The sequence below is a fragment of the Rhincodon typus genome, chromosome 1 (assembly GCF_021869965.1).
Source record: "Rhincodon typus isolate 14 chromosome 1, sRhiTyp1.1, whole genome shotgun sequence".
Taxonomy (NCBI): Eukaryota; Metazoa; Chordata; class Chondrichthyes; order Orectolobiformes; family Rhincodontidae; genus Rhincodon; species Rhincodon typus.
In genome coordinates, this window is record NC_063332.1 from 26979366 (window position 1) to 27037376 (window position 58011).

The following is a 58011-nucleotide window of genomic DNA, read 5'->3' on the forward strand; positions in this document are numbered from 1 at the left end:
CACACAGTACTCCAAAAGTGGCCTAACCAATGTGTCATAGTCACAACATGACCCCCCAACTCCTATACTCAATACACTGACCAATAAAGGCAAGCATACCTAAAGCCTTCTTCACTATCCTATCTATCTGTGACTCCAATTTCAAGGAACTATGAAACTGCACTCCAAGGTCTGTTTGTTCAGCAACACCCCCCAGAACCTTACCATTAAGTGTATAAGTCCTGCCCTGATTTGCCTTTCCAAAATGCAGCACCTCACATTCATCTAAATTAAACTCCATCTTCCACTCCTCGGCCCATTGGCCCATTTGATCAAGGCGCTGTAAATCAGATTGAACTGACTGGCACACACAGTGATAACGGAAAGTTGTGTAATCAGACATCCATCATAAATCCTGGAATGATAACCCTCAATCTTATGTCTATTTATTCATTGATGGAGTTAAGACTACAAGCATGTCTTTTCAAATGTTTAAAAAGAAGTAGATCTAACATCGTAAACAGATTAATAGTTCTCCTGACAGCCCTTTAGATGGCTATGTTAGTACTTCTCTTGACATTTTCCTTGACAATTTCCATGAGTTTGACAGCACCAAATGTGTTTATGCACTTTTTATGCTTATTTATGTTTACCTTAAACAATCTCAATGGGCATCTTAGACCTCCCAAGGGGGTATCTGACTCCAGCAAAAGTGCTCCAGGGCCACATCTAAAAGGACACCTTACCTTTCTAAAGGATACAAACAGCTTTGGGCCTTTTCCTACCAGTTCAAATTGTGCAAGCCATATTTTGGTCATCCAGCTAGCACAAAGGAAAACTTCTGAACTTGAGCTTTTGTTGCCATTTTCACTTCGATGGTGAGCCTCTCCACCTGTGCAAAAAAATCAGGCCAATAGTTGCAAACACATTTGCCATGTCATGCTGATGTACTTGGACCTATGAAACTAATGATCAAAGTCCATATTTAACAAATTATTGTAGCCACTGCCCAACAACCTACATCCCTTTTATCAATACCTTCAGATAAAGGGAGGTGAGGGAAATCGGAGACCAGATCAAAAAATAGGAAGAGTCTGTGGAATGTTATTCTCCAGAATGCAGTGGAGACTTTATTAATTCAAGACAAAGTTAGAGAGATTTTGGATAGAGAAGGAGCTGAAAGGTTATGGTGGGGATGAATTCAGGATAGATGCACACAAAATGCTTCCCCTGTTTGGGGAGTTTAGAACCAGGGACATAATTTAAAAATAAGGGACAATTTAGGCCCACAGCCCTCTGCGATAGCCACACTATTTTATTCTGGCCTTGTGTATCTCTGATATTAAGTACACCATCACTGGAGGCTCTGCCTTCACTTGTCTAGGATCAAATTCTGGATTAGTTCTTTACACATTTCTGCCTGTCTACCTCAATTTCTTCCTGTAAGACACTCGTTACAGCTTACATCTTTAACCAAGCTTTTGGTCAGCTGGCCTCATATCTCTTTATGTGGCGTGGTGTATTGTATAATCCTCCTATAAATGGTCTTGCTACATTTTACTAAATTAAAGGTGCTGCACAAATACAAGATGTTGTTGTTGAAGGCAATTTGTTTACCAAGATGATTACCAGGAAAGACCAAATGAAAAATGGACAATTTTGTCAATTTCCTCTTATAAGAACTAGAAATGACAAAGAGTGAGTAAAGATTAACAAATGCAGTTTCAGCAATGAACCAGAAGGGAAAGCTGCTGGAGAGACAGGGAGTTAACTGTTAAGTTTCTTTTCTATTTATTTTACTTACACAATGTTCAGGCTATGTGACTTAGAGCAAACTTGATGTTAACTGTGATTGGCAAAGTTTTTGATGAGAAATAGCAAAATAAAAACTTGATTGAATGGAACTAGATCCTCAAGAGGAAGTTGACGTCTTCAGGGATCTTTTTAATTCTTTCATGGGATGTGGGTGTCACTGACAAGACCGTCCATCTCAATTGCCCTTGAATTGAGTGGCTACATCATTTCAGAGGTTATTTAAGGATCAAGTACATTGCTGTGGATCTGGTGTCACATGTTCATCAGACCAGACTAGATGAGAAAAACAGATTTCACAGGAAATGTGGGAACAGGAGTAGGCCATTCAACCCCTCAAGTCTGTTCTGCCATTCAATGAGATCATTGGCTGATCTGTGGCTTAAATTTAATACCTGCCTTTGGCCCATATTCCTTAATACCAGTGCTCAGCAAAAATGTATCTATCTCAGACTTAAAACTAATAACCGATCCAACATCCACTGCCAATTGTGGAAGAAAATTCCAAACAAAAACCATTCTTTGTGCGTTAAAGTGCATCCTAATATCTCTCCTGAACAATCTGGCCCTAATTCTCAGACTATGTCCCTAGTTCTATAGTTTTTCTTTATCTTGCCCACCTTTTCCTGTTAATATTTTGAAGACTTCAATGGATCACCCCTTAACCTTCTAAATTCTAGAAAAAAACAGGCCTAATGTAGAGTCATAAAGTCATATAGCACCGAAACAGACCCTTTTAATCCAACTTGTCTGTGCCGACTAGACTTCCCAATCTGACCTAGTTCCCTTTGTTAGCATTTGGTCCATATCTGTCTAAACCCTTCTTATTCATATACCCATCCAGATACCTTGTAAATGTAATTGTACCCGCCTTTATCATTTCCTCTGGCAGCTCATTGCATACACACACCACCCTCTGTGTGAAAAAGTTACCAATTTGAATAATCTCTCCTCATAACTTAACCCTTGAAGTCCAGGTAACATTCTTGTAAACCTGGGTTGTACTCCCTCCAAGGCCAATATATCCTTCCTAAGGTGTGGTGCTAGGTCTGTTCACAATACTTCAAGTGGGGTTTTGTATAGCTGCAGCCTAACTTCTGCATCCTTATACGCCAGTCCTCTAGATATAAAGGCCAGCATTCCGATAGCTTATCTTTCTTTTTTATTTCTTTCCCTAAAAGACAGTAGTGAGGCAGATAGGATTTTACAATGATAACTTCATGGGGCACTATTACAGAGACTAGTTTTCAGTTCCAGACTTCTTAACCAAATCAAAATTCAACGAGCTGTTCAGTAGGATTTGAACCTCTGTTCTCAGAGCAATAACCTACATCACTGGTCCAGTAACATTACCACTACACCAGCATCTCCAGTTTGTGTGGTATAGCAGAATTAGAAACTATTGAATTGGTTGATCGCTGCGGTGTTACCTGCAATAGATCCCAGTGCCCCTGGGCTAGTGAAAGCAATTACAGTCAGAGTTCCTGTTCCTGCTGCTGATCAATGGAAGGCATCGGTCTCAGGCAAAGGACAAATCTATAGGAGAGCGGGAGGAGATGTTGTAGTAAACTGCTTCTCATGAATGCTTGTCGGGTAAGGGGTGCTTTACAATAGGAAGTATGTAGAGAAAGGAGAGAACCCAACATTTCTAGAAAAAAAATTGAGATTCGTCTGTTAATTTTGACTTCAATTAAAATGCATTTCAGGGGAGATGGGAAAGAAGCTCCCAGTTTGCTATTACCTATTTTACACTGTTGCATAAGTTCCAGATCTATGAATATACAAAATAGGAGCGTGAGCTGTCAGTTCTGAGGAAGGGTCTCTGGACCTGAAACATTAACTCTGATTTCTCTTCACAGATGCGCCAGACCTGCTGAGCTTTTCCAGCAATTTCTGTTTTTGTTTCTGATTTACAGCATCTGCAGTTCTTTCTGTTTTTAAATAGGCCATTTAGCCACTCAAGCCTGCTCCATCATTCAATAAGATCCTGGTTGTTCTGTTTGTTTTTCAAATTCCACATTCCCATTGACTCCTGATAACCTTTGATTTCTCTGCCTAACAGATACAGGAAGGATATTATCAAGCTGGAGACGGTTCAAAAGAGATTTACCAGGATGTTGCCGGGTATGGAAAGTTTGAGGTATAAAGAAAGGCTGGATAGGCTGAAGCTTTTCTCACTGGTGCGCAGGAGGTTGAGAGGTGATCTGATAAAAGTTTATAAATAATGAGAGTTAATGGTGCAGGGCTGGATGAACACAGCAGGCCAAGTCATCCAGCCCTGCACCTTGTTGTCTCGGATTCTCCAGCATCTGCAGTTCCTACTATCTCTGAGTTAATGGTAGTTGTCTTTTCCCAATGATGGGGGATTTCGAGACTGGGGGCACATTTTTAAGGTGAGAGGAGAGAGATTTGAAAAAGACATAAGAGGCAATATTTTACACAGAGGGTGGTTCGCGTGTGGAATGAACTCTCCGAAGAAGTGGTGGATGCAGGTACAATTATAACATTTAAAAGACATCTGGATAGATAAGTGAATAGGAAGGATTTGGAGGGATATGGGCCAGGAGCAGGCAGGTGGGACTAGTTTAGTTTGGAATTATGTTCGGCATGGACTGGTTGAACCAAAAGGTCTTTTTCCATGCTATATGATTCTATGACTCTATGAATCTAGTCACCTGTCTTTAACTGATTCAATCACCTTGCCTGTACCACCTCTAAGACTGAGTTACACAACCGTCGAAAATAAAGAAAAAGTACTCCTCATTGTTTTCCCAAAAATAGCAATGCTTCATTTTAAAACTCTGCCTCTACTTCTAGATTCATGAATCTCTACGGTGTGGAAATAGACCATTCAGACTGTACCAGCCCTCCAAACAGCATCCCACCCAGAGGGTCCAATTGACCGAACCTGCATATCTTTGGATTGGGGGAGGAAATCCACATAGACACGGGGAGAACTACAAACTCTACGTAGAGTCACCCAAGACTGGAAGTGAACCTGAGTACCTGGAGCTGTGAGGTGGCAGTGATAACCACTGTGCCATTGTGCCACCCATACGAGCTATAAATCACCCATAAGATCCTGTGAAAACCATTCAGAATCTTGAAGCCTCCAACCAAGTCACCCCTCACTCATCTAAACTCCGGTAAAAACAAGCCCAGCCCATCTAACCTATCCGCATGAGACAACCCACACATTCCAGGAGTCAATCTAGTAAACATACGCTGAGCCACGTCCATCACATCTACTCCCAAAGCTTCAGGAAGCAGTTGAAAATTAGACTTTTCAAAATGGGGGCAGTTGCAGACAAAGGTCACCCATCTCTGAAAAGAAACTGCATTTTGTATCCAATCTGTACCATCAACAGTTCTGAAACATGAAATTGCCTATCATACACATGCAGCCAAATTCTCTCACTAAATCATATGCACATATCTTTTTTAATACAGACACAGTCATGCATACATACTACAGAAGAGAAATAGAGGGAGACTGTATGTGCATGTGTGGGGAGAGGAGTACGGGAAGGATACATTGAAGTGGGGGTGGGGGTCATGTACAATAGGGTCAGTAACCCCGATTGGCTGGCTGGAGTGCCACAGGATATAAAGTCTCTGGATAATGAGTGTTCTTGATTGCCCTGCTGTTCTTTGTATGAGAGGCAGCTGCAGGCACAGCTCCACATTTGAATGTATATAGGGGATTGGAGGGCAGCAGCTCCATGGGCCATCTGTCTCAGCGGCCGTCAGCAACAAAGGCTCCAGGATGGTGCTAGTACATGTCGGATATCTTGTTCTTCCAGTTTTTGGATCTGTGAACAACAGAGGTACTACCTTCAGGGGAAAGAAATGATCAAAAATAACCCTTTTTCCCCTTCTTTACAAGACAGCTGATATTGTTTCCACTTTTGCTAATTATATCGACTATGTTGTGAGTAATATGTAGCCTTGTTAATTCTGCAACAAAGATTACATTTTCTTTGTGTCTGAATTTTAGAGAAATACTGATTTATAAATCTCAGTGCATTCTTGGTATTTGTTAATGTAAGCATGCAACCTTGTGTAATACATTAAGATCAGTCTTTTAGGAATTATGCTTTGTTAACCTGCCTGCTTTTTTTTCTCCCAGAAATATCGTGTTAGTACAATTCATTTACTTTTCAATGCTGAGCATTATAGAGTTAATCACACACGTTTCTGTTAACACTGATTCATATATATAGACATATATATCAGCACACATATATATGTATGTATATACTGTATCTATGTGGTGCTGTGTGAAGTGCTGTGCTGTAGGTTTTTGGCTGCCTTTGTGCTCTGTTCTCTAGATTGAGAAGTACCTGCTTCCTCCCCATTGTCAAACACATATAACAGCACATGTTCCTGGCTGTGCTTATGGATCAATAGTGATCTGATACAATCTTCCTTGTCATCCTTTTCCTTTGGTCTTTTCACTTTCTGCACTTAGGGAAGAAGAATAAATGATTGTTATAATTCCTGTACCAATTGAGACCAGCACGTTATCTGACAATGATCAGGATTTTGACAGGAACCTCTTTAACCTATGATGAAACCGTCTTCTCCCTCAATGACTGAGAGCTTGTGACAATATAATCACTATTGACTTTTATGTCCTCTCCTTCTCATTTTCTGAAGGAGCTGATGGAAGCTGAGGTTCAATTCCAGAGGCCTCACCAAGGCTGGTGCCCACTAATTGTGAATCTTGATATTGAGTGCTGTCAGGCTACTGAAATATTCAAAGCCCAGCCTGTCCTTGTCCTCGGTTGAGGTTGGATGTATCATTACCGACAGAGAATACTCGTTAGTGATTGTGGGCTGTAACCTGGGGCTGACTTTTCCTCTCTTCAACCCAGGAGAATGGAGTCCAATTGCTTTAACTCTGGCCCTGAGGGAGATGATGCTGAGATTGAATGAGAGAACTTTCTAAACTGCACAGCTGACACCACGTGGGGGATTTATTCTGTGAACAGCCAGGAGGAGCTGGCTTCATTTCACTCTGTCTTATCTTTCTGTGTCCCTTTTTTCAATGGGATTCTTGTCTCCTGTGATCGCACACACAAGGATGCTCTGCAGCCCTTTCACCTTTTGGCTTGTATTTGCAATGTTATTCTAAGCAGGTCTTTCACAGTCTATTTTGTCTGGAATGAGGCCCTGTTTGGGGCTGATGGTGGAGATTCTTAATGACTGAGTGAAATAAGAATATAAAAAATGTCCCAATGGACACTTGCAGTGCTGTTCCCAATTCAGGGAATCTCTGAACAGCAGCCAGGTTCGGTGTTGTGAACACGCTCATAGACTGCCATGGAGATGACGTTTTATTGAATCTTTTATTGAATTACGTACAATAATGAGGAGAGGTCCCTATATGACTATTTTACAGCACTGCCCATCATGCAACAACCCTGGTGTAATCATTAGTGTGCCCATTGTTAGCTGCTTTCATTATTATACTTATAGCGAATACACTCCAAACCAAGTAACTATCCTGGTACAGAGATAGTAGGAACTGCTGATGATGGAGAATCTGAGATAACAAGGAAAGCTTTCCTGCTCCTCTGATGCTGCTTGGCCTGCTGCGTTCATCCAGCTCTACACCTTGTTATCTCTAACTATCCTGGTAGACTTCTTTTGCACCCTTTCCAAAGTCTCCACAGTCTTCCAATAAAATAGTGACCAGAACTGCACACAATACTCCAAACATGGCCGAACTAAAGTCTTATACAGCTGCAACATGACTTGCCAATTTTTATACTCGATGCCCTGAACGATGAAGGCATGCACGCTGTATGCCTTCTTTACCACTTTATCCATTTGTGTTACCATTTTCAGGGAGCTGTGGACCCAAGATCTCTCTGTATATCACTGCTTCTAAGAGTCCTGCCAATTACTGTATGCTTTCCTCTTAAATTTGAACTTCCAAAATGCCTCACCTCGCACTTGTCTGGATTAAATTCTATCTGCCATTTCTCCACCCAATTTTCCAACCTTTCTATATCCTTTGACAACATTCCTCACTATTCACAACTCCACCCATTTTCATGTCTTGTGCAGACTTATTAATCAGACCACCTATATTTTTATCTAAATCATTTCTATATATTACAGACAACAGAGATCCCAGCACCGATCCTTGCAAATCTCCACTGGTTACAGATCTCCAGTCAGGAAAATACCCTCCACAACTACCCTCTGTCTTCTATGGCCAAGAAAACATCTGTATCCAACTTATTAACTCACCATGGATCCCATGTGACTTAATCTTCTGGACCAGCCTACTAAGAGGGACCTTGTTGAATGTTATAGTAAAGTCTATGTCGACAGCATCCACTCACTCAGTTCTGATTTTTTCTTCACAGATGCTGCCAGACCTGCTGAGCTTTTCTAGCAACTTCTATTTTGTTCCTGATTTACAGCATCTGCAGTTCTTTCAGTTTTTATCCACTGCCCTAGACTCATCAATCATCTTAGTCACTTCCTCAACGAGCTGAATCAAATTTGTCAGATGAGACCTCCTCACATAAAGCCATGCTGAATATTCATAATAAGTCAATTATTTTCCAAGAGCAAATAAATTCTGTCCCTAAGAATCTTCTCCAATCATTTCCCTAACACTAATGTAAGTCTAATATGCTGGATTATTCCTGTTGCCCTTTTTAAACAAAGGAACAACTTTGACTATTCTCCAGTCTTCTGGGACTTCAGCTGTGGCTAAATAGGATACACATATCTTTTTCAAAGACTCAGCAATCTCTTCCCTTACCTCCCTCAGTATGCTGGGATAGATCCCATAAGGCCCTGGGGACTTATCTACCTTAATGTTTTTCAAGACAAGCAACATCACCTCCTTCTTAATATCGACAGACATAGAATATCAACATACTCCTCCCTAATCGCACCATTATCCATGTCCTTCTCTTTGGTGAATGTTGATGTGAAGTAATCATTAAGGACCTCACCCACTTTCTCTGCCTCCACAAATAAATTCTCTCTTTTGTATTGGAGTGGACCTATCCTTTCCTGCTCTCTGTAAGCATTGTTGACTCTTGTTGTCTGGGCAGGTTGGCAGGCTATACTTGGCTGAGGATTGGTCTCTTAAATGGACACATCAATGTTTTTGCCCAAAGTGAGTTGTAGGGAAAATCCTCCATGGCTTCCATTTGTTTGCTGCCAAACCTCTCTGGGGTCCTTTGCCTGCTTGTCTCTGGTACCTTCTGAATTCATACTAGAGCATCCTTATCCTTCGAATTGTGCAATACCTTTCCAACATCTCACTGCAGCATGGTCTCCTAGCAGGATGGCAAAGCAGGTAACTACAGTGTGTTGGTGGTGGGATATTCTTTGGTGCCCCTTCTGGAAGAGGGAACTGATGACTGCAGTTCTCTCTTCTACCAGTGTTAGTAGCTGTGTTGAAATCTCTGTGATTGGGGAGCTGTACCAATTCCACAAATTGTTGGTTGAAAGATCTCATTCATCTCTAATGAAGGGCTTGGTCTATTTTTGCAGCTCTCACGACCTAACAATCTACACTCATTTTGACAATGTAAAGTTGTCTCTGGACTGCAGGAGGTCTGAAAGGGCCTCACACCACCCCTTACCCCCTTACACAATGTTATCCATTCTTGGATTAGCTCTTCCCCAAGGAGCTGTGGTCATAATTGTTTGAGGGTTGCTATAAGCCATTTACAAATGAGACTTTGCTTTCTTCTGGGTCCTGAATGCATGTACTTCACATGGTCATTCATGTTGCTTTGTACAATATAAACGTGCACATGGAAAGCCTTCAATACCTGGTCATACATTGCTGAATCCTCAGACACTCCTTGTCCTGTCAATATATCATTAGCTGGGTGTGATAAAGGATACACAACGCTAAACTGTGCAAGAGCAGAGGAATGTGGCCAAAATGTGTATAGGGCATTGAAGGTGGCAGACAGGTTGAAAGTGTATTTAATAAAGCATGCAATATCCTAGAGCAGAATCTTATTGGGACCTGAATGGTGTGGGCTTTGCCAGAAATGCAGCAGAATTACGTGAGAAGTCTGCTGAGGCCTATCTTGATGTCAGAAACAGCTTGCTGCATCCTTTAACTAAGTTCTGGGTGTCAAGGCAAGATTCTTGTTAGGCAGCATTAAGTTGCCTATTAAGGGGAGATCATTGGTTGTTAGTGACTTTATTAACTGCAGATGCTGCATCTTTAATATGCACTTTTCTGTTGTACCATGTTGAGAATTATCAGCCTGGAAACCAGAGTGGGAACCTGGCAACTTCAGCTCAGTGCTTGCTCCAAAAGAGTCTTCATATTGGACACCAGGCATCAGCCTGTCAGGGCACGCATCATGGGCACCAGCCATGCGCTCCCCTTGTGCACAGATATTGGCATCTGCTATGTCCAGCCTCTAAGAACCCTCACGGCACATCTCTGACCCATGTATATTTGCTACTTGCTATTGTTGAAAGCTCTCTAGGCCTTGCAGAGAGAAAGCCTCATGAAAATTGACAGTCAAAGTAATGTAAGATTCAATCCCTCACCTTTATTAAATAGGGCCATAGAATAAAGAGGTTATGGTAAAACTTGTATAAATTACTGGTATTTTATCACTCACTCACACTCACTTTCAATATATAAAATTCTTTGTAAAGCACCTCATCCAGAACTGGAATATTTCATCTAGTTCGGGTTACATGCTTTACAAGGAATTTTATAGATGAAAATGAGTGCCATTCATGAGGATTTATTACCCATCCCTTGAGTTGAATGACTTTACTAAAAGTCACTAGTAAACTAGAAGGATTTCTCCAACAATCCAGGTTTCTAATGAATTCACATTTCCACTACCTGCCATGCGGAGCCATAATGTGGAGGTGCCAGCGCTGGACTGGGGTGGACAAGGTCAGAAATCTCACAACACCAGCTTATAGTCCAACAGGTTTATTTGAAATCACAACCTTTCGGAGCTTCACTCCTCCTTCAGGTGTTAGTGAGAGAGGTGGAATCAAACGCAGAATTTATATGTAAAAGATCAAAGGGTCACACCACTGATGAGGATGTATTAAACAAACCTAAGATGTTGTTAAATCTTTAATCAGTTAGAAGGTTTTAATTGATTAATGTACGTGTAAATCCCCGAATTCCTTTCAAGTCACCCATGTTCTCAATAGCATTAGCCTGAGGCTTTGCATTACTAGCCTAATGACATTACCACAACAGCAGTACCTCACAATGGAGGCACTGGAGAGGGTGCAGAAAAGAATCAGGAGAATGGATAAGGACTTTCATAGGAAGACAGATTGGAAAAGTTAGGTCTGTTCTCCTTAGTGAAGGGACACCTAAGAAGAGATTTGACAGAAAGACTCAACACTGTGAGGGGTCTGGACAGATTAACTGTCCCTATCCAGGTGGCCAAGATATTTTAAATGTCTTTCTCAGGGCCTTGTTCAACATGGAGAGTCTGTCTAAGCCTTTAAAAGGAGCTAATCATACTTTCTGCAGAGGATGAGATAAAAAGTACTTACATGTTATGTATTATCAGAAAAGACCTGAAAAACACTTGCAGTTCAAACTTTGCTGCAACAGTACTTCTTTAAATCCCCCACCCATTTTACCAACTTCCCCACACAGAATCCAACTGCCCATCTTCTGCCTAAGGTGCTCCCCCCACCGCCCCACCCCCACATTCATGCTGCGTTTCTCTTCCTCCCATGCTGTTCCAATCCCACAGTGAATCCCTTGAACCAGGTCATTCCAATCCTTCCCATGTCATTCTCTCATGCCATACCATCCCCTTCTGTCTATCCTTTCCCAGTTCCCATTCCACAATTCCGATGCATTCAACCCTCCCCCTCCTCAACTATCCGCAACCCTGGCACTAAACTCTTGTGCTGGCGCCTGCCTCTGCTGGTTTCCCACCCTACTCCATTCATTCTACCGTATCGTTCTCCCAAATGACTCTTTGTAATAATTCCTATTAAAGTTATATAGGTGAAAGCAAGGTAGAGATTTTAAAGTTATCATCCTTGTTTTCAAATCCCTCCTTGCCCCTTTCTACCTCTATAATCTCCCCACCCCCACAATCCTCTGAAATATCTGTGCTCCTTGACTGCTCACCATGCATCTCCAATTCTAACTGCTTCACCATTGACATCAGGAGCCTAGGTCCTAAGTTCTCCCTTCCTATACTTGATTCCTGGGCTTGGTTTAGCTCAGTTGGCTGGATGGTTAGTTTACAAGGCAGTGGGATGCTATCCTCACACTTGGATTCAATCCTGCACCAGTTAGGGTTACCGTGAAGGCATCACCTGAAGTGTGGTAGCCCTTAGGTTAAATCACCACCAGTCATGTCTCTCTAATGACAAGAGCAGCCCTATGGTCTAGTAAAACTATGGTGACTTGACTCCTACACTTTCCTCCTTTTAGACACTTCTCAAAACCAACATCTATGACCAAAGTTTTGATCAGCTGACCTAATATTTCCTTTTCTGGCCTGGTGTCACCCTTCAATTTATAGATAAATATGGGTACCATATAAATACAAATTGTTGTGGTTGATTGGGAGAAGGAGCACTGAGGTTTTCATGTTGCTTTGCTGCCTTTGCAATCTTCAGGTGATTTTTGTGCCCAACTCTGTACTCCACTTTCCCATCTCCAGTCCTGGAGCTGTTTGAATACAGTCATTTTTTTTATGCATAGATACAGAAACACAACAAGTTGCCAAAAAGTTGCTTTAATAATTGAAGTTTTCAGATGGTAACATGGGAAATTGGAATCTGCCACAAGGAATTCCGATCCAGACTAGGATATTCGCTGAAACTTCCCCTACGACCTTGAATTTCTCCTAGGTCTTCCCAATCTTCAAACTTGGTGGAACAGTCAGGCAGATGAAGGAAACAACAATTTTAATTATTTATGCCATCTCTAATGTCCCACAGATCTTCCAGGTGAATGAGTCAACCCTGAATCGTAACGCCACAATAATGGTACTTCTTAATTCTACAGGTGCCCCTTTCCCAAGGTCACAGCAGTCACACGTCACATCCTGCAGACAACTTCACCTCTCTCCACAATCCGAGTTCCCCCTGTCTCACTCTGTCCAGTCTCAGCCAGGTCTGAGCAGTCAACTGACTCCATCACACCAGCACACCACAACTGCAGTGCCGGTACACCAGCCTTTGACTCCTTTACCAAGCGCACAGTTCCAGGACGTTCCGACCTTCTTACCTCAGTCGTTACACCAGCAATATCTCTTACACCAGCAGCTGCTTGAGGCCCAGCGGCGAAGGCTGTTGCCTTTCCCCAGGTAGGTGAAAGCGATTGATAAGCAATGATATTGTATGTTGAAGTATTCATACTGTAGTAGGTTCATGTGCAGAATGTTGCACTCCCCCGGGTGTGGTCCAGTAATAAGGTGTACAAACCAGTTCCATTCAAGCCAGGTTTGGCCCACATCATGTTAGAAGTGTATAAGATTATGAAAGGTGTGGACAGGGTGAATAGAGAGCAGCTGTTCTGCTTAGCCAAAGGGTCAATGACAAAGGGTTTAGCAGGGATTTAAGGAAAAACCTTTGCACCCAGAGAGTGGTGGGGGTCTGGAATGCACGGCCTGGGAGAGTAGTTGCGGCAGAAATCCTCTCAACCTTTAAAAAATACCTGGATTAGCACTTGAAATGTCGTAACATTCAAGGCCATGGGCCTAATGTGGAAAATGGGACTAGTCTAGGTAATAGTACATGCTTGCTGGTACAGACGTGATGGGTCGAAGGGCCTCTTCTGTACTGTATGATTCTATGAACAATAGTGTAGCTGCCTCAGCTGGCTGACAGTAAGTGCTACATACATCAATGTTTCCCATTTGAAATCCACTTCTTGAATCATCTGCAGCTGTACGCTTGGGTGAAATTATCCTTGAAGAATTCTCATTTGAGGTACCAGAGGGCACAAAACCATTAGATATAGGAACAAGAGTAGGCCATTTGGTCCCTTGAGCCTGCTGTGCCATTCAGTAAGATCATGGCTGATCTAACATTCCTGTCCTTTCCTGGAACGTTTGATCTCCTACTGATCAAGAATCTATCTACCTCAGCCTTAAATATACACAAGGACATTGCCCCCATACCTCTGTGTGGCAGGGAGTTTCAAAGACTCTCAACCCTCTGAGAGAAGAAATTCCTCCTCGTCTCAATCTTATATTGGTGTCCCTTTGTTCTGAGACTATGCCCTCTGGTTCTAGACTCTCCTATGAGGGGAAACATTCTCTCAGCATTTACCCTGTCAAGCCCCTCAAAAATTCTATATGTTTCATCTCTCATTCTTCAATAGAGTCCCAACCTGTTTAGCCTTTGCTCATAGGACAATCTCTCCATAGTGAGTATCATCATCATGAAGCGTCTCTGATCTACCACTAATGAAATGATATCCTTCCTTAAATAAGGGGAACAAAACTACTCATAGTCTCACCAGCACCTTGTCCAGCTGCAGTGAGACTTCCTACTCTTATACCCCAAACCCCTTGAAATAAGGGCCAACATTCCATTGGCCTTCCTGATAACCTGCTGCACCAGTGTGCTGGCTTTCTGTGTTTCATACGCAAGTACAGCCAAGTATCTTTGCATTATTGTAGTTTGTTGTAACCTAGAGGTTATTTGATTTGTAAAGATTGCATTGTACTTTAAGTAACCAGTTAGTGCTGCTGGTTGCTGTAAGAACATAGAACATAGAACATAGAACAGTACAGCACAGTACAGGCCCTTTGGCCCACAATGTTATGCTAAACTTTTACCCTAACCCTAAGGTCTATCTAACCTCCACCCCTACCTTATACTATCATCCATATGCCAATCTAATAGCCGCTTAAATGCCCCTAATGAGGCCGACTCCACTACCCTCTCCGGCAATGCATTCCACACCCCGACCACTCTCTGAGTAAAGAACCTACCTCTGACGTTTCCCCTATATCTACCTCCACTCACTTTAAAACTATGCCCCCTCGTAACAGCTACCTCCACCCTAGGAAAAAGTCTCTGGCTCTGTAAGCGTGGGTTTAGGTGAATACTGGGCATCTGTGAGTAAGGCAAGCAAGGTAAAGGCAAGGGAAGATTCTTTTATCTTTCTGAGTGTAAAGGGGCAGAGATGATGGCAGTTAGGGCAGTGGTGTGGTTCTCCTGCCAGAAGTGGGAGATCACGGAGCAATCTAGTGTCCCTGACGACTCTGTCTGCAGGAAGTGTCGTTCGGTTGCAGCAGCAGTTGGACACACCGAGGAGCATACAGGGGGCAGAGTGTGTGATAGACACTAGTTACAGGGAGGTGGTCACACCACAGGTTCAGGCAGATGGGTGACCACCAGGAGATGCAGGCAGGTAGTGCAGGAGTCTCCCGTGGCTATTCCCCTCTCTAACAGGTATACTGTTTTGGATACTGTTGAGGAGGACAGCCTTTCAGGGGAGTATAAAGGCAGCAGCCAGGCCTTTGGCACCACAACTGGCTCTGCTGTGGAGCAGGGTCGTGCAAGATCTAAGCGAGCGATAGTGAGACTCGCTTGTTAGGGACACATACAGGCGTTTCAGTGGCCGCATTTGAGACTCCAGGATGGTGTATTGCTGCCCTGGTCCCAGGGTCAAGGACATCTCTGAGTGGTTGCATGAAATTCTTAAGGGGGAGGGTGGGAGTGCAGCCAGAGGTCGTGGTGCACATTGGTACCAACGACATAGGAACAGAGAGGGATAAGGTCAATGACTAGTGGTGTTCCACAGGGATCTGGGATCCGTACTGGGACTTCTGCTGTTTGTGATATATGCAAGTGACTCGGATGAAAATGTAGATGGGTAGATTAGTAAGTTTCCAGATGATATAAAGATCGGTTGGAGTTGTGGATAGTGTAGAAGGTTGTCAAAGAATATAGCGGGATATAGATCAATAGCAGATATGGGCAGAGAAATGGCAGATGGAATTTAATCCATGTATGGAGGAGTAGTAGACAGTGAAGAAGGTTACCTCAGAATACAACGGGACCTTGATCAGATGGGCCAATAGGCCGAGGAGTGGCAGATGGAGTTTAATTTAGATAAATGTGAGGTGTTGCATTTTGGAAAAGCAAATCAGGGCAGGACTTATACAGTTAATGGTAAGGTCCTGGGGAATGTTGCTGAACAGAGACCTTAGATTGCAGGTTTATAGTTCCTTGAAAGTGGAGTCGCAGGTAGACAGGATAATGAAGAAGGCATTTGGTATGCTTGCCTTTATTGGTCAGTGCATTGAGTATAGGAGCTGAGAGGTCCATGTTGTGACTGTGCAGGACATTGACTAGGCCACTTTTGGAATACTGCATGCAATTCTGGACTCCCTGCTCGAGGGAAAGAGTTAAAAGGGATCTAAGTGGCAACTTTTTGACGCAGAGGGTGATGCGCGTATGGAATGAGCTGCCAGAGAAAGTGGTCGAGGCTGGTACAATTATAACATTTAAAAGGCATCTGGATGCCTTTTACTGTATACAGAACTGCGTACAGTTACCAAAAGGATGTGGATGCTTTGGAGAGGGTACAGAGGAGGTTCACCAGGATGTTGCCTGGTGTGGAGGACGCTAGCTATGAAGACAGTTTGAGTAGATTAGGATTATTTACATTAGAAAGACGGAGGTTGAGGGGGGACCTGATTGAGGTCTACAAAATCATCAGAGGTATAGACAGGGTGGATAGCAGGAAGCTTTTTCCCAGAGCCGGGGACTCAATTACTAGGGGTCACGATTTCAAGGTGAGAGGGGAAAAGTTTAAGGGAGATATGCGCGGAAAGTTCTTTACGCAGAGGGCGATGGGTGCCTGGAACGCGTTGCCATCGGAGGTGGTAGAGGTGGGCACGATAGCGTCATTTAAGATGTATCTAGGTAGTTACATGAATGGGCAGGGAGCAGAGGGATATGGATCCTTGGAAAATAGGCGACAGGTTTAGATAGAGGATCTGGATCGGCACAGGCTTGGAGGGCTGAAGGGCCTGTTCCTGTGCTGTAATTTTCCTTGTTCTTTATTCTTTGATGGTTACATGAATTGGAAAGGTTTGGATGGATATGGGCCAAATTCTGGCAAATGGCACTAGATTAACTCAGGATATCTGGTCAGCATGGATGAGTTGGACGGAAGGGTCTGTTTCCGTGCTGTACAGCTCTATGACTCTATCACTCTGTGAGGTGCTGCACTTTAGGAGATCAAATGTTAAGGAAAAATATACAGTTAATGATAGGGCCCTGAACAGTATTGATGTACAGAAGGATCTTGGGGTTCAAGTCCATAGCTTCCTGAAAGTAGCCACACAAGTAGATAGGGTGATAAGGAAGGCTTATGATGCTTGCTTTTATTGGTTGGGGAAACGAGTACAAGAGTCAGGATGTCATGTTGCAGCTTTATAGTACTTTGGTTAGGCTTCACTTAGAGTATTGCATTCAATTCTGGTCGCCACATTACAGGAAGGATGTGGAGCATTTGGAGAGGGTGCAGTAGAAGATGCTGCCTGGAACAGAGGTTATGAAGTATCAGGAGAGGCTAGAAAAACTTGGGTTGTTTTCTCTGGAGAGACACAGAGGCTGAGGGGAGACTTGATAAAAGTCTAGAAAATTATGAGATGCATAGATAGGGTTGACAGAATCTTTTTCTCAGAATTGAAATGTTTAATACTAGAGGTGAGAGGCATTTCAGGTGAGAGGCAAACGTTTAAAGGAGTTGTGAGGTACACGTTTTTTACACAGAGAGTGGTAGGAGTGTGGAACACGGTGCCAGCGGTGGTGGTGGAGGCAAATACAATAGGGCCGTTTAAGGGACTTTCAGATAAGCACATGAAAATGCAAGGAATGGAGGGATATGGGCCAAGGGCAGGCAGAAAGGATTAGTTTAGTTTGGTGTCAGGTTCGGCACAATATTGTGGGCCAAAGGGCCTGTTCCTGTGCTGTACAGTTCTATGTTCTACTGAAGCTTTCTGTAGTTTTTCTCCATTTAAATAGTATTCTGTTCTTTTGTTCTACCTTCCAAAATGAACAGCTTTGTATTTTCCTACATTATACTCATCACTTTTTGCCCATTTACTTAATATATCAGTATCTTGCTGTGAATAGTTTGTATCCCTCTCACAACCTGCCTTTCCATCTAATTTAGTATAGTCTGCAAATTTGGGTACAATACATTCACTTCCTTCCTCCAAGTCATTCTGTATATTGTAAACAGTTGCAGTCCTAAAACTAATTCCTGTGGAACCCCACAGGTCACAATATAGCTTGCCAATATAGTACTTCCAATACCATGGGCTGTTATCTAGTGACTTTACCTGTTGTGAGGAACCTTGTTGAATGCCTCTGGGAGTCCAAATACAACACATCCACTTGTTCCCCTCCATCCACTTTTGTCGTAACTTCCTCAAAAAACTCTCATAAGTGAATCAGTGTGATTTTCCTTTCCCAAAGCCATGGCGCCTCTGCTTGATTAGATTATTGTTTTCAAAATGTGCTGCTGTTATCTCCTTAATATTTGATTACAGTACTTTTCCACCAATAGATGTTAGATTAATCAATCCGCTTTTTGCCTCCCTCGTCTTTGAATAGGTTGTCATGTTGTCAGTTTTCCAATCCTCTGGTATTTCTCCAAATCCAAGGATTTTTTCAAAAATTACAACCAACGCCATCCACTATCTCTGTTGCTCCCTCTTTCAGGATCCTAAGATACAAGCTATCAGGGCCAAGGGATCTATCTGCCTTTAGCCCCAATAGTTTGTCTAATAATAGTTTTTTTGGTGATGGTAACAATACTTAATTCGTCTCTGTATTTTTTTTAGTATTAATGGGATGTTTGAAGTATCTTCCACAGTAAAAACTGATGTAAAATATTGGTTTAACTTCTCTGCCATTTCCTTGTTCCTCAAAACTGTCTCCCCAGATTCATTTTCTAAGGGGTTTATTTTCACTTTGACCTCTGCCTTCCGTTTTATGTATTTAAAGAAGCTCTTATTGTCAGTTTTTATATTCCTCACTAGTTTGTCCTTGCAGTTTGTTTTCTCTGTCTTTATTATATTTTTAGTCCTTCTTTGCTGGATTCTGAATATATGTCAGCCTTTGTACTTAGACTCAGTACTCTCCTTAACTTCCTTGGTTAAGCATGGTTGATTTATCCCTCTCTTAGAATCTTTCACCCTTACTGGGATGTATTTTTGCTGCCAGCCATAAATTACCTCCTTAAAATGTCTGCCATTGCTTGCTTCCTGTCATTCCTGATCATCTATCGACCCAGTTCACTTTAGCCAGCTTTGTCCTCATTACATGATCATTCCCTTTATTTAAGTAAAACACAGTTGTTTCCGACCCAAGTTTCTCACTCTTGAACTGAGTATTGAAGTATAGCATATTATGATCATTCCTTCCCAGGGGATCTTTTACTCTAAGGTCATTTATTAAATCTACATCATTACCCATTACCTGATCGAGGACAGCCTGTTCCCTGGTTGACTCCATGACACACTGCTCCCTAATGCACTCTATGAATTTGTTGTTGCAGCTGCCATTTCCAATTTGATTACCCCAATCAACATTAAGATTAAAGTCACTCATAACCCTTCCTTTTACATGCTCCTATTATTTCGGTGCTGGGATCCGTCATATTTACAATATATATTAGTGATTTGGATGAGGAAACAAATGGAACCAGGCCGAGTGTTAGACCTGTTGGTAGGAGAGCATTTTGGCGGTAGTGATCATAACTCTGTTTCTTTCACGATAGTCCTGGATAAGGATAGGTACATACGGCAGGGTAAAGTTTACAATGGAGGGAAGGGTAATTGCAATTCAGTTAGGCAAGAACTAGGTAACATAAATTGGGAACAGATGCTGACAGAGAAGAGCACCACAGAAATGTGGAGATTGTTTAAGGAATGCATACTGCATGCGCTCAATATGTTTGTCCCTAGCAGGCAGAGAAGATGCGGTCGAGTGAGGGAGCCATGGTTCTCGAGAGAGGTCGAACGACTGGTTAAGAGTAAGAAGGAGGTTTATATAAGGTTTAGGAAAAGAGGAACGGAAAAGGCTCTAGAGGGAAAAAAGTTGGCCAGGAAGGAGTGAAGAAAGGGCTTAGGAGAGCTATAAGGGGGCATGAGAAAACCTTGGTTGATAGGATCAAGGAAAACGCCAAGGCTTTTTACACATATATGCAGAACAAGAGAATGACCAGAGAAAGGGTAAGGCCAATCAAGGATTGTAAAGGGAATTTGTGCACAGAGCCTAAAGAGATAGGAGAGGTCTTTAATGAATACTTTTCTTCAGTATTCACAACTAAGAGGGACCTAGTTGTAGAGGAGGGCAATGTGAAATAGGCAGGTAGGCTAGAGGAGGTTGATGTTAGTAAAGAAGATGTGCTAGGAATTCTGAGGAAGTTGAGGATAGATAAGTCCCCCGGGCCTGATGGGATTTATCCAAGGATTCTATGGGAAGCGAGGGACAAGATCGCAGGGCCTTTGGCGATGATCTTTTTGTCCTCACTGTCCATGGGTATAGTGCTGGGAGATTGGAAAGAGGCAAACGTCATTCCCTTGTTCAAAAAAGGGAGCAGGGATAACCCCAGAAATTACAGGCCAGTTAGTCTTATGTCAGTGGTGGGCAAATTATTGGAAAGGGCTCTGAGAGACAGGATTTATGATCACTTGGAAAGGCACAGTTTGATTCGTGATAGTCAGCATGGATTTGTAAGGGGTAGAACATGCTTCACAAACCTTACTGAATTCTTTGAAGAGGTGACCAAACACGTGGGTGAAGGTGGAGCAGTGGATGTGGTATACATGGATTTAAGTAAGGCGTTTGATAAGGTTCCCCATGGTAGGCTCATGCAGAAGGTAAGGAGGCATGGGACAGGGGGAAATGTGGCAGATTGGATTCAGAATTGGCTGACCCTTAGAAGACAAAAGGTGGTAGTGGACGGAAAATATTCAACATGGTGTTCAGTTACGAGTGGTGTACCACAAGGATCTGTTCTGGGTCCTCTTCTATTTGTGATTTTTGTAAATGATTTGGATGATGGCGTGGAAGGGTGGATTAGCAAGTTCGCGGATGATACGAAGGTGTGTCACGTTGTGGACAGTGCGGAGGGCTGTCCTAGGTTACAAAGGGACGTTGATAGGATGCAGAGCTGGGCTGAGAAGTGGCAGATGGAGTTTAACCCTGAAAAGTGTGAGGTGATTCATTTTGGAAAGACAAACTTGAAAGCAGAATACAGGGTTAACGGAAAGATTCTTGGCAGTGTGGAGGAGCAGAGGGATCTTGGCGTTCATGTTCACAGTTCCCTGAGAGCTGCCACCCAGGTGGATAGAGTTGTTAAGAAGGCGTATGGTGTGTTAGCTTTCATTAATAGAGGGGTTGAGTTCAAGAGCCATGAAGTTATGCTCCAGCTATACAAAAGCCTGGTTCGGCCACATCTGGAGTATTGTGTCCAGTTCTGGTCACCTCATTACAGGAAAGACGTGGAAGTGTTAGAAAAGGTGCAGAGGAGATTTACCAGGATCAGAGATAGTAGGAACTGCAGATGCTGGAGAATCCGAGACAACAAGGTGCAGGGCTGGATGAACACAGCAGGCCAAGCAGCATCATAGGAGCAGAGAGGCTGACGTTTCGGGCCTAGACCCTTCATCAGATTTACCAGGATGTTGCCTGGAATGGAGGGAAGGTCTTACGAGGAAAGGTTGAGAGAGTTACGGCTTTTCTCTTTAGAACGACGAAGAATGAGAGGTGACTTGATAGAGGTGTACAAAATGATCAGAGGTATAGATAGAGTAGACAGCCAGAGACTTTTTCCTCGGTTGGAGGTAGCTTTTACGAGGGGACATAGTTTTAAAGTGAAAGGAGGTAGATATCGGGGAGACATCAGAGGTACGTTCTTTACTCAGAGAGTAGTAGGGGCATGGAATGCATTGCCGGAGAGGGTAGTAGAGTCGGCCTCATTAGGGGCATTTAGGTGGCTATTAGATAGGCATATGGATGATAGTATAAGGTAGCGGTGGAGATTAGATAGACCTTAGGTTTAGGGTAAAAGTTCGGTACAACATCGTGGGCCGAAGGTCCTGTACTGTGCTGTACTGTTCTATGTTCTATGTAACATCTCAAAGTTTGCATATGATACTAAGTTGGGTGGGAGGGTGAACTGTGACGAGGATGCAAAGATTTTTTCAGCATGATCTGGATAGGTTGGGTGAGTTGGCAAATCAATGGCAGATGCAGTATAATTTGGATAAAGGTGAGGTTATTCACTTAGGAAGCAAAAACAAGAAGGCAGATTACTACCTGAATGGCTATAAATTGGGAGAGGGGAGTGTGCAGTGGGACCTGGGTGTCCTTGTGCACCAGTTGCTGAAGGTAAGCATGCAGGTGCAGCAGGCGGTAAAGAAGGCAAATGGTATGTTGGCCTTCATTGCGAGAGGTTTCGAGTGCAGGAGCAGGGATGTGTTGTTGCAGTTATACAGGGCCTTGGTGAGGCCACACCTGGAATGTTGTCTGCAGTTTTCGTCTCCTTTTCTGAGGAAGAATGCTCTTGCTCTTAGGGGAGTGCAGTGAAGGTTTACCAGGCTGATTCTGGGGATGGCGGGACTGACATATGAGGAGAGATTGATTAGGCTAGGATTATTTTCGCTGGAGTTCAGATGAATGAGGGGGTGATCTCACAAAGACATATAAAATTCTAACAGGACTAGACAGGGTAGATGCAGGGAGGAAGTTCCCAATGGTGGGTGTGTCCAGAACCAGGGGTCACAGTACGAGGATTTGGGGTAGACGATTTAGGACGGAGATGAGGAGACATTTCTTCACCCAAAGAGCGGTGAGCTTGTGAAATTCATTACCACAGGAAATAGTTGATGCCAAAATTTTGAATGTATTCAAGAGGCACTTGGGGTGAATGGGATCAAAGGTTATGGGGAGAAAGCAGGATTAGGCTATTGAGTTGGATGATCAGCCATGATCGTGATGAATGGTGGAGCAGGCTTAAAGGGCTGAATGGCCTCCTCCTGCTTCTATCTTCTATGTTTCTATGTTGATATGTAGCCTTTCCCACAGAATGGCTGCTGTTTGGTGCTCTGTACTCCTGCCAATGTCTTCTTTCCCTTGCTGTTTTTTATCTCCCCACATTATCTGATCTAAATCATCTCTCAACCGTCCTCAATTCATTTTTTTATTATCAGTGCTACCGCACTATCTTTTCTATCCCTTCTGTTGCTCCGCAAGGTCAAATATTCATCAAAGTTAAGCCCCCCGTTTTGATGTCCTTGTAACCATGCTTCTGTAATGGCTATGAGATCACATTCATTTACCTCAATTTGTTTGTCTACCTTATTTTGAATGCTTTGTGCATTAAGCTACTACATCTTTAAGTTTATTCTATTGGTGAGCTTGACTGCATTTTTACAGGGCAGTCAGCACCTATGGGAAATGTTAGGCTCATTTTCAATATCTTTGTTATTCAGGGTGGGAGAATTAAACAATAGCTGAGATTGAGATCGAAGCCATTAGTCAGGGGACCATATTACCAATTACAAAGAATTCTGTGTTTAATTGAGACAAACTACCAAAATGTGGAAAATGATATAAAATAATTGCACAATGCAAGAGAAACTGCTCTTCTGAGGCCAATAAGTGGTGTGAAATGGTGTGAAAAACAGAAATAGTACATTATTTAAATGGCGGTATATTGGGAAATGTGGATGTGCAAAGGGATCTGGGTATCCTTGTATCAGTCAGTGAAAGTAGACTAGCAGGTGCAGCAAGTAATTAGGAAGGCAAATGGTATTGTCTTCATTGCAAGAGGATTTAAGCTCAGAAGTAGGGATATCTTACTGCAAATATGCAGACTATACCTGGAGTATTGTGTACAGTTTTGGTATCCCTGCCTAAGAAAGGCTATATTTGTCATAGGGGGAATGCAGTGGAGGTCCACTAGGCTGATACTGGGATGGCAGGTTTGTTTCGAGAAAGATTGGTTCAACTGGGCCTATATTCACTAGAGTTTAGAAGAATGAGAAGGGATCTGATTGAAACATATAAAATTCTAATGGGGCTGGACAGATTGGATGCAGAGAGGATGTTTCCCCTGGTTGGGAAGTTTGGAACAAGGAGTCACAGTCTCAGGATACAGAATAGGCTATTCAGGACTGAGATGGGGCAACATTTCTTCACTGAGAGGATGGTCAACCTGTAGAATTTTGAAAAGGTGAAAATGCAATGGAATTTAATTTTAAATTATATTGAAAAACACCAGAAATTGTAAGCTTAGCAAACTGAGTATTTTTTGATTTATTTATTCCTTGGATGTTGGCATCCATTTATTAATAATGGGCCATGCCCAAAATGCTCCTCAAAAGTATAATTTTAATCCATGAAAATAAAATGGCATGGAATGGAATTTTAGATGAACAAATTTAGTCTTCCACAGTGCAAATTTAGATTTTTTGATTTTATAAAGCATCAACAGAAACACTCTTTTGACTCTTCAATCATACTGGTCACAGTCAATTGAGTAATTTGAGTCTTTAATGTTTTCCTATTGATTATTTAGTGAGTCTTATGCCTGCCTGTGAGAAAATGGAACACTTCAACATTGTACATCCCTTCATTCAGTGTCAGATTCAGAATTCCTAGACCACGTTCACAGATAGAATGCAGAATAAATTCTCCAAACTACATGCTCTCAATAAATCTTAAAGCATTGTTTCCAAGAACCATATTTAACTCACAACTGATATTATATTGAGAAAAAATGGAAACATAGAAAATAGGAACAGAAGTAGTCCATTCAACCCATCAAACCTGTTCAGCTATTCGGTATGATCATGGTTGATTCTCTATCTCAATGCCATATTCCTGTTCTCTCCCCATACTCTTTGACACTTTCAGTCTCGAGAATTCTATTCATTTCTTTCTTAAATATATTTAGCAACTTGGCCTCCACAGCCCTTTGTGGTAGAGAATTCCACAGATTCATCACCTTCTGAGAGAAAAATTCTCCTCATCTCTGTCCTAAATGTCCTACTGCCTATTGTAAGAGTGTGGCCTCTTGTTGTAGACCCACTCCAGGCCAGGGAAAATATCATCCCTGCATCTGATCTGTCCAGCCTGTCAGAACTTTACACAGTTCAATGAGATTCCCTCTCATCATTCTAAATTCCTGTAAATAAAGGCCCAGACAACCTAATCTTTCCTTGTTGGATAAACCTGTCATCTCAAGGATCAGTCTGTTGACTGCGTAAGTATTGGCCAGTGTTGAATTCTAGTGTTGAATCTTTCTGTGTTGATTAGAATCTGGGTTAAAACTGCTCAAATACTGTTTAGGCACAGAAGTTTCAGAGAAAAGAATTATATTCATTAGTTTGGGTGTTCATCTAACCGAAGTTCCAGAAATAAAAGATTAGGTTTTCTAAATGTCTAATGCCACTCAACCCCTTATAGGCACTTGAATATTTTTTTGATATGATTCATTTTTGGGTAGATGTCAATGGGTTGAGCTAATAGAAAATGGAGTTAGATTTGCCTGAATGATTCTTGTCTGCCCTTGATGTAGCTTCCTCTAGTGTTGTTCTGTTACTTTGTAGACGGACACAGGAAAGGGCTCCTCCTTACCCCCACCGTCTCCGAGCAGGTTTTGATTTCAGTAACCACCTCCATCCTGGTTCAGCAGTGGGAACACAGCCCAGGTACCTGACTGAAGGCACTGACTGGTAAGTCCCAGGGATGTTTCACAGGCCATACTGATTTGATGACGACTAGGCGAGACTGGAGGCATTAGTAGATCTTGTGCTTTTCTGTCCTCTGATCCAAGATAAAATTTTGTGAAGGCTGATGAATGGAACTTGCACCATTCATACACAAATGCTAATTGTTTGATATCCATGTTTATATTCTTTATGGTTCAGCGTAGATGATGTATTCACAGCAGGAAGTTTACATCCTGATGTTTTCCTAGCCAAGAGTTAGCTTCAGAATTGACAAAATCTTAAAAAACACAATATTTACATCTTTGCAGTTACTGATTTTCTCTTGATGCCTATTTGTTATTTTTGAAGGGATATCAGTGTAGAGGCTGGTTTGCCCCATACTCAGTACCAGGCCCTCCATGTACATCGTTTACATCATTACCTAGCAACAACCAGGATACATCATTTCTCTCGAAGTATGTCTTCGGCATCTGTGGTAAGGATGTACTTTGCTCTGTTCTGGCTTATGCTCAATGTTGGCTACTCTTCCATTATTGCTGTCACAGATATTTTCCTCATCAACCTATTCAGAAATTTTATTAAATACCTCTGGAGCAGGTGGGACTTGAACCCAGGCCTCCTGGCCTGGAAGTAGGGGGCAGTACCACTGCACACAAGGGCCCTGAGGCTTGTTGTATGCCCGTCAGGAGAAAAGTCAGTAGGTGCATTCCCCTTACATCATGGCAACATATTTCAATGCAGTGCCATGTGGCTTATCATGAAGCTGCAAGCAAATAGTAAACATGGATTTACAATAAAACAGTGTCATTTCAACTTTTGCAGCTCCCCGATGCCTTAACAATTTGGTAGCGCCAGTCTATAAGATCTACAGGTCACATGTTTAGTTTCTAATCCAGGTTGAGTCTGACTGTCTTGGGTAATTTGGCATTAGGAGGTTATGTAAAGGGGAGATGCTGACAGTGGTATATTGAACATGTTGCATGATGAGGAAAATCCAGGCTAATATTCTGGGGACACAGGTTCAAATTCTACTATGGTTAATGAAATTCATAAAACCTAGAACTGACAGCTAATCTCAGTAATGGTGACCACGAAACTATCATTGATTGCTGGAAAAATCTGCGGCCTTTATTTAGTTTAGCTTGCATATGACACTTGACCCACAGCAAAGTGACTGACACTTAATTGTGCTCTGATATGGCCTAGCATGCAACTCACACCCGGCACTTTTCCCTGCAACCGCCGGAAGTGCTACACCTGCCCCCATACCTCCTCCCTCACCCCCATCCCAGGCCCCAAGAAGACTTTCCACATCAAGCAGATATTCACCTGCACATCTGCCAATGTGGTATACTGCATCCGCTGTACCCGTTGTGGCTTCCTCTACATTGGGGAAACCAAGCGGAGGCTCGGGGACCGCTTTGCAGAACACCTACGCTCGGTTCGCAATAAACAACTGCACCTCCCAGTCGCGAACCATTTCAACTCCCCCTCCCATTCCTCGGACGACATGTCCATCCTGGGCCTCCTGCAGTGCCACAACGATGCCATCCGAAGGTTGCAGGAACAGCACCTCATATTCTGCTTGGGAACCCTGCAGCCCAATGGTATCAATGTGGATTTCACAAGCTTCAAAATCTCCCCTCCCCCTACCGTGTCCCAAAACCAGTCCAGCTCGTCCCCGCCTCCCTAACCTGTTCTTCCTCCCACCTATCCCCTCCTCCCACCTCAAGCCGCACCCCCATCTCCTACCGACTAACTTCATCCCGCCCCCTTGACCTGTCCATCCTCCCTGGACTGACCTATCCCCTCCCTAACTCCCCACCTACACTCACCTTTAGTGGCCCCATCCCCGCCTCTTCGACCTGTTTGTTTCCTCTCCACCTATCCTCTCCTCTATCCATCTTCTATCCGCCTCCCACTCTCTCCCTATTTATTTCAGAACCCCCTTCCCCTCCCCCTTTTCTGATGAAGGGTCTAGGCCCGAAACGTCAGCCTTTCTGCTCCTATGATGCTGCTCGGCCTGCTGTGTTCATCCAGCTCTGCAACTTGTTGTCTCGGATTCTCCAGCATCTGCAGTTCCTACTATCTCTGATTCAACTTTAGTTCAAAGGTAACTAGGTTTAGGCAATAAATGCTCACTTGCCAGTGATGCCTATTTCCCACGAAAAGGAATAAAGAAAAATACCCTTTGTTTGGAAATCCACAGTTGGAGAGAATGATTGAGTCAGGTTTCCTGTTGCTATTTTGGACCTTGCTAGAAATGTGTGTTTGTCAACTTGTGGACAGGATTGAGCTCAGCTGCAATACCTACCCACCTCTGCCTTTGGTAAAAATATCACAGCTGAAGACTGGACTAAGGAATCATACACTCTGCAAGTAGTTGCCAATTGGTGGAGATAGGAGTGGGTGTGAAATTTGGCAAATAAGATAAAATTCTCTAACGACTGCCTGTGCTGAGAATAGTTACCTCAGTTCAGATCACAAATTAAATATGGGACCTTTCTGATCTCTAAAGCTCAGTAGATGGTTATTTATTCATCCTCAATAATAAAAATCTGTGTTTTCCAGATTATTCCTGACTTGAGGAATTACCCTTATCCGCATCTTCATCTACTGGCTCTCCAAGGGTTAAATGGGGGTCGGCAGAGCCCTGCCGTTAGGGAAAGTTATGAGGTGCGTCATGTTATGTTCAAGGATACTCGCAAGTTTGCTTATTTGTTGCCTTTGAAATTTTACATCATATATGACCAACTTAGGTTTGCACAAGATTTCCCTTCCTGGTATGCATACCTTGTCTTTAAGAAACTTAAGCTTTAAGGAGTATACAGTGTGAATACAATATTGTGACTCTGCCTGCCAGTTGGTCTGCAATGGGTTTGAAATTTCTCAAACAGAAATCAGTTTCTTTACTGTAATGTCTACTGTATAACTTTATTATGTGTTTTAATGTTTTAAACAATATAACACTCTGAATCCTTGTTGAGTGATTGATGAGTAGATCATTATGTTTAATATGAAATAGTGAAAATCTTTGGAAAGCATCATGTTGCTGAGACCTATTGTGCTTAACCAGTCAGCAAGCAAGTTAATCTACAGGTCAAACATATGGTCAACAGTTCTGAGGAAGGGTCATCAGACCCGAAATGTTAACTCTGTTTTTTTCTTCACAGATGCTGCCAGACCTGCTGAGCTTTTCCAGCAACTTTGTTTTTGTTCCTGATTTACAGCATCCACAGTTATTTCAGTTTTTACATGGTCAACAGTCTTAAATTGTGCTAAAATGCTTGAGACAACTTTCGATATCATTGTTTACATTATCAAAGAGTGTTGAAAACACAGCAAACTGGCAAGCAGACAAATTCCTATCAGAATGTCAGTTTAACTCACTTGAGAAAGGTAAGTAATCAGGGAGTGCCCTAGATCAATAGCAAGCAAGGTTAGATTTAAGGTATTTCATCAAAATGGCCATAAAGTTCCCTAGTTTTAATTGGGACACAGCAGACCTCCTAACAGAATTTAAAACAATTAGCCAGTTTTCAGAACTGTGGTTTCAAGATTCAGGTGCATTTGATGTAGAAAAGTAAGCCATTATGGTTTGCTTAATGCAGTGCTCCACAAAAGTTTTACAATTGTGGCCCCGTTTTGCTGCTTGAAAGTTGCTGATATCCCACAACTGTGAAAGTGGGTGGGGAAGGAAGTTGGTTGAGAGAGCAAGGGGAGGAAATGCCTGTGAATGTGAATGGGTACAACCTTCTGTGGGGGAAGAGAATGACTGTATGTGGGGAAGGAGATGACTGTTGGGGAAGGGGATGGAAATGTCTCTGGGCACAAAAATATGTCTGTGGAGAGGAGCAAATGCCTGTTGTGGGGGGTGATGGGCAGGGGAGATGCCTAATGACGGAGGAGATGCATGTTGGTGGGGCATGTCAGTGGGTGGGAGGTAAGATGTTTCTGGCTTGGGTGAGACATGGTGGGGGAGGTCTGAAGGGGAGGAAAATGCCTGTAGAAGGAGTAGAGAATGGTGGGGTATTAAGGGACTTGTGGGAATGGCAGGAGGAAAACATATTTCATCCACAGGGTTGGTGTACAAGAACAGATAGTTAGGCCTCGCCGTCTCTTAAAAGAATAACCAAACAGTTTATGAGGGCCTCCTAGCTGTTAGAACTTGATTGGAACTCCGTGGTAGCCTTTGATACATTGCACCTTGCAGCCCCAAAGATTTGGCCAATGTCTGCAGAAATAGGAATACATGGTGAAACCAATGAAGATAAAACCTCCAGCATGTAATGGTTTTCCAATTCCACATACACCATCTATATTGTTGGAAGGCATATATGATCAATCTGCCTGGACACTGCTGGATCAATAATTTCCAGAGCTCCCTGCAATGCCCTGACTTAACGCTGTCACAATCTGTGGAATCAGTTGGGCATCAGACAACAGATCAAGCTCAGAAATATCACCTATCATTTCGATTCATGACTTAGCATCAAAATGTTTTGAGTGTTTTGATGAAATAGGCAGTTTCAAGGAAGCTGCAACATGGTATTTGAAGAATGCAAACCTATCCATGGACTCACCATATAAATGCAGGTTCCACTTCAAAGACAATTTGAGGAACGAGCTAAATACGAGCAAGATGAATTCATCAAAAGAGTACAGGAGTACACAGACTGGTGTAGCTCAATAATATACATAAAAAGAAGAATGGATCTCTGAAAGTACATATCAAATCCCAACGCCTAAACACAGCTTTGAAATGGCACCCTCACAAAATACCCACTTTAGAAGAAGCTAAATCTGAGATTTGCAGGTGCGAAGTGCCTCCTGACATTTGATGCCAAGCATGGTGACGAGTCAAAACATCTTGAGGAGAAGTCCCAAGAGCTCACTACTCAGTAGCCCATTTCGATGACACTGTTTTCATTGATTGCCATTTGGGCTATATGTTCTTTCAAGGTCACATGGACCTCATTACGTCACTGTACCAGAATAATTCTGTATTGCCAGTGACATTGTTGGGGTGTGAAGAACAAAGCAAGAACAAGATCACAAACTGCATGCAATGAAGGATTGGAGTTCAAAATTCAGATCACATCAATGTGTCAGTGATCAACTTCATTTATTCCAGGGTCGGCATATGTCCTGATCAAAGAAAATAGAGGAGACCAAACAACCACTGAAACACCAAATGGAAGAGTAAAATGAAACAAAGAACTGCTAATAATGGACATCTGAAACACAAACAGAAATTGCTGGTGAAACTCAGCAGGTCTGGCAGCATCTGTAGGAAGAAAGCAGAGTTAATATTTTGAGTGTGGTGCTGGGTTTTGATGAAGAGTCACTGGACTCGAAATGTTAACCCTGCTTTCCTCCCACAGATGCTGCCAGAGCTACTGAGTTTCAGCAGCAATTTCTGTTTTTGTACCAAGTACGAGAGGTCCATCCTTTAATGAAAACAGAAAGAACAAATTGTTTATGAAGAAGTTATGAAGGAGAAAATACAATGGACCAACAGGAGGTTAACATCTTGATAGAATTAGAAAAATTCAGGGTGTAAAATCAAAATCAGTGTGTAAAACCAAAACCACACCTGCCCCTTCACCTCCTCCCTGCTTACTTTCCAAAGGCCTAAACAGTCTTTCCAGGTGAAGCAGAATTTCACCTGTACCTTCTCCAATCTTGTGTATTGTATTCACTGCACCCAATGTGGCCTACTCTACAGTGGAGAAACCAAACACAGGCTGGGTGACAGTTTTGCAGAACACCTCCGCTCTGTGTGCCATCAGGACCCCGACCTTCCTGTAGCTGGTCATTTTAACACAACATCCTGCTTGCGTGCCCATGTGTCTGTCCTCAGCATGCTGCAGTGTTCCATTGACTCACAGCGCAAACTGGAGGAAAAACATCTCATCTTCAGACTAAGCAGTTTACAGCCTTCTGAACTCAATATTGAGTTCAACACCTTTAAATTGTGAAGCATTTCTTCTCTTTTTTTTGGCCTGTTATCATATCCTCCCCTCACCCCATCCTTTTTACTGCCCTTTCAAGTCTGGCAGGAGACACACCACGTTCTGCTATTCTGATCACTTAATCTGTACTATCAACATCTTTTCTTCTCCAGCACCCTATACCCACTAGCCAACACCCCCCCCACAAACTCCCACACGCAAACTATAGCATAAATGCTGTCCCCTCCGCATGTCACTTCAACTCTGATGAAGAGGGATCTAGACTCAAAATGTTAGCTTGCTCTATCTCCATGGATGCTGTCTGACCTGCTGTGATCTCTAGCATTTATTGTTTTCAGACTAAATTTTTCACTGTTGACAGCCATGGTTATGTAAAGCTCTAAATATGGTAGTGGATCCCAAGAAAAGAAATTCATGGAATGTCTAGAGCTCACTAGGGAACAGGCAATTCTGGACTTGGTGATGTATAATGAGACAGACTTGATTAGGGACCCAAAGCTGAAGGAACTCCTCGGGGGCCAGTGACCATAACACAATAGAATTCACCTTGCAGTTTGAGAGGGAAAGATTGATTCATTTGTAACAATTATACAACTGAGTAAAGGTAACTTCAAAGATCTGAGGGAGAAGCTGGCCAGAATTGGTTGGAAAGGGAGCCTAGCAGGGAAGATGGGGAGCAGCAATGGCAGGAGTTTCTGGGGGTAATTTTGGAGGCACAGCAGAAATTCATCCTAAGAAAGAACAGACATACGAAAGGGAGGATGAGGCAACCAGGACTGACTAGGGAAGTCAGGGACGGCATAAAAGCAAAAGAAAAAGAATACAATGTGGTAAAGATTAGTGGGAAATCAGAAGATTGGGAAGCCTGTAAAAAACCAGCAGAAGACAAGGAAAAAGTAATAAAGGTGGGGAGAAGATGAAACATGAGGTAAGCTAGCTAGTAACATAAAGAAGATTGCAAGAGTTTTTTTTTAGAAATGTAAAAGGTAAGAGATCGGAATGAGTGGACATTACACTGCTGGAAAATGAAGCAGGAGAGGTGGTATTGGGGAACAAAGAAATGGTGGAGGAACTGAATTGGTACCTTGTATCAGTTTTCATAATGGAAGACACCAGGAGCATACCAGAACTTCAAGAGAGTCTGGGCAGAGGTGCACATGGTCGTCATCACTAAGGGGAAGGTGCTGGGGAAACTGATAAGTCTGATGGTGGATAAATCGTCTGAACCAGATGGACTGCACCCTAGGGTTTAATGGAGATAGCTGAGGAGATTAGAGGGGCATTAGTGGTAATTTTTCAGGCTTGCAGAGAACTGGAAAATGGCTAATGTAACACCTTATTTAACCAGGGAGTGAGGCAGATGACTTGAAATTATGGGCTAGTTAGGCTGGCCTCAGTAGCTGGTAAGATTTTAGAGACCATTATTAAGGATGAGATAGTGGAATACTTGGAAGTGCATGGTATACTAGGGCTATAAGCATGGCTTTATCAAAGGGACAGATCTGTTAGAATTCTTTGAGGAGGTAATGAGCAAGTTAGATAAAGGAGAACCAGTGGACTTGATCTATTCGGTTTTCCAGAAGGCCTTTGATAAGATGCCCTTAAGATGTCTGGTCAATAAGATAAGAGCCTATGGTGTTAGGGGCAAGGTACTGGCATGAAAAGAGGATTGCCTGGATAGAGACCCAGATAGAGTGGACATGGAGAAGATTTTCCCACTGGTAGGAGAGACTAGGATCAGAGGGCACAGCCTCAGAGTGATGGGATGACCCTTTAGAACTGAAATGACGAAGAATTTTTACAGCCAGGCGGTGGTGAATCTGTGGAACTTATTTTTGCAGAAGGCTGTGGAGGCCAAGTCATTGAGTGTTATTATGACAGAGACAGGTTCTTAATTAATAAGTGGATCAAGGGTTACACGGTAAAGGCAAGAGAATGAGGTTGAGAAATATGTCAGCCATGATCGAACAGTGGTGCAAACTCGATGGCCCGAATGGCCTGATTGTCCTTCTATATTTTATGGTATTATGGTCACATGTATCACCCTGGATATGTATAGCTTTGAAATGTATAGACACAGATAATCAAACTGATGGGGAGGCAATAACCTAGTGGTATTGTTACTAGGCTATTAATCCAGAGGCCCAGGTAATTTTCTGAGTTCAAATCCTGCCATTGCAGATGGTGAAATTTGAATTCAGAAAAAATCTGTAATTAACAGTCCAATGATGATCATGAATCCATTGTTGATTGTCAGGAAAAACCCACCTGGTCCACCAATGTCCTTTAGGGAAGGAAACTGCCATCCTTACCTGGTCTGGCCTACATGTGACTCCAGACCCACAGCAATGTGGTTGACTCTGAACTGCCCTCTAGGCAATTAGGGATGGGCAATAAATGCTGGCTTAACCTATCATACTATCATCCTGTGAATAAATTAGTTAAAACAAATTCTTTAAAAAGTGCTCCATGAACATGATAATTTCTAAGTTGCTGTCACTCTGAATAAACTACTGGCCTGGTGTGATGTGTGATTAGGTAAGACTGCCTCAACTATCTTCCAGGTAAATGGAAAGTAGTTTTAAAAATCCATTAAGATATTAAGAGTTATATTACTTCTTGGCCTGACCAAGATGTTTACTCTTGCTTTAAAGAATGAAAGAGGTTACTAAAATTGTAAAAAAAAATTGAAATTTAAAAATGAGTGTCTGCTCACATCAAGCACCCCCAGGTTCCACATAAGTGACTGACAGTCCTGGAACAGTCCTAGATTTTAACTCATAGAGAAACAAAAAATTATTGCTATTCTAGGCATCTTTTTGGCCCTGAATCCACAATGGCAGATTGACATGGCGTGAAAGCCACACTGATGCCAGGCCTTATGCAAACCTATCATTTCAAGGCAGTCTCAAACCTTTGTGAATATGTTAATGTCATAATATATTGCATCTTGCTGGTTTCAGGAACTGTTACAACTAGAGGACAGACTTGGCACTGTGAACCGTGGAGCCGTGCAGAATGTGATCGAGAGGTGCACCTTCCCACACAAATACAAGAAGGTAAGAACGGATCTTACAAATAGCTGCTTGAGTCATTTAATGTTTTGTTGCACTACCTTCATTTATGATCACAGGAGACACATGTGGAAAATTGAAAGACAAGCAGTAAGGGTGTGCTTGTTACTGGATTGGGTGAAGGAATGCGAATGATGAGGTGAGGGATCAAGTAGAAGGATAGAGTGATGGAGCCAATATGAATGGGGTAGGGGTATGAGTGTGAAAGAAAATGAGAAAGGAACTAAGTAGCAGCCTGGATGAGAAATGGAAGAAATGTCTGAGAGATGGAAGAACCTTAGAAAGGAACAAAGGATGAGGACAGGATGAAGGTATAAGGAGACTTCAGAAACAGATAGGAAATTAGCAGTTCTGAGGGCTTCATAGGGAATGAAAAATGTTTAGTAGATAGTTGCTAAAAGGATAAAGCATTCAAAATGGGTGGGATGAATGTGAGCCATGATGTTGGAATTAGATTGAATAAAAGGTGTTTGGGTGGAGTCTGTCATTATATAGCTGCCATTCTAAAGTATGGCAAATAGGCCAATGTATACAAATCAATGTCCTGTTAAATTGGAACCTCGATTTTGAAATCTTAAAATGCTTCACAGCTTTTCAAATGCACAATAATTATTCATTGTGCCTCCTGTCCTAAAGAAGCACATTGGATAGAATCTTGGGACTTGGTAGAGGTTGAAGGTTTGGCAGGTATTGATGGAGAAGCCTTGGTGAATTTCTGCAGGGCTTCTTGTGGATGGTACACACTATTGCTACTATGCATCCATGTGAAGGGGGTCAACATTGAAGGTGGTACCAATCAAGTGGTCTACTTTTTCCTGGATGGCGTCAAGCTTCTTGACTGTTGTTGGAGCTGCCCCAATCCAGGCAAGTGGGGAGTATTCCATCACTCTCCTGACTTGTGTCTTGTAGATGGTGAATGGGATTTGAAGGGTCAGGAGGTGAGTTACTCACCGCAAGATTCTGAGTCCCTGACACAATCTTGTAGCCACAGTATTTATATGGCTAGTCCAGCTCAGTTTCTGGTCAATTGCCAAAATATTAGCAGTGGGTAATTCAATGGTGATAATGTCATTGAATGTGAAGGGCAATGGCTAGATTATTTCTTGTTGGAGATGGTCATTGTCTGGCACTTTTGAAGTGTGAATATTACTCACCACTTCTCAGACCATCTATCTATTTGTAGATTGTTGCATAAAATTGAGTCGGAAGGGTTACTGTTCATGTTTCATTGGCTGCACTCATTCTACTGATGTCAGTGAGTGATATTCTACAGTCTATGGTAGAGACAAGGAGTTCTATTCTCCCCTTTGGAGGCAGCAGATGTATTTGGACCAGCTCCTTAAAGTCTTAATTATGTTTATCAGGTATAATTGTACTAATTGCTATCATTAAAATACTAGATCTGTAGAAAAGTTACACTGCAGAAAGAAACCATTCAACCGTTAGTGTGTGCGAAGTCAATAAACGATATAAAACTAGCTGCCCATTTGAATCCCAATTTCCAGCAGCTGGCCCATAGCCTTACATGTTACACCCCTTCAGGTGTAGATCCAGGTATCTTCAATAGAAGTCGATGGAAGCTTAGAAAAGTTAAAAGTTAAGTTCATGCAATAAACCTTCTTTAAATCTAAGAGCTTTAAATCTAAGTATCCTGTAGATACTTTTTTTCTATTCACTTGTGGGATGTGGGCATTGCTGGCTGGCCAGCATTTCTTGTCTGTCCCTCGTTGTCCTTGAGAAGGTGGTGGTGAGCTGCCTTCTTGAACCGCTGCAGTCCACCTGCTGGGGGTTGACCCACAATGCCATTAGGGAGAGAATTCCAGGATTTTGACCCAGCGACAGCAAAGGAATGGTGATACATTTCCAAGTCAGGATGGTGAATGACTTGGAGGGGAACTTGAAGGTGGTGGTGTTCCCATATATCTGCTACCCTTGTCCTTCTAGATGGAAGTGGTCGTGGGTTTGGAAGGTGCTGTCTGAGGATCTTTGGTGAATTTCTGCAGTGCATCTTGTAGATAGTACACACTGCTGCTACTGAGTGTCCGTGGTGGAGGGAGTGGATGCTTGTTGATGTAGTGCCAATCAAGAGGGCTGCTTTGTCCTGGATAGTGTCAAGCTGTATAATGGTATAGCCTCTATTATCTAGATAGGCCTTAACAAAACACAGACAAAGGAGGATTGGTGACAGCAAACTATCTCAAACAAATGTTACCCAGTACCATATCCTGGCAAATACCACTAGATGTCAGCAACGGTCATCTGGAAAAATACCACATTGATGACCATCAGGCATTTCTTTGCTTTCCAGACATTTGTCATCTTGGAAAACATACAAATGGATAGTATAAATATCCCTCTGAACCTGGTCAATTTGTGATTTGCTTTTAGAGAATTTGATTGCTACAGAGTGTCCTCAATTTACGTGTTTCAGATACTTCTATCAGGCACTCGAACACAGTCAGTATCATAAAAACCAAAGAACTGGGGTTGCTGGAAATCAGAAACCCAAACAGAAATTGCTGGAAAAACTCAGATTGTGGTACAATCAGTTCTGAAGAAGTGTCACTGGACCCAAAACATTAACTCTGTTTTCTCTCCACAGATGCTCCCTGACCTGCTGAGCTCCTCCAGCAATTTCTGTTTGTGCAGTCAGTATCATTTTTGTTTTAACTGTATTAGCAATTTGATCATGATTATATTGCAGATACTGTTCCATGGTGGGGAGTTATTCTATCTTATCAGCCATGTTGGAATTGAATCAGGACACCAAAGATAAAAGGCATGAAGTAGAAATTAATTTAAAAATGGCAAAATATTCCTCATTATATTTCAGAGAAATAGCAATTTACTCCATTGTATCAATGAAGCTCTGGCTCTATCTATTATTATTTTGTCTGCAGAGAATGCAACAGAACCTCAAGGAGCCAAAAGAGGATGAAGAGGAAACAGACTTTGACGAGAAGTGTACAATTTGTTTATGTATGCTGGAGGAGGGAGAAGATGTCAGGTAGGTCATAAAAAGAGAGAAGTTGCAAGGTGCTAATAGAGTCATAGAGTAATGTGATAATTGTGGCATTTTACGACAGTGATGGATGCACTGTATTATAGAACCATGGTTAGAGTCACAGAGTAATACAGCATGGAAAAAGGCCCTTCGGCCCAAACTGGTCCATGCTGGCAATGGTGCACACTCGGCTAGTTCCAACTGCCCACATTTGGTCCATATTCCTCTAAACCTTTCTCATCCATGTACCTATCCAAATGTTTTTTAAGTGTTGCTATTGTACACACTTCAACCACTTTCTCTGGCAGCCCATTTCATACATGCACCACTCTGCGTGAAGTTGATCCTCAGGTCCTTCTTAATTCTTTTCCCTCTCACCTTAAACCTATGTCCTCTAGTTTTCAATTCCCCATCCCTGGAAAAAAGACTATTTGTATTTATATGGGGAGGTGCTGGGCTGTTAATCCAGAGACCTAGATAACATTCTGCGGGACTTAGGTTCAAATCCTGCCACGGCAGATGGTGGAATTTGAATTCAATAAAATATCTGGGATCAAGATTCTAATGAGGACATTGAATCCATTGTTGATTTTTGGGGAAAAACCCATTTGAGTCACTAATGCCCTTTAGGGAAGGAAACTATCATCCTTACCTGGTCTGGCCCACATGTGACTCCAGACCCACAGCAATGTGGTTAACTCTCAAATGCCCGATGGGCAATAAATGCTGCCCAGCCAGTGACGCCCTCATCCTGCTAATGAATAAAGGATCCTAATTTATGCCCCTCATTTTATACACCTCAATAAGGTCACCCTCATTCTCCTATGTTCCAAGGAATAAAGTCCTACCCTGGCTAACTTTTCCCTATAACTCAGGCCTACTAGTCCTGGCAATATCCTTGTAAATCTTCGTTGTGCACTTTCCAGTTTAACTATGTCTTTCTCATAACAGGGTGACCAAAACTGTACCCAATACTCTAAGTGTGGCGTTACCAACGACTTATACAATTGTAACACAATGTCCCAACTCCTATACTTATTGCCTCAACCGATGAAGACCAGCATGCTAAATGCCTTCTTTACCACCCTGTCCACCTGTGACGCCACTTTCAATGAACTATGTACTTGTACTCCTAGGTCCCTCTGTTCCACAACACTCCTCAGGACCTTACCATTTACTGTATAAGTCCTACCTTGGTTTGACTTTCCAAAGTGCAACATCTCACACTTATCTGTATTGAATTGCATTTGCCAATCCTCAGCCCACTTCCCCATCTGATCAAGATCCCTCTGTAATTTTTGATAACCTTCCTCGCTATCAGCGATAATTTTGTATCATCTGCAAACTTACTAATCATGCCAGTACATTCATATCCAGATCATTTATGTAAATAACGAATAACAAAGGTCCTAGCACTGACCCCTATGGCACTCCACTAGTCACAGGCCTCCAGTTCGAAAAACAACCTTCAACCATCACCCTCTGCTTCCTACCATCGAGCTAATTTTGAATCCAATTAACTAGCTATCCCTGGATCCCATGTAACCTAAGCTTCATGACTGGCCTGCCGTGCGGGACCTTGTCAAATGCCTTACTGACGTCCATTTGGACAACATCCACTGCCCTACCCTCATCTATTTTCTTGGTTACCTCGTTGAAAAACTCTAAAAGCTTTGAACCAGAGGGGGTCAAATAGCCTTGTGGGGAGATTGGCTAGTGTTACCTGGAAGAGTTTAAACTAGTTTGACAGGTGGGTGAGACTCTGAAAAAGAGAGGGGCCATCGAGAAGTCTGGGGAAAATACATAAGCCATTGAGAGAAAGTTTACAATTCAAGATAGCCAGGGGCACAGTAAAGAGAGGGAAAAGACTTCTGGTTTAAAGTGCATTTATTTCAATGCACAAGGCCTGATTGTTGAGGCAGAAAAGCTCAGAGCATGGATTGACTCTGGAGACTGGAATTTTGTAGCCATAACAGAAACATGGCTGAGAGAAGGGCAGGACTAGCAGCTCAATGTTGCACGATTCAGAATCTACAGACGTGACAGAAGTACAAGTAAGTGAGGAGGGTGAGTTGCCCTTTTGATAAGGGAGGACGTAACAACAGTGCTTAGCGAGGATATTCTTAAGAGGTCATCAAATGAAGCCATACGGTTAGAGCTTAGAAACAAGAAGGGGATGGTCACTCTGTTGGGGCTGTATTATAGGCCCCCCAAATACCAGCAGGTACTAGAGGAACAGATGTGTAGAGAAATTGCAGATACCTGTAGGAATAATAGAGTTATTCTAGATTTATTGTTTCTTTATATTTTCTTTCTCAATCTGTGAAATTACATAATGTTTGGATTCAAGTCTCCAAACCAAACTCCCAATCTAGAACCTGGTTGGAACCAAAGTCTGAATGTGATACTACCTGCACTCCAAACCCAAAGCCAACTCCATCTGAAATCTCCATTTGAATCTGAATTTAGGCTGATGAAAGGTTGATAAATTGGAGCTTGCTCATGTTTGAACCAGGAAGAACACTGAGATTAGCTAATTGAAGTTTCTCAATTATGAAGAAGATATAAAATATGATCCAAAACAAAACTCCACTGAAGAAGATTTCAAAATTCACACCAAACTTAAAAGTGAATTAGGAGAATGCAGATAAAATGGACACCAATATGACAGAATAATGGCAACAATCTGAAAGTATTGTGAGATCACACAGAACTTGGAGAAGCTATTCAGCCCATCATGTCAATGCTGACTCTTTGAATGCATTATCTGATTACTCCCACACCCCAATTCTTTCCTCATGGTACACAAATGTTTCCATTCTCAAGGATCTATCAATCCCTTTCCGTAAATGATTACTAAATCTGTTACCATGACTCTTAGAGGTACAGCATTCCACATTGGAACAAATTGCTGTTTTAAATTCAGTGCATCTTTCTACTCATTCTTTTCCTAATTCCTTTAAGCTGTATCCTGGACATCCTTTCAATGGAAACAGTTTCTTTTTATTTACCCTGTCAAATTCTGAACAACTCTATTGAGAGGTACCTAATGTCCTAGTCTTGCTCCCATAATGTAATGTCCTTATGAAGAATATTGGGTTAATAAGCTGAGAATATACTATTCAGATTTTGCAATGAAGATTTCATGTTTGGCCAAAATATGGCGGTATACTTCAGAAGATGAAGGACTGCATGAAGACAATTAAAAGTTTTAAATCAAACAATAAAGAGAATGTTTGGTGTGTAGATCACAAATCATGGATGGTAACATACTGAGCAGTTTGTTTTGTGTTTTCTTCAGGAGGCTCCCTTGTATGCACCTTTTTCACCGAGTCTGTGTTGACCAATGGCTGGCCACCAGTAAAAAGTGCCCGATCTGCCGAGTAGACATTGAAGCACAGCTCTTACCAGACAGCTGATCGAGCAAATGATTGCAACAGAATTCCACACGAGCAGAAAACATCTTTATCCCACAATATGCCAAGAGGGTGGGGAGTTTAGCCTTGTAACCACGCATTGCCTTTTGAGTAATCTATTTTTAAAGCTGCAAAATCAGAATCAAGCAGTGGTGGCCTTGTGTTAAATGAGGGCTTTAGTCACTTTAGAATAGGGCATGTTTGACATAGCCATATGGCCCACTGGATTGTGGGAGCTGGTTCTCCCAGAGGATAGTGGGATTTATCATTCATATTAGAATTTTTTTTCTATAATCGTTAATGGGCAAGCATATTTTAACTTAAGTTATTCATTAACTTTCAATGCTGGAAATGAAATAGCTGCACACTTGTGAGTCTCTTGCTTATGCTTTGGTACTGTCTATCAGAGGCAATCCGGGAATCAATCATTGTACTTTCTTGCTATGACATCCTGAAATTCTACCTTAATGATATCATAAACTGAGATCTCCACTGTTACTTAACTTACTTTGTGAGGACGAAACCTGAAGACAGATTTCAATTATACGAACCTACAAATTGGAAGAAATTCTTTTTTTCTCCAGAGCAATGGATTCTGTCATCTCCCACATAAAGTAGTTAATTCTGTCTTCGCTAACACTGTTAGAAAGAGTTTGTTAGGAAATAGATTGTGCTTTATAAGAACAAGCATGAATAAAATGGTGTGTGGAATGACACTTGCTGAATCCTGGAGCTATGGATAGAACATCCACGACAGCATTTAGACAGCAAAATGTAACATAACTTGTATGATTCAAGGATATTTTTTGTTTTACTTTGAGGATGTGCAGAGGAGTGGGTACAAGGCCCTCAGCAGAATCTGTTATCAGGCGATTAAGTTGTTTTCTGGTAAAGTCAATGATGCATTCTTGTGAGGGGTCATCACCTGATTTCATGATTTAAAATTTTGTTTGTTTACTCTGCAGTGGGATGCCTTGGGATGTTTTACAATGTGAAAGGTGCTACACAAATTCAGATTTTTGGTGCTGCTTAAATGCCTTTTCTTGTTCATTGACAAGTGTAACAAGAGGTGATGGCCTGGTGGTACTATCACTAGACCATTAATCCAGAGACCCTGGTAATCTCTGGGGATTTAGGTTTGATTCCTGCCATGGCAGATGGTGGAATTTGAATTCAATAAATATCTGGAATTAAGAGGCTAATGATAACCATAAAACCATTGCCAATTGTGGAAAAATTGGTCTGGTTCTCTAATGTCCTTTAGAGGAGGAATCTGCCATCCTTACCTGGTCTGGCCAAATGTGGCTCCAGACCCAGAGCAATGTGGTTGACTCCTATTTGCCTTCTGTCTAATTAAGGATGGGTAATAAATACTGGCCTGGCCAGCGACACCCACATTCTGTGAATGAATGAAAAAGAACTTCCCTCTGGTGTTAGTGACGTAGAACTTCACAAAATCAAAGCCAGGAAAAGGAGCTCTGCATGACCCAATCTCTAAGTTGTAAAACAGGGCAATGCAGGATCGGGTAACACAACTAGTTTTAGTAAAGAGATAGTACGAACTGCCGATGGATGAGAATCTGAGATGACAAGGTGTAGAGCTGGATGAACACAGCAGGCCAAGCAGCATCAGAGGAGCAGGAAAGCTGACATTTCGGGTCTGGACCCTTTTTTTCTGAAGAAGGGTCCATACCCGAAACATCATCTTTTCTCCTTTGCAAACAACTTTCTACAATTCAGTAGAATACTCTGCTCATTTAACATCTATAGTCCAGTCCATTGTTTCAAACAAAATGTACTAATCGTTGTGCTTGTGCAGTCAAGATTGTGTGTTTTCTGCTTGAAAGGATAATAGTGGAGCAGAGTCTGTACCTTTATAGCGAAGGCCCTTGATTATCCATTGTTAAGTGTCCAGGATTTCTGCTGCGGCTCCAGAAAATTATGTTCCAGAATTCGATCTCAATTTCTGAGCAAATTGAAAATCTGTGATTTCAACCAAACTTTCTGTCCCTCCCATTCCCTCTTCATTTCCCAATCTATATCATCCTGCAGCCACGTGTCTGTAATGACTATCAGATTGTACTTATTTATTTCAATTTTTTGCTATCGATTCATGTTTTGTTCCAAAGTATTCAGATAGTGAGCCTTTAGTTTTGTTCTTTTATTATTTTTGTAACCTTTGTGATTTATTCTTGGAAATCTACTCTCTATTCCTTCTTGCCATATTATATTGATCATTTCCTATTTTAATACCGTTCTCTCTTATCTTATTTCTACTCTGACCATGTTTTCCCAAATTTGATCCATTGCCCCCACTATTTAGTTTAAAGTTCTCCCTACATCCCTAGTCATGAGGCTCACTAGGACACTGGCCACAGTATGGTTCAGGTGTAGACTGTCCTAATGGTACAGATCCCATTTTTCCTAGTACTAATGCAAGTGCCTCATGAACCAAAATTCGCTTTTCCCACACTGGACTTTGAGCCATGCTTAATTTCCCTAATCTTATTACCCCTATGCCAGTTTGCTCATGGCTCAGGTAATAATGGCTTGCTTTTGGTCCTGTGTTTTATAGTTTTATAATCCAGACATTATTATCCTTGAGGTTTTGCTTTTTAATCTAACAAACTAAAACGAGAACAAAAGGTATAGGGTAATAGGCAGTGAGTAAAAGAGAGCAAGAAAAATCAGTGAAGGAGGGTGAGTGGCATTGAGTGAAGAAAAGATTAAACTATCACAGGTACACAACTAAATGATCCTGTCTTAATAAGTGAACTGTCTCAACTAACATTGAAGCCTCAGGATACATTCTCCACATTGAAAAAGAATGGAAAATGCTGCAAGATCAGTCAGCATTTGCAAAGAGAAACATTAGGTTTGATCAGACCCTAGATTAGAATTGAAAATGGAAATATTTTATGTGTTTGTTTCTAATTCTTAATATTTGGAAATCTATAATGGTAAATATTGCGCTAGTTCTAGTGCTTGACTTGTGGGGCTGACTGAAATCACCACTGATCATTACTTCTTGGCTACAACTCGATCAGAAAGCTCCCCAGAAAGAAGCTGATTCAACAGATTGATAGAACAACAAATTTTCTCTTTCTCGTCAGGTCATGGAGACTGTCAGGAGAGAGAGAATTAATTAGTGGGTAAAGGGTTGGTAATTGTTTTTAGGGTATGGGTAAGAATAGGGAAGAGCTCTAGCATTTGTGACCTGTAAACATTAAAATCACACTGATTGCAAGGTCTTGCATCAATTTTTGTGCAAATGCTAGACGCAATCCCTTAGGTTTGTTTGATGTCCAATAGAGTTAATAGTGATAACTTGAGGAGTGTATCAGATCAGATGCTCTACATATTTAACAATCACAAGTTATTACTAATGGCAGCTATTGCAGGAGTGTGCTTAATTCTAAACATTTTTGTAATTAAAATATAATTTATTTATTTAGACATATCACTAAAATTGTAAAGAAACTAATGTTCATCAGTCTTGCTATATTCCAGTTTGCTTTATCTAAACTATTTCAATACCTGAGTCCTGCTTGGAAGTTTTCTTTTGTAAACTTAGCAGTGAATCTAATTGAATGGGAAGTGTTTTGTCTGGTGATATAGGACAGGAAGATTTTTTGCTGGTTCTGGTTGGTTGGTATTCAATGCTATGGTTAACCTGCTCATGAAAGGATATAAAAAAATTCCCAGGGTCTTTGTTCCTGATCACTACATGATTACCTCCTATGGGAAAGTGCATTAGTTGAGACTGGTATAAGACACAACTCACTCATATGGTTGAATAGCTTGTTGACACTCAGACAACAATAATATCAGTTGATGCAGCATCAGGATTTTTATGGCTCAGTTGATAGGACATCTGCCTTTTTAAGTGGAAAGTTGTATATGCAGGCCCTACAGTAGCAACAGGTAATACTTTCAGTAGAGAGCAATAATCAAATAAAATTCACTCCTCAATTAGTATACAATGGACACTGTGTGTGTAACATAAGGTTCATCAAAAAATATTCTGAGTTTCCTGATGATGAGGCTGATATGGTGGAAAGGAATGGAGCTGTATCTCAAGAATATAAATAAGGAGTGAGTTTTTATTTTGAAAAAAATCACCAAGTATACGAGATGTTGAGTCATTGATGCACTGTTTGTGGAAGATGTAAATTCTTTACTGTTTAAGTGGAATGTATGTTTTACTGAGTTTGCACTTGATCCCTGTTTTACTGTGCTGGGCATTGACTCCAACACAAACAGTTGGGATGAAAATTTCCTCTCTTCCTCTATCTTTCTCAGCCCACTACTGCAAAGATCTCACGCAGCTTGAATTTGGGATCGTCTCAATCTAGAAAACGTATGTATGTGTCAAAAGCAGCCACAGTGTAATAACATTTGCTACAAAATGGGCAATCTCATTCAGGAGATGGCTAAGGATGGCTGGTGAAGGAATGGGAATGCAGCATGATAGTATGTGAAGCTGGACTTTTGGTCAAGGTGCAGAACAGAGGTAGACATGCAGTAAATTTTGGGCCACTATCAGTTTCCCATCACAATCCTGACCCCAAGCCATTTTAAAAGATGCCTGAATATCTCTTTGTTGATGCAGGCAGCCTAAGTTGGTCCTACGTGTGGGCTCAAGGCAGAGGATTAGTATGATGGATCAGGAGTGGAAATTCATCACCTTCTCAAAAAAAAATCTACAATGACCACTGGGCTACAGTTGCTGCACTCTCTGGAGGGTTGTCTCTCTAGGATCATGACCAGGCAGCTGTGGCATTGTACAAATGAAAATAACCTTAATCCTGTCTTTGTCAATTGTTGTCTGTGTCCTCACATCAGCAGATCGGCTGTGGTGTCAGTGATGTCAGAATATTGGAAGGCTCCCAGTTTTGCCCTCCAATACTCCAGTGCAGTACTGAGGGAGTGCAGTTCAGTCAGAGGAGCTGCTTTGTGAATGAAACAATAAACCAAAACCCTGTCTGTCCTCTAAAGATTCTACAGCACATTTTCAAAGAAAAACAGGAAGTTACTTCCAGTATCACGGCCATAAATAATCCCTCAATCAACATCACAAAAACGGAATAACAAATCATTATCGTGTCATTTGTGGATGCTTGCTGTGCACAAATGTGGTGAGCAAATTTCCTACATTAGAACAATTACTCCAAATCATATTGGCTGTAAATTGCTTTGAGTGACAAGTGGTCATGGAAGATGCAATATTATGCAAGTTTTTTGTTCATTTTTAGCACGCTTTTTTGAGATTCCATTTATGATTGCCTGTTCTCGGGTAGGTTCTTCAGCTGGTGCGAATTGTCAACATTTATTGTATTGGTAAAAGCAAATTACTGCCGGTGCTGAAATCTGAAGCAATCACAGAGGATGCTAGCGAAACTTAGGGGGTCCAGCAGCATCTGCAAAGAGAGAAACAATGTTTCAAGTTCAATTTGGCTTTTCAATTCTGATGAAGAGTCATTCTGGACTTGAAACGTTAGCTCTCTTTTTCCACAGATGCTGCCAGACTTGCTGAGTTTCTCCAGCATCCTCTGTGTTTGTTTCATTGTATTGCTTACATTCTTGTTCTGAGTTAGGGGAAATTCCTTTTGGAGACATAAGCACATAATCCAAGCTGCTAGTTCAGTTCGTTACAGATCACTGGTGCTCTGTCAGAGAGGAGTCTATTTGATGAGCCATGAAGTTGAAGCCTCATCTACCCTATTAAGTAATAGAGCCCAATGGCACTATTCCAGGAAGAGATGTTGAGCTCTGTCAGTGTCCTGGCCAAATTAATTGCCCCAATATCACTAACAAAATAATAAAGAAATTGTCAACATTGTTGAATGAGGGAGTTCCCGAAAAAAAATCCAAGTTGTTCTTTTACATTTTGCTGCAATGCTAATCCCCACTGGTTTTATAAACAACTTTCTTATTCTTTCCTGAATCATATTTGCCCTGTCATGTCTGGACCTGGATTCAAACCCAGTGAAAGGACAATCCTTGGTGAAATGAGTTTGGGGCAATCTCAAATCGATTCCAATTTGGAGGTATGCCCTTAAAAAAAACTGCCTTAACAGCACTAATCAGCACTATGTTTATAATCTCACTAACAAGGGTGACAGGATAAATTGCGAGTTTGGGAAAATGTCACACTGCTGCAACAAAGGCTTTCTCTCTGGGGTTGGGACTTAAGGCAGAATAAATGGAATCCTTTTCTGGATCAATGGCATTTAACTCGGGAGATGGTGGTGTTAACAGTGAATGCCTAAAATGAAAGGTTTGCCATCATTTGTCTGTCACTTTAATGAAGACAACAACCCATTCCCAATAAAATGTTTAAGAGAGGGAAGTAAAGAAACAAATTTGTGTCAGCCAGCACTGTATACAATGATGCAGCATCTTTAAGAAGCACTGATGCACTGCTGGTTGATCGTCTCACCGTATTGCAGTGGCCTTGTCATGTGAGCACTTTGCACATGGTGAGAAGCCAAGTGGCAGGACAAGACAGTGTTGGCTGCTCAATGCAATCAGTAGTCATTTCATTAAGTGCCTGTCACTGCCACTCTTAGTTACTGTGCTAGTGTGTCCCTTTTTCCGCCAGTGTTTTGTTCAGAACACTTGTAACGTGTAGAATATTTTATAGAAATAAATATTTATTATGAATAATAAGACAATAGTGCATCAGAAGATGTGTTAAAATAGGAATTATCGTGTAAACGTTTTAGGGTCACTTCTGGTGAATTTTGTACTGTATTTATTACTAATAAAAAAGGAATATATAGCTGTTGGAGTTCTGATGTCTTATTTATTTCTATTCTATCCCCTTTATACAAGGCAGAAGAAGATCAGGTCAATTTTGAATTCTCAATTGTGGTAAGTCAGGATCAGCTGAAATGGATTTAAGCAACTTTTGCTGATGAAATTTTGAGCATCATGTTTGACACTTCACCTCAACAAAAAAATGAAACACTAAACTAAATCAAAATACTACGGGTGCTAGAAATTTGAAATAAAATTAGAATGTGTTAAAATACTCAGCAGGTCAGGCAACTTCTGTGGAGAGAAAAAAACAGAACTAATGCTTCAAATCAGTGATTGTCAAATTGGTTATTAGCCTGAAATATTAATTTCGAGTATTACCAGCATTCATTTCATTCCAAAACAACAGAACTGGTTAATAATTTCATTATTCTTTGTAGTGGATTGTTGATGCTGAATACTGTTCACCTGTATATTGCTGCATCCTTGAAGTAATGCATTTGAGATGTTTGGGGAATTAATTATAAACTTACTATATCATCTGACTTTTTATGGAAAAAAAGTATTTTTGGAGAATATTTCCTCAGGTGATTGAATAAGTGAGACTAAGCAGCATACAACAGAATGTAATGGAATTAAGAAAGATTCATGGATCATAACTTCCTTGTTTCATGTTTTCTTGTGTTAGAAATGGTAGTCCAAATCAACACATCCCAAACTACTTTCCAATATGGCCATTGAAAACTAATGCAGTCCCAGATGCCAACAAAACTGCAAAGAAGCAGCTATGGTATCATTCAGTATGTAATAAGGTTTACATATTATAAATCAAAATACACCATAGAAATATGAATAACTATGACTCATTGACATTTACAGCAGAGAAGGAGGCCGTTTAGCCCATTATGTTTGCACCAAACAATAAAGATCTGACCGCATTAATCCTTTTTTCCAGCTCTTGGACCTTAGACCTGCAGGCTATGGCAATGCAAGTAACTTTCTGAATACTGCTTGAATGTGGCGAGAGTTTCTGACTAAACCACCCTTTCAGGCAGTGAATTCCAGACTCCATCGCTCTCCAAATGAAATCATTTTTCCCCAAATCTCCTCTTAGCCTTCTACATCTTACCTTAAATCCAATGGTTGTTGATCCCTCTGCTCACGGAAGAAGTGTCCTCTTATCCAGCCTATGCATGCCCCTCATACATTGATCAAACCTTTGCTGCTTCAAGAAAAACAGTCCAAGCCTATCCAATCATTAGTTATACCTCAGGGTCTCCGGCCCAGGCAGCATCCTGGTAAATCTCTTCTGCACCCTCTCTCGTGCAGTCACATTCTTCCTATAAGTGATGACTATATTATGGTTTTTATATATTTTGTAAAAGCATTCATGTACTCACCGGTATTTTACTTCACCGAGCCTTTTCTGCTCAAACACAGATTGAGGGTTTTAAGGTGATCAAAATCTTTCTGTAGCACCAGGATGATGCGGCTGGGCTCAGGCAGGCCGTAGCTCAGCAGCAGGGGCATTGCTTTCCAGGATCATGGTCAGGGCCAGGCTTCCAGACTCCGTGAAGTAACCATTGCAGGAGACTACGGCCTAGAGACTACCAGATGAGCAGGGCAGGGGCAGGCCTGGATGCCAGGTGGGACTCAGTGCAGGGGAAAGCATTGTCTCAGAGGAGAGGCAGCTCATGCCCACAATGACTGCTTCTGTGGCTTCCACAACCTAGTGTTTGGGAACAGTTGGCATGTACACCTATAAAAATGTGGCACCTTCCCCCGTTGGTTAGCAAGAGTGCAACAGTCAGAGGGCTACTGAATGAGGTAAGAGCAAGTAAGAATGAACAGGACATCTGATTTCAGCCTCTACATAAGGAAGAGGATTAAACAAATGTAAAGGAGAACAGCAAAATTAACAACAGAAAACTATTTTTTAAAAAAACTCAAGGTTTTCTTTATTATGGAATATCAAAGGTAAGATGCTTTTGTTATCTTGCAACCTGAACAGTAAAGTTCTGCCTCTCACTATGCCAGTCTAGACAGCTTGTACTGATCTGGTGATGCTATGTGTAGAACTAACAATGAGACAGACTGCCAAACTTTAATCATGAACAGGGAACAGGGATGTGTACTACTTAACCAAACCTGACTCAGGGCGATGGACATGCTTTACTGTGCTTGTTAAAAATGCAGTCCATCCAATCTTTTCAGTGTGTACACCCAACCTTCTCTCCAGTTCTGTGCCGGTCCGTGTCTTTAACGCAGTGATGTATGGGGCATATTTGCACCTTTGGTTTAAAGGGTAGAGCATAGAAAGGAAACTTGAACATGGTTGAATGATAAAGGTAAGGCCCAGCCTGGCTGAGACCCCAGCCATTTCAATTAATGGCCAACATGTGTTTCACTCAGAGACTTGAAGTGCTCCCATTTGATGTTCCTCTTTACGCATGTGACTTTACCCAGGCTGTAATCGTGAAAATCCAGCTCGACATGTTGGTGCTAACATTCAATTATTAGACTTGTTAATTGCTTTCATTGTGGGTCTTTGCTCTTCAGTAGTTGACATATAACTTTAATTCTCTTGCCTGTATTTTAAAATCTGGCCATGTGCACCATGAAGGAGACTGCCCTCCAATTTTTGACAATACCTACTGGTTTCTCAGTCAATTTTTTTGATGGTTCGGAAACCAAAGCAAACAAATTGTTTAGTAGTAAAGACATCTCTTCAGTCTTATGTGAGGAGCATGTTACTAAACCCTGGTCTCATTTGTGACTGGCAGTCTGTCTATCTCACTGCTAGTTGCAACACAATGCATTAATTGGCAAAGTTACAATACACAATCAGCACCCACAGATAAATCAAAGAAATGATTGGAATTTTCTTTCTTGTTATAGCTTCGCTGGTTTTCTGGGAGGCAACCTGTGGTGGAGCTGGGCAAAGTTTTCCCTTTGATTTCCTCCCTCCCATTTCTGTTGAGGTACTTAGCCCATGCTCAGCACTGACCCCTGCAGGATGAGTGGAGAATGAGACCAGTGTCACAGAGTCACAGAGTTGTACAGCATGGAAACAGACTCTTTGTTGCAACTCGTACAAGATGACCAGAAATCCTAAATTAATCTATTCCCTGCATTTGGCCCATGTCCCTCCAAACCCTTCTCATTCATGTAACTATCCAGATGTCTGTTAAATGTGGTAATTGTACCAGCCTCCACCATTTCATCTGGCAGCTCATTCCATTCATGCACCACCCTCTGTGTGAAGAAGTTGCACCTTTTAGATTTTGCCCCTCTCACTTTAAACCTATGCTCTCTACTTTTGGACTCCTCTACTCTGGGAAAAAGACTTTGGCTATTCGCCCTATCCATTATCCTCATAATTTTATAAATCTCTATAAGGTTACCCCTCAGCCTCTGATGCTCTAGGCAAGATAGGCCCAGCCTATTCAGCCTCTCCCTGTAGCTCAAATCTTCCAACCCCAGCAACATCCTTGTAAATCTTTTCTGAACCCTTTCAAGTTTCACAACATCTTTCCTATAAGAGGGAGACCAGAACTGAATGCAGTATTCCAAAAGTGGCACAGTTCTTTCAGTTTTTATCCCAACTCCTATCCTGTCATTAAGTTAAATGTTACTATAACCCCCAGTTGGTGCTGGAGGCCTCCAGATTTTTAAAATTGGTGTCTAGGATCCAATTCTGAACTTTTAGCCCTCACTCCTGTCACCAGAAATATTTGCGGGAGTGGTATACAGCAAAACCAGAAATCCTGCTGATGCTAAATAAAGACCGAAAGAACTGTGGATGCTGTAAATCAGGAACAAAAAACAGAAGTTGCTGGAAAAGCTCGGCAGGTCTGGCAGCATCTGTGAAGAAAAAATCAGAGTTAACGTTTTAAGTCCAGTGACCCTTCCTCAGAACTGATGGTAGCTGGGAAAACATCGGTTTATATGCAGAAAATAGGGAGAGGGATGGAGTAGGGAATAAACCATAGGATAGCGCCCGAAGAGACAGAAGAGCAGTTGGACAGACAAAGGAGTTGATAACAATCCAACTGGGAGGGTGAATAGCTGTTAATGGGAACTATTAGTGACTAATAATAGGTAGTGGTGTAATGGCAGCCTATGTGGTAACATGGCCTGGTGTGTGGGGTAGGGGGCTAGGACATGGGAGAGTTTAGGCCCTAAAATTATTGAACTTGATATTGAGTCCGGAGGGCTGCAGGGTCCCCAAATGGAAAATGAGGTGTTGTTCTTCCAGCTTGCCTGAGCTTCGCTGGAACACTGCAACAAGCCAGAGACAGAGATGTTGACCAGTGAGCAGGGTGGTGCTTTTTTGTGAGCAGAACATAGATGTTCTGCGAAGTGGTCACCTAGTCTATGCTTCGTTTCCCAGTGTAGAGGAGACCACATTGTGAGCAGTGAATGCAGTAGACTAGATTCTGGGAAGTGCAGGTGAAGTGTTGCTTCACCTGGAAGGTATGTTTGGGCCCTTGGATACTGGGGAGGGAGGAGGTAAATGGGCAGGTGTTGCACCTTCGCTGGTTGCAGGGCAAGGTGCCGTGGGGCTGTGGGGAGGTGTTGGGGGTGAAGGAAGTGTGGACCAGGGTGTCCTGGAGGGAACGGTCCCTGCGGAAGGTGGACAAGGGAAGGGAGGGGTTCTGAGGAAGAGTCACTGGACCCAAAACATTAACTCCTGCTGTTGCTGCCTGATTGTGGGTGAGCAGTTTAAAATCTTCCTCAACTTTGATGGAGCCTGTTCCAATTTGTCACTAGAGGTGATTCATGGCACCTCAGGGAAGTCATGAATCACGGGGATCCCTATCGCAGACTCTTAGAATTGTTATGGAGCAGAACAGGCCATTCGCCCCATGTGTCTGCATCAGCTGTCTGGGTGTTCTAACATGAAGGCAACAGCCCAGTGGTATTATCATTGGATTGTTAAGATAGTTTTCTTGGGACATGGGTCTGAATCCCACAACAGCAGATGTGGAATTTGAATTCCATAAAAATCTGGAATTAAAAATCTAATGATAACCATGAATCCATTGCTGATTGTCGGAAAAACCCATCTGATTCACTAATGTCCTTTAGGGAAGGAAACTGCCATCCTTACCTGGTTTGGCCTACATGTGACTCCACACCCACAGCAGTTACCCTCTGGGTAATTAGGGATGGGCAATAAATGCTGGCTTGGCCAGCGACACCCACATCCCAGGAATGAAAAAATAAACCTCAGTGCCAAACTCCTTCCTTTTTCCCCTAACCCTGCAATTTGTTTCTTTTTAAATAATCATCCAATGTCCTCTTGAGTGCACTAGTCCCGATTGAGAACCAAGCAAAAAAAACAGCCACCACCTTCTGGAATTCTTTGAAATGACAGGTCAGGAGAGTGACATGAGGTTGTTGGGAGAGTCCAGAAAGTCACTGGAGGTGGCACAGCAAGGTCGGAGGTCACTGGAGATTGCACAGCAAGATCAGAGGTCACTGGAAGTGGGACAGCAAGGTCAGAGGTTATTGAGAGGGTGCAGCATGGGAGTGGGGTTAAGGGGTTCATAAAGAGAATGAGCTTAACTAAATTAATCTGGAGGAGAACTTCTGTAGTCTCATAGAGACAGAAGAGATTTTTACGGGACCATCTTGATGTTTGACACCTCACTATTGCCTGTCAGTGGCTGTTTGATCTGTTAAAGCTGATGAGTGTGGCACAAAAAACAATTGTTTCTTGTTGTATACTTGTATGACAGAAACCTCCGTGTGTATTACTGATTCATTTCTTTTTCCACACTTTGGTAACAGTTCACGGTAGGGGAAAAAAAATCCAATTTTCTGGTTGGGAAATCAGAAGGCCAAACTCACACTTTGGACTCAACTCACTGCCAGCTGAATTTATGAATCTAAAACAACATGGCCTGCAGTCAGCTGAAGAGAGCAGGAACTCATGTAAATGCTGGTCTGTAAAATAAACCCAGGAACCAGCATCAAAGCCCAAAGGCACAGCAAGAGAGGGAGACCAGCAATGAAAGGCCACCATTCTCATGTGAGAAAATCTCTCGATCATGTAGAAGCACCTGTGCATCTGGCTTAATTTAAAGATCATTAAACTATCACACTCTGAAACTCAGTGATCCTTCCCACACTCCCATTTCCTGTCCCAACCTAAATCACTGAGTATTAGTTCCCACCATTTTGAATGAAGGCACATAGTCCCCTTGACATGGCAAACACCTGTCACTGGTGCTTCACATTATCATGAGTACATTACCAGCTTTCCACATTTAGGTTCCAGTTGTGATAGGACACCGGTCAAGAGTAAATTTGGGCTCAGCTCTAATGCCCCTGTTGTTGGATAGTCTGCTGGCACTCTACGTCAAAGGTCATCTGAGAAAGTGTACTATTGTTGTAAGGTCTCTGTGGAACCAATCCACAACAAGAATCAGCACCTTCCGGCAAGGAGTTGAAAACATCGAAAAGGGGAGAATGTTCTTGACACAAGTTAATATTTTGGGAATAGTTCTCTAAATATTTGCCCATCTCCTTTTTTCTTGTCCAGCCATTTGCCACATGGGAAGATGGTCGTCACTCCTGTGGCGGTGTTGGTGATCTCGACACGTTCCAGCATCCAGCCTGCATTTGCGTTGCTGTTGTCATGCTCAATTTTCACCTTATGTAACTCTCCTAGATCCAACATTTCAAGAATGAACCGATCCGTGTTGCCCCGCTCAAACAGATTCCGGAATTTGTGCTTCAATCTGCGACTGCCTGAGTCCCCATTCGTTCCATAAATGGTGATGGATACATTGGCATCAGTTCCAGCACCTTTTACATCTCCAGTGATGACAATAATCTCATATTTAACAGGTACTAAACTGCGGACTTTACTGGCAAAGCTCTCCACGATTTTTGTACACTCAAAGGCCTTGAATTCATCTTTTTTATGGCTCAGCTTTATTCTTGCATTACATTGGAACACATACCTGCAAAATAAAACACGGACAATGTTTACTTGGCTTTAAAATCTCCAGGAATGGCCTCACTGCAGGGATATTTTCTTAAAACAGAAACTCCTCTTTGTTTTACCACTAATTGGATCAGAAACAATTATTTGGGGTTACAATTAGTAATCAAATGGAGAAGGTTAGATTAATTAGGAAAAGTTAGCATGGATTTCAAAACAGGGAATCATATTTAACTAACATGCTGGAGTTTTTCGAAGCTTTAACAGAAAGGCTTGATAAGGTTGATTTGGTGTAACATAGATTTCCAGAAGGCATTCAATACCATGACACAACAACAGATGCCAGCACCAACCACCCCCTTCCCCCAACCCCCCACCACCTTGCACCATGCCCAAAGATCAGAAGCGTGGGGCTGAAGTGCAACCAAAAGAACAAAACCAAATTTTTTAAATTGACAAATAGGGGCTGCAATTACCAACAATCAAAACACACACGGCCCACTGCACAGATAGTTGGGCTGGAAATCCATGAACCACTTTAATGTACAATTGCATGGGTCTGCTGAGGGAAAACCAGCCATGTTGTTTCTAATCAACCTCTTCAAGGATATTATTACACACCACTGGAGCAGGTAGGATTTGAATCTGGGTCTCCTGATTCAAGGTGTAGGGACACTACCGTTGTGCTACAGGATGGCATGAAAACCAGACCATTAATGTATGCTCCAGTGGGCGTCAACTGCTTTCAGTTACCTCTGGAGATGTCCTGCTTAATTAATAAAGGGACTATCAGTTACAACATTGTCACTTTTAAGAACAGCAGCTCACTGTCATGGAGTCTTAATGATAAAGAAAATATTTTCAATGAGGGCATCTCACCATTGGGATCTATTTCTGAAAAGGCAGCAGCACTCATAGATGCTGTGCTGAAATACCAACCTCATCAACCCTTTTGGAAAAGGTCTCTCCACATCAATTCCCACATGAAAATGGTCACTTGGTATTTCCAAAGTGACCTTTCAATCTCCTGCCGAGAGTGGTGTTTATTGTGGGGAATCATACATAAGAACATAAGAACATAAGAACTAGGAGCAGGAGTAGGCCATCTGGCCTCTCGAGCCTGCCCCGCCATTTAATAAGATCATGGCTGATCTTTGAGACTCAGCTCCACTTACCCGCCCACTCACCATAACCCTTAATTCCTTTACTGTTCAAAAATTTATCTAGCCTTGCCTTAAAAACATTCAGCGAGGTAGCTTCAACCGCTTCACTGGGCAGGGAATTCCACAGATTCACAACCCTTTGGGTGAAGAAGTTCCTCCTGACCTCAGTCCTACATCTGCTTCCCTTTATTTTGAGGTGATGCCCTCTAGTCCTAGTTTCACCTGCTAGCGGAAACAACCTCCCTGCCTCTACCTTATCTATTCCCTTCATAATCTTATATGTTTCTATAAGATCTCCCCTCATTCTTCTGAATTCCAACGAGTATAATCCCAGTCTACTCAGTCTCTCCTCATAATCCAACCCTCTCAACTCTGGAATCAACCGAGTGAATCTCCTCTGCACCCCCTCCAGTGCTAGTATATCTCTTCTCAAGTAAGGAGACCAAAACTGCACACAGTACTCCAGGTGTGGCCTCACCAGGACCCGATACAGCTGCAGCATAGCCTCCCTGTTTTTAAACTCCATCCCTCGAGCAATGGCAGACAAAATTCCATTTGCCTTTTTAATCACCTGCTGCACCAGCAATCCCACCTTCAGCGATTCATGCTCAAGGACACCCAAGTCCCTCTGCACTGCAGCGTGCTGCAATTTTTTACCATTTAAAACATAGTCCATTTTCCTGTTATTCCTACCAAAATGGATGACCTCACACTTATCAACATTGTACTCCATCTGCCAGACCTTTGCCCACTCACTTAGACTATCTATATCCCTCTGCAGACTTTCAGTGTCTTCTGCACACTTTGCTCTACCACTCACCTTAGTGTCATCCTCAAATTTTGACACACCACACTTAGTTCCCAACTCCAAATCATCTATGTAAATTGTAAACAATTGACGTCCCAACACTGATCCCTGAGGCACACCACTAGCCACTGACCGCCAACCAGAAAAACACCCATTCACCCCCACTCATTGCTTTCTACTGGTCAACCAATCCTCTATCCATGCCAATACACTACCTGTAATACCGTGCAACTTTATCTTATGTAGCAGCCTTCGGTGTGGCACCTTGTCAAATGCCTTCTGGAAATCCAGATACACCACATCCACAGGTTCCCCATTGTCCACCATGCAAGTAATGTCCTCAAAGAATTCCACCAAATTAGTTAAACATGACCTACCCTTCATGAACCCATGCTGGGTGTTCCCAATGGGACAATTTACATCCAGATGTCTTGCTATTTCTTCCTTAATGATAGATTCAAGCATTTTCCCCACTACTGAAGTTAAGCTAACTGGCCTATAGTTACCTGCTTTTTGTCTACTTCCTTTTTTAAACAGTGGCGTCACATTGGCTGTTTTCCAATCTGCGGGAACCGTTCCAGAGTCCAGTGAATTTTGGTAAATGATTACTAGTGCATTTGCTATTTCCCCCATCACCTCTTTTAGTACCCTGGGATGCATTTCATCAGGGCCAGGAGACTTGTCTACCTTTAGCCCATTAGCTTGTCCAGCACTGCCTCCTTAGTGATAATGATAGTTTCTAGGTCCTCACCTGCTATAACCTTCTTGCTATTAGTTTTCGGCATGTTATTTGTGTCTTCCACTGTGAAGACCGACACGAAATAACCGTTTAATGTCTCGGCTATTTCCTCATTCCCAGTTATTAAATTGGCCTTTTCATCCTCTAAAGGACCAATGTTTACCTTCGCCACTCTTTTACGATTTACATATTTATAGAAACTTTTGCTGCCTGTTTTTATATTCTGAGCTAGTTTACTCTCATAATCTATCTTACTTTTCTTTATAACTTTTTTTGTGGCTTTCTGTTGGCCTTTAAAGATTTCCCAGTCTACTAGTTTCCCACTACTCTTTGCTTTTTTGTATGGAAGACTTCTTTGAGAGTTGCTCCGTCTTCAAGACACCTTCTAATTAGATTCAATTTCCCGCGTTCAGTTTTGAGCATAGTTTGAGGCTGTACAAATTAATTTCATTTTGATTAATTACAGGAAGTAGCATTGGGCCATGTCTGTCCCAAGGCATCCAGACTCTGAGATAACAAGGTGTAGAGCTGGATGAACACAGCAGGCCAAGCAGCATCAGAGGAGCAGGAAGGCTGACATTTCGGGCCTAGACCC

At 42.0% G+C, this 58011-nt stretch overlaps 2 protein-coding genes across 2 annotated transcripts in view; one reads left to right on the forward strand and one right to left on the reverse strand.

Annotated features, from left to right (window-relative positions):
• The first annotated feature begins 5557 nt into the window (after positions 1-5557).
• On the forward strand, positions 5558-40992 carry rnf165a (ring finger protein 165a). Its single transcript, XM_020515713.2, has 8 exons — positions 5558-5618; positions 12809-13109; positions 25398-25523; positions 25869-25995; positions 28092-28196; positions 34459-34554; positions 37470-37576; positions 40875-40992. Exons 1-8 carry the CDS (start codon positions 5558-5560, stop codon positions 40990-40992), a joined length of 1041 nt encoding a protein of 346 aa, XP_020371302.2.
• A 13141-nt stretch (positions 40993-54133) lies between these two features.
• The window catches only part of loxhd1a (lipoxygenase homology PLAT domains 1a), a 131150-nt gene continuing 127272 nt past the window's right edge, over positions 54134-58011 (reverse strand). The window contains exon 40 of the mRNA XM_048603627.1: positions 54134-54725. Coding sequence (XP_048459584.1) covers positions 54245-54725 — 481 coding nt within the window. The 3' untranslated portion in view covers positions 54134-54244. The remainder of the gene's footprint in view (positions 54726-58011) is intronic.

Excerpts from the sequence above, each read along its gene's own strand:
- rnf165a (XM_020515713.2), top strand. The coding sequence starts at position 5,558 with ATGGTGCTAGTACATGTCGGATATCTTGTTCTTCCAGTTTTTGGATCT. Across the intron at positions 25,996-28,091 it reads GTATGTCTTCGGCATCTGTG|ATTATTCCTGACTTGAGGAA; the intron begins GTAAGGATGTAC and ends TGTGTTTTCCAG. Across the intron at positions 34,555-37,469 it reads TCCCACACAAATACAAGAAG|AGAATGCAACAGAACCTCAA; the intron begins GTAAGAACGGAT and ends TTTTGTCTGCAG.